This window comes from Amblyomma maculatum, chromosome 7, assembly GCF_055883805.1.
Source record: "Amblyomma maculatum isolate TAMU_Amacu chromosome 7, ASM5588380v1, whole genome shotgun sequence".
Classification (NCBI taxonomy): domain Eukaryota; kingdom Metazoa; phylum Arthropoda; class Arachnida; order Ixodida; family Ixodidae; genus Amblyomma; species Amblyomma maculatum.
Genome location: NC_139350.1, coordinates 72,951,558 through 73,023,646, shown reverse-complemented (window position 1 = coordinate 73,023,646; position 72,089 = coordinate 72,951,558). Strand labels below are relative to the sequence as shown.

The 72,089-nt window shown below is 45.2% G+C and overlaps 1 protein-coding gene and 1 pseudogene across 1 annotated transcript; both read right to left on the bottom strand.

Annotated features, from left to right (window-relative positions):
- Nucleotides 1–40,317: 40,317 nt before the first annotated feature.
- Nucleotides 40,318–41,612, bottom strand: LOC146183628 (uncharacterized). Its single transcript, XM_084608389.1, has 3 exons — nt 41,593–41,612; nt 40,596–41,140; nt 40,318–40,529 (listed from the first exon to the last, which is right to left on the bottom strand). Exons 1-3 carry the CDS (start codon nt 41,610–41,612, stop codon nt 40,318–40,320), a joined length of 777 nt encoding a protein of 258 aa, XP_084464515.1.
- A 21,221-nt stretch (nt 41,613–62,833) lies between these two features.
- Nucleotides 62,834–64,057, bottom strand: LOC146183627 (polyadenylate-binding protein-interacting protein 1-like; annotated as a pseudogene).
- Nucleotides 64,058–72,089: the final 8,032 nt, after the last annotated feature.

Below are 72,089 nucleotides of genomic sequence, written 5' to 3'. Positions count from 1 at the left end.
CAATTACACGTATACCAGCCTAGTTTTTCAGTTGTATTTTATTCTATGGCCTTGTGGAAACAATAAGCCAGGGGAATTCGTGCAAGCAGGGCCAGCTAGCCGGATTGTCGACATGCTGCATCAAGGAAGCACAAAGCCAAATACGAATGTGAACAAAAAGGAGGACCAGTAGTTAGGAAATAATTTTATTCAACGCATTATTAAGCATCAAGAATGCGCTGGTATATCTGTTAACCACAGCCAGCATATTATAGCTGAAGTGATTATAGGCTAATATTTCACAGTACTGGGTATGTTGCTTAACGTCTAATGAAATTGAATTGCGAAGCTTGTACAAGCCTGCTAACACGGCGTAGCTGGGAGCAAACAGCTTACTCGGCACAAACTTCCGCGACAATGGGGACTCAGCTATTGTCATCTTTACTGCTTCTTGAGCAAGCTCGAAAATATGACGGCCTGTGGGGCGATCATTCATGACTTGAAAACCACTGTACACGGCACAAAGATGACAACACAAGAAAACAAAAAACTAAAACGACACATGTTGTGTCCTTTTCTTTCTTGTGTAGTCTTAAATTTGCGCCATATACAGTGGTTCTCGAAAAAATATATATATGTATATTCACTGTTTTTTTTTTTCGTGCCATGAACTGTACGGGCAGCAAATAAACTGATGCTCTCGGCGTAGTAAAAGAAACGCTCCAGCGAGAAATTGGATGCTTAAAACATATATATATACGCCTCGCCTCACTCAGTTAAGATTAACATGGGTGTACTTTTTGTCAAGGAAGCAGTGGAGCCACCGTTCATCAACCCTAGATGCCTACTAAATGCTTGTTTTCACACTCCTAGAGCTCCTGTCAGGTCCTTCTCTGTCGATCAGAACACTGTCTACACGAGTACAGCTAATTCGCAATTGTGCAGTTGTCTGAAAGTTTTCAGATATTAAACTGCTGATAATGGACGGAGGATGCGCAACTGCTAGCTTTTAAGATGTGTTCAATAATGACTTGTGGCAATTTTTATGCACCTTCCATAAACAGCGTCGACAGTAAATTCGCGATCCAGAAGGCAGGCACGACAAAAAGATGCTGACAGCTGTGGCCTATTAGGAATACGAATACAGCTTTACACGTTACCCGCGCAAACCTATGTGTCTCTGCTTTATCATCGCGGCCGTGAATCACAAACCTCAGAAAATGGGGCTATCGAGCGCCGCACTCATTTTCATACAAGCGCCCTTAATTCACTTTTCGCCAAGGACGCCGGAGAGAAATCGGACACGCGTTTGCAGTTAGAAACCTCTTGGCTCATCGTATAGCACCAGTTGTAGCACAACTTGCTAATATATCCAACCTCTGCATAGCTGCCACATGCAAATCTAAAAAGTGTGGACGAAGACGGTGCGTTTTTCTAAAGTGAGAAGGCCGCGGTCGCACGAACGCAACCCCTCAACCAGCAGAGCGCTACATTGAAGTCTTCGGTGGCGCCACCTAGCACATGTAACAAACACTGCGTCAGGGAAGGAGCCCCCGTGAGCCCACTACCCCATTCTAGCTCACTTTACCCTGGTTTGGCATATTCTCATGAGCTCCCAAAGCAAGCCACCTGCCGGTCGCCACCGCGTGATCTTAGTAAGCTGCGCATGCGCGAGAAGAAAGAAGGTAGGCGAGGAGGAATCGTTTGTAATCTGGCGGATGTGACGTAATGAACTGTTTATTTTTGTGTTTTGCTTGCGCTTACTCTCGGACCCAGGAGCTTTTCTTTCGCCGACTCCAAAGCCGCAGGTGCTTTTTGTTTTTGTTTTTTTCAACTTTGGCGCGCAGTGGCGATGGCGGGAGGTTTGTTTGCATCGCATTGCTAGGGTCCCTAGAAATATTGCTAGTCCCTCGTCCGCCGGCTGCGACGGTGGCGGCCGCTGAATGATCGCTGCGGTGGCACTGCGGTGAAGCGGAGTGCCACTGCCGACGGAGCAGACGAAGCGTGCGCTTCGAAATGCATTCGCTGCATGCTCATTGTCAGGTGCCTTGTACATGCAATGCCGCTCTTAAGTCTGATTTCAGTTTAGTCGTAATATTGAATTCGCAGCCGAGTTGTTGGCATAACCACAGATACGATTTTTTTTTTCGTGAGCGAAGTTTTGTGTGCATGCCCCTGAGCCGATGTAGAAACGAAGCTGCTTTTTATACCCTATTATCCTGCTGAAGCTACCGCCGTGCCGTATTGTAATGAAGACTTCTGAGGATTTTGTGCAAACAATTGCGCTTGCATGGAGGACTATACTAGACGCACATTCTAGGCTCCAAGGACCATGTGTGCGAGCAACAGAGCGCTGTCGCCGGCGTTTTCATTCACGCTATAGTTTCATCTTAACTTCTTCGGTCGTTTAGCTAAGTTATGACACGTATGTAGAACTAGAAACTTTCGGATGCATGCACAATTAAAGCACGCAAGATGGGAACCCGAGCCCTTCAAATCGCACCGCACTTCAAACTGCTGATGGACATTCTTTGGTGTTTAGGAAGCCTAGTAGCCACTCATCAGAGTATGCCATCACTTTTGTTGACTTGCGTTTTGCAACCTCTAAAACATATTTTAACAGCCAGCTGTTGAGAGGAAGGGCACTAACACTTCTTTCAAACTCTGTCCTTGTTCATTTTCATTTCACCTAGAGCTTTTACCAGCTTTGGCACCTTGTCCTTCATACGACAAACTGCTCGAGACTTAAAAGCCTTTTTCTTAATTTTTTCTTCTTCTTGACAGGGTGTTCTGAGTTAACTTTCGCAAGTATTTGCAGGCTATATGCATGCTGCATCAGAAATAATGGTATAGTTCGTCGCAAATTAAGTAACGCCCATTGTAGGAGGGAAAGGTCTTGGTAATAGGCTTCAATCCGCTGCCAGGACACAAGCTGAGTTTCGCAATGTCCTTAAGAAGATTAATTACCTCTTCTGCCGACTTTACAGCTGTCTCCTTCACTTTGTTTCCTCGAATGCACACAACAGCATTTATGGCAGCTTCACCTGTATCACTGCGATGGAACAAAACTCGCCAATTTGCGTAGATTGCCTCCAGATATTCGTCCTCGTTTGAGTGGCACTATGCGATTGTTAATTGCTCAACATCAGAAAGATCGACATTTGTCCCCAGTGGCGGTGGCATGCAGCTTTCTGCATTCCTGGAGCAGGCTCGCGTCACATGATCCACCACCGCTGTATTCTTCAGCTGGCTCCACTGATGTTTCAGGATCAGTGTGCTTTTTTTCTTTCTCTGCAGGTCTCCCTGCTGACTGTTTTTGCTCGTACAAGTTGCGCTCCTTTCTCTTGAGAGGTAGGGGTTTCAAGTATTTTGGAGTGTCAGGAAACAGCGTTGAGATGGTATCCTTCGTGAGTTGTGTAACATCCCGGGGAATCTCAATTACCTTTACCTGTCTTAAAACAATAAAGCAGGGTTTGAAGTGTCGCTCACAAACGTCGACACTAGCTTGTTCGTGTTACAGTAATGTCAGGGCAACTCTGATCCGGATCCTCCGATATTTATATATACCGATATTTATATCAACGTCCAGGGTTTCCTGTCTGCAACTCACAAAATAATGAGGAAGATATTCGCCACTTGTGGGTTTGCCCGCCACTGAAGCCGACAATTTCGGCACCTGACGGCAGTGGGCCTTTCGCCGAGCAACCCTTCTTCGTACATTGCTTGCACGCAAGGGCCTTATCGTCGTTCTCTCGAACTTTATAAGAACACAGCCAACCTATTTTCTTTCATTTATTACGCCTTTTAATTTTCGTTTTACATATTCCTTTATGCCCTAGCTGAGGCAATAAACAATGTTATTACCTTTGTCGCCGCGCTTGATGTTGCGCTCCCACTTTTGCCTCTTCCTGCACTTTCGGTGTCCTGGAGAGAGAGCATTTCACCTTGCACGAGCGCTACCCGCTCTTGCACCCACGCAAGAAACACTTGCTATCACGCTTACCCCGTTTTCTGGACATGACGCGGTCACATATCCATAAAAAAGGCACACTTGCACACATGCTAGCTAACTTGCGCGCATTCCGGCTCGTGAGCGAAAAGGAGTGCAGGTGGTGCACGAGCCTTGCCACGGCACCAACGGATCAGCGCGGCGCAGACTCGCAGTACGGCACAACCGCCACAGCACCACGTACACAACGTGACCACGCTCCGAATGCGTGCAGCGCCCCCTGCGCTTTCATCCGGGAAGCGGCCAACCGGTTCCGTAGGGAACCCCGCTCGGACGGCAGACTAGCAAATACTTCTAGGGACTCTAGCATTGCTTCAGATCGACCGGACTAAAATGGATTCTGCAAAATAGATTGGGTGGCACGCATCCCTGCAGCTTTCTCCAAACTTTCGTGAGTACTCCGAAATACAGCGCAAAGCACGTGTTGCATTCCGTACTTGCCTCGCCTACTCATTGCACCGCTGCCCCCTCATTACAGATTGGAATTTTTTTTCTGCATCGACGCGCTATTGTTCAGCCATCTCAATTATTTTTTCGTATTCTTGCTGTGAGTGTATTTGTCAGTGACTTCAAGTGAAGTGTTGAGGAACTAGGGAGCCCTTTTTCGCGCACTTAAAAGCAGTTCCGGTGGCTCGCACGAAAGGGCTTTCCTTTTGTAGCTCATTTTTGAATACGCCTCCGTTTGGCCCCGGCTAGCCCTGTCCCAGCAAGAGCAACCATTTCTGTTTCCTTTCAGTGTGTACCGAAATAATCTTGATGCACGGCGATTGTGAGATCTTGGCTTCGCCGCAGCTTCTGCTCATGGCCTCTCCCGATGGTATGAATTGTGCCTCATGAAAAGGTGAGTAGCACTTACTTGAGTGCACCCGCTTGTAAAAATATGTGCTGGCAAAAAACGGTTGCTCCACAAGGGTGCTGATATATGGAATCAAACTGATTTTATTTATGAAGATAGTCCACAGCATGACTGATGTGGCCAGGGCATGAATTTCGATCAGAACCGCCATAGGCAAAGCAATTAAAAGCGGGGGAAAATCGAAATTAATGGTGGCCCAACAGCGCAAAACATACACAGACCAAGAAAGAAACGAAACGAGACACACGAACAGCGGTGAACTTACAGCTGATTTTTTATTGGGAAGAATCACATCATATATATGCACACGAAGAAACAGCGCACATGCGCAATGTCAACGACCTCACGTTTAAAGGAAAAAAAGCATTTAAAAGCACAAGTGCATCGGTAGAACTGCTGCCCACTGTGCAGCATATTCATTTCCCGAGGAGATAATGTGACAAAAGGCGTACTAACGCACCCTTTACTTTTTCTGATGTGAAAAGCTTTGGCTACTTCTCTAGTGCACTCGTAAGAATGAACGACCCAAAACACTATCATCATCCTTAGTTTGCCACGACGACGTACTCGAACTATCGTGGATTTGTGTCCATACTTCAACTGCGAAAGCTGTATTTGGCATTTGTTACAGGCCACCCGATCATGGTCCATCTTTTGGCAACTCACTGTACAATAGCCTAACATATATCAGGGACAACTTCCCCAACTCACCTATTTTTCTATTTGGCGACTTTAATTTTCCCCAGATTAACTGGCCTCTACTCAGCGTACCTGGCAATTCACAATCCAGTGAGCCCAAGCAATTTCTCGATCTAACTCTTGATTTCAATCTTCATCAGTCCATATCACTTCCGACGAGAGGGAATAATACTCTTGATCTTTTACTGACGAGCAGTCCTGACGACATTAAAAACGTAACGATTCTCCCTGGAATCAGTGACCACGCTACCCTACACATTTCCATATCACTGCTACTAAAAGTAAGATCAGCATCTCAAAAGATAATCTTCAACTATAAAAAGGGGAACTTTGAAGCTATGAATAACGAACTTGCACAGTTTCACGCGTACTTTCTCGAGTCCTACTTGTCGAGAACGGTCAATCACAACTGGGAATTATATAAAACAACATTAATAAACCTAAGAAACAAATACATCCCTAAAATAAATATAAAATCCGATCATACCAATGAGTGGTTTACCGTAAGTCTGAAACGTCTCCTAAACAGGAAAAAACGCCTTTATCGATCAGCAAAGTCATCTAACTGCCGTGCTACGTGAGACCGATATCACCAGTCTGCAAAAACATACATTGAAAGCGTAGCTGCCGCAAAGCATAAATTCTTTTCAGTCGATCTACTTGGAATCTTGCAATCGAACCCCAACAAATTCTGGCGTATTCTGTCCCCCAGGTCTCGGCCGAACCAAATAGCCCTCATGGGAACTGATGGTGAACCAGTGGAATCAGAACAGTGTGCCGCCGTCTTGAACCGTTATTTCGTTTCGGTTTTCACCCCCGCACACAACTGTTCGACCCAGCCTCCATCAGAATCGCCATCAGTCACAATGCCTGAGATACAGATTAATGCAAACGGTATCAGTAACCTCATTGATTCTCCAAAATTGTCTTCATCGGCAGGCTCTGACCATATCAATAGCAAACTACTGAAAAACACATCGGAAACCTCGTCACAGATATTACAATTAATCTTCACCCAGTCTTTCCAATCGGAGAAAATACCGGACGATTGGAAAATCGCTCAAATCATTCCAGTCTTCAAAACAGGTGACCGCAAATCAGCATCCAACTACCGTCCTATCTCTCTAACCAGTGTCCCATCCAAACTTCTCGAACACATTATATCCACGAACCTAATGGCACACCTCGAATCTAACGGCTTCTTTTATCCTCAACAGCATGGTTTTAGAAAACATCTCTCATGTGAAACACAGCTTGCTGAGTTCATACATGACTTACTAGAATCCATGGACAATAACCTTCAAATAGATGCTATATTCCTCGATTACTCCAAAGCATTTGATCGCGTTCCCCACAGTCATTTACTTCAGAAACTCTCATCCCTAGGAATTCCCGCCAACCTAATCCGCTGGATTAAAAATTTTCTTTCAGGACGCAAGCAGTTCACTTCCGCAAATGATAGCCACTCACCTCTCACCAATGTAACATCGGGAGTCCCACAAGGCGCCGGACTGTCACCGCTACTATTCCTAATTTACATTAACGATCTCCCTTGTAATATAAAATCAAAATTACGTCTTTTTGCGGATGACTGCGTCATATACAGAGAGATTAGGACGACCAACGACTCATGTTTGCTTCAATCTGATCTTAATACACTCGCCTCTTGGTCTAATAAATTCCTCCTTCCTTTAAACATTAGCAAGTGTAAATCCAGTACTTTCACGAGGAAACACACTGTGAATCAGCATCAATATAGTATTGGCTCGCTTTTAATTACCCCCGCATTATCCTACAAATATCTTGGCCTCCACCTAACACCATCACTATCATGGGTAACCCACATTCAAAACATTTGCGCAGAAGCCTCACGCACACTCGGTTATCTGCGACGTAACTTGAAGGCCGCATCCCCGGAAATAAAGCAACTAGCCTATATAACTTTCATTCGCCCCAAACTAGAATATGCGTCCTCCATTTGGCATCCATCACAAGCGTATCTCGCCACCGACCTTGAAGCCGTACAGAATCGCGCCATCCGATTTATAACACCTTGCTATTCAAAGAAAACCAGTATCACAGCACTGAGACAATCCATCGCCATTCCATCGCTCATGTCACGCCGTATCATATCTCGCCTATGTCTTCTACATCACTTCTATTATCATCCCCGTACGAGACATGCAAAGCTACAGCCCCCCCCACAGGACATCTAGCCGCCTAAACCATAATCATAGCATTGCACGTATCAACTGTCGCACCTTAGCATTAAATTCTTCATTTTTTTCCGGACGCAATAGTACTGTGGAACGCCCTGCCAAACAACATCGTATCATGCACTGATCGCAAATCATTCAGGATAAAATTAAACGACCATCTTTCGTAAAGAAATCGTTGATGACGTCGGCTGAATTGTGGGCGCGCGGGGGAGGCAGCGCTTACCTTGTCTTGACTTTTTTTTACGTGTGTTGTGTTGTTGTTGTTGTTGTTGTTGTTGAAAACTTTTATTGTCCAACAGAGAAGGACCACACCGCCTGGGCCGCTCTGTCTCACCCCCCTGTAAGGGGGAGGGGACTTAGCGGCCCAGCCGCACGGGATGGTCGCATTAGATGCTGGCCGGTTTGGTTTCGCCGGCGGCCTCTGCTGCCAGTTGGACGGCGGTGAGTTGGAGCTCAGGGTCTGAGCTTCGCAATAAGGTTTCCCAGGCTTCCCTACTGCTAATGTTTTGCGCCCTGCCTGGGGAGTAAGCGCACTCCCAAATTATATGGTCGAGGGTTCCTCTCGCCCCACACCTTTTACATTTATCGTCCTCGCAGTCCGATCGGATATGTTTATTTAGTACTGGGTTTGGGTATACTCCAGTCTGCAGGCGTCTCCACGCCATTGCCTGACCTCTATTTAACGCCTTGTTTGGTGGGGGGAAACGCCTCCGGCATTGCCTGTAGTGTTCTGTAATGTCTTGATACGAGATTAATCGCCCTTCTCTATTATGTTCTGCCTGAGCCGAGCCATCCTGTACAGCTCGGAGGTAGAGATCTCGAGCTGCACTGTGGGCCGCCTCGTTACCGCTGACAGATTCGTGCGCCGGGGTCCAGATGATGTTGATCGTCCTATCAATCACTCCTTGCGTTAAAATTTTGGTGGTGAGGGGGTTTACCCTCCCCCTACTGAAATTTTGGATTGCAGTTTTACTGTCGCTAATAATATATCTAGCTTTGGTGCCAACGCAAGCGATCGCTATCGCAGCTTCCTCCGCTATCTCGGTTTCTTTCCCTAGTATGGTAGCCGCCGTGATGAGGGTGCCTCCCCCATCTACCGCCGCTATGGTCATGTATTAGTTGTGCTGACGTTGCCATCGATGACGTACCAACCGGCTCAAGTTTCACCAGTTTCGTGAAAGCGTTTTTCTCTTGTATAACATATTCGGCGCCATTTACTTACGGTATTTTGTTCTTTTTGTTTTTTAAAAATTATTTCGTCTAACCCTTGCATTATTTCTCTTGTTTCTGTTTTCTTTTCTTGTTATTTTTATGTTTTCCTGTTCTTGTTCGCATTGTATATTGAGTTTGCTCCCCCCTTATGTAATGCCCTCGGGCCTTTAAGGGAAAAATAAATGAAATGAAATCACTGCCATCAAAAAATGACGTGCATTTGCACGTGGATCAATGCTTCGCTAGGTTAGTTTCTTTTTCAGCGAATTAGCGTGCTCCATGAGCCGCACTTTAATGTATTGCACAGTCTGGCCTATGTAGGTAAGGCCAAGGGACAGAGGGATTTGATATACTATGCCAGTCTTACAAGGAACATATCTATTTTCGTGATTTATGTTGCACATATTTCTTCTGCGCCCCTCGAGCATTCTTTGAACCGCGGCTCCCACTCTTTCTAGTTTGCTAGGAGAAGGAAACACAACTTTTACCCTATGCTTGCTTCCTACTCTTTTAATTCGGGACAACAGCGTGTGTACATATGGCATGTCTACTATCTTTCTTCTTCCTTCCTCTGAACCCCTTTCCCGCCCTCACATGCTTGAAGACAATTTTAGCGCGCGGAGGACTTTGCTGCACTCGAGACGAGAACTGAGTTCAGGAAACCAGCCTCCCTGCATTTGTCCGCCTGAGTTAAGAGACCGGACATCATTTTATGATGACAAGATTTCTTCACTGCCATGCCTAAGCATCCCGTAACAATACTACTTTTTACAAGCTTTGAATGAAAGGACCTGTAATTCAGAAGGGGCTTTTCACTCCTAGGTGAATACTGCCAACAGACATGGTGGGGTTTGAAAGACAACTTTAAATCGAGAAATTGTAAGGCTGTGTCTTGGGGGACTTCATGTGTGAGCCTTAGTCCCGACCCATTACGTGCAAAAACATCAAGAACATTTGACACAAATTCAGGATTCACAGAGCTAGCTAGCACCAGAAAATCTTCCACGGAACGGAAAATGTGCATGCAACAACTGGCTAAATCATTCTCAACTTTCATATCAACCCTGCTTAGATAAATGTCGCTGAGGATGGGAGCTACCTTGGCACCTATGCACACACCAGATTTTTGCGTATAAAGTCGACCATCTCACTCAACAAACGCGTTACTCAGGTAGTAAGATAACATTTCCAAAAAGGATCCGGTTAAGGTTCCACACTCATTTTGGAACCAGCATTCATCATAGTCCTCCGTAATATATTGCTGAACATACTGGATGAGTTGAGAGTGTGGAAGAGATTATACAAATCAACCACATCTACGCTAAAACCAGCACTGTATACCAAGCTCTTATTTTGGAGCAAATCAGCAACTGCCTCAGAATTAGGAATGAGAAATGGATCCTTTATGCGAAGTGACGACAAATGTTTGCAAAGATAGTAGACACAACCAACTGCCATGAATTGCGGAATTCATACTTTTATTCATTATACTTTCTGTGTTGTAACAAAATCCTTCACGTCTTACCTTTCCCAGGAGTGGGCATTTATTGTATTGTTCTGATTTCCAGGTCCTTCCCTGTCTTTGGTGCGTGTGCTGAAACAGGGATCCTTTGGAGGCAACCTGCAGCTTTCTTCTGTGCTTTTGATTCTGCCTTAGTTTCCATCGGATAGCTGTGACTGGTACGTGTGGGCAAAGGCATTTCATATTTGCAGACCAGCATATATATGGTCCAGTGCTAGTCAAGCCAACAATTTTTTTCGGTACAAAGTATGATGCTGCTGCAGTTCCACAAAAAAAAAATGTTTTTACAATTTTTAGACAGCTTACCTTCAAGTTCTTCGATTTTGTGATGGTGTATATATGTTATGTTACCACCGTTTTTTTTTCCTGTCATGCTGATGCATCAAGGATAATGCTAGGCTGTTATGGCTAGCATGATCTGCTAAGGTAAAGGTGCCAGTTTCATTCTACACCAACTGATACAGGTTGTGGGCTCGACCATCCTCAATTTCTTTTTAAAAAATGATAGCAAATTGTATTGCTATGAGGAATATTATCCCAGCTTGTTTTTGGCGAAAAAATATTTTCCGCCTGTGACCACCATCTTAAAGGAGTATAGACACCAAATTTTGGTGGCATTTTTGTAAGACATTCCTGTATACGGATCGCCACGTGGTTTTCGCCTACGACCGCTAAATAATTCTCAGTTCAATTTTCTTTTCTCGCCGGTTTCGGTTTCAGCAGCTGAGAGATGGCTGTGACATCACAATCAAGTCCAAGCCATGCACGGCATGAAAAAGCCGCAGTATAATCGCCAGCCCTTCACTTGTGATTCCGGTTCTTGAGGCAGTCTGGCTTCAGCGTTGTAGTGAATTTAAACATCACAGGATATCACAATTCTTTTTTCACCCGTCACGTGACCTAGACTTAACTTTGGCGTCACAGCCATCACACGGCTTTTGAAACCGAAACGGGTGAGGAAAGAAATTCAATGATAAATTGTTTAGCGGTCATAGGTGGATATCACCTGGTGCTTTCTGTACAGTAACACCTTGCGCATCATTCAGTTCAGTTCATTTCAGTCGTTCAGTCATGTCCGACTCTTCGTGATCCTATGGACCATGTCACGCCACGCTTTCCGGTCTCTCACTATCTTCCTAACATCACATAACTTCATCTGCAGTGCTTCGAGGATGCCATCTAACCATCGCGTTCGCTGCCTACCCCTTCTCCGACGACCCTCAACCTTTGCCAACATCAAATCTTTCTCCAGCGACTCCTCTCTTCTCATCAGATGACTAAAGTAGCTGAGCGTTAACTTTAGAATTTGACCCTCCAATGAGCAGTCAGGGCTTATGGTCGACAATATCGACTGGTTTGATCTTCTGGCAGTCCAAGGAACTCTCAAGAGTCTTCGCCAGCGCCACAATTCAAATGCGTCAATTCTTCGGCGGTCAGCCTTTTTCACAGTCCAACTCTCGCATCCATACATCACAACTGAAAGACCATAGCACGAGTTATACGGATCTTGGTTGGCAGACTAATGTCTCTGCTCTTTACTAGGCGGTCAAGGCTAACCATTGCTCTCTTTCCCAGAAGCAGGCGTCTCCTAATTTCATGGCTGCAGTCTCCTTCCGAGGTAATCTTGGAACCCAAGAAGAGAAAATCTGTCACAGCTTCCACTTCTTGTCCATTGATGCTCCAGGACTTGATAGGGCAAGACGCCATGATCTTTGTATTTTTAATGTTCAGTTTAAGCCCAAACCTCTCACTATCTTCTTGTACGCGCATCAGAAGTCTCTTGAGTTCCACTTCACTTTCTGCCATTAAAGTGGTATCATCCGCATTGATACCTTTTCCAGCAATCTTCACTCCAGCTGAAGACTCGACCAGACCGGCCTTCCTCATGGTGCACTCTGCATATAGGTTAAATAGGCAGGGCGACAGTATGCAGCCTTGCCTCACTCCTTTCTCAATAGGAAACCAATCAGTAAGACCATGCCCAGTTCTGACTGTGCCCTCTTGTCCTTCATACAGGTTCCTGAGGAGACAGATGAGGTGAATTGTAACTCCCATCTCTTAGAGAGCTTGCCACAATCTGCTGTGATCTACGCAGTCAAACGCTTTCGCATAATCAATAAAGCAGAAGTAGATGGGTTTCTGGAACTCTCTTGCTTTTTCCATGATCCAGCGAAGGTTGGCAATTTGGTCTCTAGTTCCTCTGCCCTTGCGAAACCCAGCTTGCACGTCCGGAAGCTCCCGACCCACATACTGCTGCAGCCTACCTTGGAGGATTTTCAACATCACCTTGCTAGCATGCGAAATAAGCGCGATCGTGCAGTAGTTGGAACAATTTTTGGCACTGCCTTTCTTTGGAATGGGGATGTAAACTGACCTCCTCCAATCCTGTGGTCACTGCAGGGTTGTCCAAATTTGCTGACATAATGTATACAGATTGTTAACAGCGTCGTCATGGTTGAGGTTTTGATGCAACTCAGCTGGAATGCCATCAATTCCGCTAGCTTTGTTCTTAGCAAGGCTGGATAAGGCCCATTCAACTTCTCTCTTCAGGATGCCCGGCTCGAGATCAGTAATCACAGCCGTCTTATGTTGGGTTTGCACATCCGGGTCCTTCTTGTACAGTTCTGTGTATTCCTGTTCTCTTCTCTTCTTTATCTCTGAGGCTTCCGTGAGGTCCCTGCCTCGTTTGTTCTTTATCACGCCCAGCTTAGCACAGAAGCTTCCTTTGATATCTTTGATTGTCTTATACAGAGCTCTTGTGTTCCTTAATTGGCTGTTGTCCTCAACTGCTTGGCACTGTATGTTCAGGATGGCATTCTTATCTCTCCTTGCGATTTTCTGAAAATCCGCATTGAGAGCCTTGTATCTTTCTTTTTTCCCCATAACTTTTGCCATCCTCCTTTCCCCAGCTATTTGCAAAGCCTCTTCAGATAACCAGTTTGCTTTCTTGCATTTCTTTTGTTTTAGAACTACCTTAGTAGCAACATGTATTATATCACGAACATCAGTCCACATCTGTTCGGGCTCTCTGTCTTCTAGATCTAATTCTTGAAATCGATTCCTCACTTCCACAGCATACTCTAATGGAATTTGATCCAGATCATACCTGAAAGGCCTTCTAGTTTTCTGCGTTTTCCTCAATCGAAGCTTAATTTTGGCAACAAGAAGCTGATGATCGGTGCCTCAATTGGCCCCAGGCCTTGTTTTTACTGCTTGTATAGCGCTTCTCCATCTCTGCCGGCAAAGAATATAATCGATCTGATTCCTGTACAGACCGTCCGGTGAAGTCCATGTGTACAGGCGCCTCTTGTGCTGTTGAAAATGAGTATTCGCTATGGTCAGGTTGTTTTCTTGACAAAACTCTACTAGCCTCTGCCCAGCTTCATTTGGCTCGCCAAGACCGAACTTGCCTATAATTCTGGATATTTTTTCACTCCCGACCTTAGCATTCCAGTCTCCTATGAGAAAAACGACGTCTGATGATGGGGTGCGGTCTAAAAGGTATTGTAGGTCCGCATAAAATCTCTCGACGTCAGCTTCTTCAGCAGTAGTGGTCGGTGCATAGACTTGGATAACTGTTATGTTGAAAGGGTGACCTTGGATCCGAAGTGAAATCATTCGGTCGTTTTTGGGGTTGTACCCTAGCACTCCTTTGCCCATTCTTCTGTTTACTCTGAGAGCGACCCCATTACTTCTCTTGGATTCGTGCCCACAATAAAAGACATAATGGTCGCCGGAGTTAAATTCTCCCATTCCGGTCCACTTGATCTCGCTGATACCCAAGATATCAATGTTCAATCTGTCCATTTCTCGCTTGACGACATCCAGTTTACCTTGCGTCATAGATCTTGCATTCCATGTTGCTATGTGATATATCTCCTTGCAACATCGGACTTTCCGGTCGCTTCCCGACACATCCACAACTGAGCGTCCTTTTGGCTTTAGCCCAGCCGCTTCATTCGTCCTGGAGCTACTAGGAATCGCCCTTTGTTCATCCCCAGTAACATGTGGGACGCCTTCCAACCTGGGGGGGCTCATCTTTTGGCGCCATATCATTAATGGTATTGTGACTGGCCATAGGGTTTTCTTGGCAGGAAATACTGGAGTGGGTTGCCATTACCTTCTCCAGTGAATCACATTTTTTCAGAACTCTCTGCCGTGACCTGTCTATCTTGGGTGGCCCTACACAGCAGAGCTCACGACTTCGAGTTTCGCAAGCCCCTCCGCCACGACAAGGCAGTGATCCATGAAGAGGTGCGCATCATTACAGCTAATAAAACACGAATCTAAAAATTAGGTGTATAGAGGTCTCCGCCATGTTTAAAACAAACAAAGCAATCAAGGTGGCGCGGCAGTCCGTGGCCCCAGAGCAGGCGGAAAGCATGGGAGCGGCACTGTGATGCCACCCCACTGCTGTGGCCATGTTTGCCAAGAGCGTGTTATTGTGATATGCAGGCACCTCTTTGGCAGATAAAATACCCACGCGCTGTGTGAGTACTTCGTGAACCTCGGTAGTCGGTACAAAAGCAAAACTTGGAAAAACCACGTACAAAGCATGCATGCATCGCTTTGTCCTGCACACCGTACCAGACCAAGAGCGGGTTCAAAGCGCACGAGCGAAGTTGTTGCTGCCTTGAAAATGAGCAGCGTTGATTGATATCTATTTGCTGTTTGCCCAGCACATTAGCCGCGGAATGCGTCGAGGATTGCAAAGCTTTGGGTGCGTACAACAACTTTCAGTCGAGTAAGTGGAATGTAATTTTTCTCGCTCGTAAACAGCGCACGCAAACCATGTAGGAAGTACTCCGCTCAAAACATCATTGCATTCTCGGATGATTCTTCATACCGAGCACCAAATGAGCGTTGTTGGTAAGCATGGCAACAGTAGCAAGGGCATTGTGCCTTGGCACCGTACAGGTTTGCTTATCCTTGCAATATTCCTTTAAATCACCACGCTGCACGCCTATCTGTTCTGTTCGTGGGATGTTATTAGTGCCAGCGTTTATAATTTCTTCATGGGTATTCAAGCTTTTAGCTTGCACTACAAGCTGCAGCGTCCACATGCTGGTTCCGTAGTTAGGGCTACCCAGTTCAGTCCCGGCCGGCGTGACCACGTTTCTATGTAGGATAAACTCTGAATGTGACAGTGTGCGATGCAGTACCTAGTTGATGTAAAGATCCTCAAAATCTGAAACGGGGGCTCGGGACGCTCAACCCCACAACTCGCATTCAAAATTAGCTGTAGTGAATACCACTCAAACCCCTCGATATGATAAAATTCAGCTCCAATTGAGCAAATCAGTGGCTGTCAGCGCACGCACATTTCATCACAAAATAGATTAAAATAATTTGAGGTGAACAAAGCTAATGTTAGCCATACAATATAACCACGGAGGAGTGCAACGCAGATCGCTTGCGCAGCAGCTCACTATGCACATAATACGTTCAATTAGAAAGTGAAAAACAAAAATTTGCTTGAGGAATTGTTTACATTATAAACAGGTCTACGCATTAATATACTGGCTGCCTCGTCAACGTTTTACGTGCACTCACAAAATACCATTACGCGTCATAAAGAAGGCCAAACTCGAGTTATTCATGACCTTTGAGCCCGTAACCGCTCTGGCGTAAAGGTGTCGGTATCCAGCCTTCGCGCCTCACTACGATGGCTCACTGTTTACGGCAACCTTCGTCTGTAAGAAACCTGTGCAAGCTTACTAAACTTTGCGTTCTTTACCTTCCAGTACGTGCCACGGTGATGCAACTAGTCAGCATGGTGGTTTGTTTTTTATTTTTTCGGCTGCAGCAAACCATCGCACAATCACAGTAGGCGAAAGCAACTGAAGCATTGTTTTTCCTACCACGTGAAAGTCTGTAATTACGACAGCGCCACTGCATCTTCATGACGTAGCCAGAGGGAAGGTGGTCTATCCTCTTTTAAGTTTGCAAGTGATAGCAAAACCTAGTCACACAGATAAATTTGTAAAAAAATTACCTTTTTGATGCATCACTATAAACAAAAATTTTCAGAATTATAAAATGCATTGTTCTTTTGATGTGCTGGAAATAAACAAACTCTGCCTTATTTTTGTTCAAATAAAAATCATAAAATATTGTCACGGACAATAGGGCTAGACGTGCCTAAAAGACAGGGAGAAGCTGTACCAGCAGCCAGCGTTCCGCACAGAGCGCGCGAGCAGACTTCAGCGTCTTTTTCTCCCAGGCACCACCTAAGAATCTTGGGAACACCAGGTGGCATTACCCGCCCCTCCTAAAAAAAAAAACGAAAGCAGAGGCTGATCGCGAGCGATCGGCCTTTTATTTGTTCAAATATAAATCGTAAAATATGGTACAAAAAGCTGAAATTTTGAAATGGTAATCAAATTTTATATTCTTATGGCACTAGGCACTGGACTAGAGTTCCAGAGTGCCTGGGTTCGAATCCGACTGCCGACAGCTGCGTTTGGATGGAGGCAAAGCGGAGAGGCATCTGTGTGCTGTGCGATGTCAATACATGTTAAAGATCCCGAGGTGGTCAAAATTACTCCGTAGCCCTCCACTATGGGGCCCGTCTCCTTCCGCTTTCGCTCCCATCTTCCTTCCCTTGCAGCACGATTCAGGTGTCCACGGAAAAACTTTTCCTTTCCTGTAACCAATTATTACTATTATAGTACTCAATCTATTTCTCCAACTTTTTTAGAAGACAAAAAGACTATAAAAGAGATCAAACAACTTAAGGTGCACCTGCAAAAACATTATAAAAGAGATTAAACAATGTAAGGTGCACCTGCAAAAATATTCTAAATCCGAGAAAATTACCTTATTGAGGTTTATTCCTCCGTCAGTTATGCAATGAAGTGGCCCTATTAAAAATATGAAAAATACTAGTTTGCACAGAGCCATTCATTGCCATTTAATTCTGAAAGTTTAATCAGGGTGCTTTTAGGTGAGAAAATAATTTCTCAAGTTGAGCCTTTGCAGGCAACCACGGTGTTGCTCTGTGCCTGCTCATCGCAGCAGCCCACTTTCTGCTGGCTGCGAACTAGTAGTCCACTGCTTGAGTGCAATGGTGCTTTAGGCCTGGGCACTGTCAGCTTTAAATGTGCAAATGTTTTGCAGTTATATAATATATATATATATATATATATATATATATATATATATATATATATATATATATTACATGACACAGTACTATTCAATGGCATTTATTTTTTAGAGCTTAATCTAATTTGTGCTTTAGATGAAAAAAAAACATTTCCATTCAGCGATCGCTATGAACCCTGGCATTGCTCTGTGCTTGCTCTTCACTGCAATGGATGCCGGAGCTGACGTTAAGGAGACATGTAACAACACCTTGTGGGGGTTCTCACGGGACTCAGGCTCTGTGCTCAGAACCGAACGCCCCGCCGCTAGCTCTGACCACATCCGTGGCAGGGAAGATCGAAACACTGAGGCAGAGCCACCGGGCTGGGTTGTTTATTGGGAGTGCCCAATTTTTACCCTTGGTCATAACAGCATCCGCGCGCTCTGGCGTCGCGGCGTCGTCTCCCCCTGATGAGATGCTGTGCATCGATATGAGAGGGTAGGGGAAAGGAGGGGCCGCCCGGCACGCTACGCCAGTTCTCTCGCCCCTGCCCTCTCCGCTACTGCTTCATCGGAAGGAGAGAGATGAGGTATCCCCGTGAGTCAGACAGATGGGGTGATCGCCGTGTCGTGCAAGCGCGAGGAATCTTAAATTCCCACACCCTCCTCCCTTAATTGTGACATCCACCTGGGTGCCGTTTTCCCCTTTGGAGTCGCACGGCTGGTCCTTCAGCAGGCCCATGTAATACAGGAATCAGGGCAGGGGTCGGGACTTGGGTTGTTGGGCTCTGCTCCTGGTGTCGCTGCCAAAGCGAGGAAGGCCACCCCCTATGCCGAGCGGGCCCCGCATGCAGGCCGTACATCCGACTCGTTCTGTTGAAATCCCCGTCGCCGCAGTCACGAGGAAACACAAAGGGGCGAATTATCATGTCTCGCCTACCAGTCATGGGCCGCCAGTACGCCCGTGGTGCGCTGCTCGCCCATGGCTGCGCCGACTTCCCGCAGGTCGTTAATTGGCATCAGACTCCATCCCGATAGGAGCTCCATACTGTTTTTGTTGAATGCCAGTCTCTGTGCTCGACCTCAAACCGAATATGGCACCTGCATTAGATAGCCCTCCTCTCAGCTGTGGGCAAAGAACAGTCTTCTCTGCAGCTTTTTGATCCGTGTCTCAAATTACTTTGCGGGGAATTCTGATCCTTGTGCCGTACTACAGCTTCATTTAAATTTTTCTTTGTGTCCGTGGGCTTCAGCAGGTTCCTTTATTGTCGAAGCTGGCAGTGCCCAAGCCTAAAGCAGCATTGTATTGAAGCAGTGGAGTGCTGTTTCTGTGTATATTTTCAGCCGGCAGGAAGTGTCCTGCAGTGAAGAGCATGTAAGGAATTTACGGCATTGCAGCGGAGCACCAGAACAAGAGGACCAGCGTGGCAGGCTTCTCGCACCGAACAGCCCGTGCCGTGCTTGCTCACTGAGCACGCGTCGTTCAACCTTATTTTCTTCTTTTGCTGGCTGTGAACGCCGATCTTAGCGCCTCCACTTTACAGCGGCGCTGTGCGCTACAGGACTTCCCGACCAAATGGAGCGGCGAAATGTACGCGCTAATGGGGTAGGGATGAGGGTGCCTCAGCGGCAGGCATGTCGACAGATAAGCCAGCAACATCCGAGGGGAGCTCCTGGGGAGGTGTCTCCATGTATTTGGGTTTAAGGCGATCCAGGGAGACTACCTCTTCATGACCATCCAGCGGGATAGTCGCCGACTTTGTGGTCTTGTTGAGGACGCGGTACGGGCCATCATAGGGGGGCTAAGAGGCGCCTTTACAGTGTCTCGCCTTAGAAAAACATGCGTCGAGGACGCAAGATCTGGGTGCACAAAGATGGATGGTCAGATGATCGAGGTGGGACTGGGTTTAGGTGTTGAATGCAGTCCCAAAGGCATTAAAGGTACTGCAGGGGCTGGGACGAGGAAGCCGAAGGAACGAAGAAGTCTCCGAGATGACTTCGGCCACCGAACAGCCAAGGTCGCGACGAAAAACGGTGCGTAGGCCAAGAAACACCATAGGAAGGTGACCAGCCCAGTGCTCGCGATCTAGGCGAGCAATGAGGGCAGTCTTGAGCTGACGATGGAGCCGCTCAACCATGCCGCTGGCAGAAGGATGGTATGCTGTGGTGCGGCAGTGTTTAGTGCCGAGCAGACTGATAAGGGAAGTGAAGAGGATGCATTCAAACTGGCGGCCACGATCCATGGTAACAGCCAAAGTGGGAAATCCATGCTGAAACGAAAGTTTTGGCAACTGTTTACCCAGTAATGTTCAGAATGGCCACTGCTTCGAGCCAACGAGTGAAGCGGTTAATCATCATCAGAATGTGCTGGCAGCCATTAGATGGAGGTGGTGGTCCAGCGAAGTCAAGGTGAACGTGGTCAAAGCAACAACCAGGTGGCAGGAAAGACTGGGACGGAGTCTTTGTATAGTGAGTCATTTTGACGGACTGGCAAGCAAGACACGAGTGAGGTAGAGCCGTTGGCAAGTCGCACCAGAGCAATCCGGTCACAAACGGATGAGGCACGAGCTGCAGACAGAGGGCACGGGTGTGGTCACGCAGGGCTTGAAGCACAGGGTCTTTGTTATGTTGTTAAAAATTTAGAAATTTCATCTTTTTGTACCTTTCTTCTGCGACTTATACATAAAAAAACGCTAAGTTGGTTTAATTTGCTGCATTCAAAAGTGCAATGTATTTCATATGTAGAAAAAATTTTGATATTTATGCATCAAAAAATTGTTGTTTGCAAATATTTCTGTGGGACTAGGTTATGCTACCTCCTGCAAATTCAAAATGGTGGCCACGAAAAATATTTTTTTCTCGAAAGCAAGGGATAAAGTTTGTCAGTAGCACAATGTGCCATAATTTATTTAAATTGAAATTGAAGTTACACAGCCTGAATCTGTTGACAAGAATGATCTGGGAAGGTATTCAAGTGCAGCTAGCTTTTAAGTGATAGCTTATAAAGCTCGTTTGGTTGAAACGCCATCGGCGTCATGATAGTAGTTGTCGTCACCACGTGTCTGGAAGAACTGGGGCAGGGTAAAAAAAAATTGTATTATGGTAATTTTGGTTCTGTTGAATGATTGGAGTGTGATAGGCAATCACGAGTTAATAAAATCACTGTATTTAATTGATAATTTTAAGAAATAAGATATGAGAAAGTTGAGAAAGGAAGGTTCCAAGGTGTCAAAATGCTCAGAATTAAGAGCAACTGCTTCATGATGCTAATTAAAAATATTTAGTGTGTAACTGATCATTATTCATCTGAAATAATTGAAAAAAGGGGTTTTAATGTGGCAAAATGCTCATAATGAAGAGCTTATTAATTGATCAGTTGACATAATTAAAATTAAAAATTGGAAAAGCAAGTTCAAAGGTGTCAAATACTCAGAATGAAAAACTTGCTTGATGAGGCAAACTAAGTTCAGATTGTAATTCATCAATTAATTGAGAAAATGAGAAATCCACTCAAAGGTGTCAGACTGCTCAGAATGGGATGTGTATGTGTGCTGACCCTAAGTATCGGTGTATAAAAAATCAAAAGCAAGATTTAAAAGTTGAGAAACATTGTCCGTGAGTGTGAAACGTGATCGCACCATAACCCTTAACTGCAAAGCTGAGGTGTCCAACAAATTTGTTTTTTTTTTCCAGCTATGCAGGCCCATATCCAATTTAAGTTTCATATGTCTCTCTTGTGTGGATCTTATTAGCTGAAATGACAAAAATGCATGCAGCAGGTCATCCATTTCTGGTGCTTCGGCCAGTCAGGTGTTACCAAAAGGGACATTTTCAACAGGGATGCAAGTGAGCATATGATGCTTGGTGGATCCTTGTCTCATTTAGTATCATGCTACACTGTCATTCGAATATATTTGAACTGATTCGAATATGTAGTTGTGAAATGTGGACTAGTAATGATGCTTGTTGGTTTGAAGCTACAGACAGGCTGTACAACTAAGCTTTGCAAATATATAAAAGCATCCTTTTCAGATCCACAAAATACGCCTGGAAGCTTTTGAGAAAGACTGGGTACCCAATTTGCATTGCAAAGGCATCAGTAGCAGCGTTTTTGCAGTGACGTATGTTGCATTGGCAGACCACATGAAGCCTGTACATGCAGACACTTGCAAATGACCCTAAAAGGGCAACTAGGGCAATGTGATGTTGGCCTGTATTGATAGACTGCAACACCATAATCACAAAGAGCGCACTGTTATTAACCCTTTCACTGCCAAGTTTTTTTTTTTTGTGACTGCTCCTCACTTCCTTCCAGGTTCTTTTTTCATCTGTGTTACTTTCATCCGATTCAAAATTCGGTTTGGTCAGGAATTCAGGAACTGTTGATTCAGAATTCATCAACATTTTCTGAATTCTTTCATCTATCATAGCATGGATGAACCTGGCACACTGGCTCGCCATGACTCGCTGCTGAAGCAACAAAGCTACGTGGTGATGATAATGATGCAGATCTAAAAATACCTAATCTATTTGTAGTTTAATATGAAGGCCCCGCCTTATAAAGAATGGGTCTGCGAGTCAGGGCCTCGCCCGACAACTAGTCACAAATTCACATGAATTCCATTCTGCTCCAAAATACCAATTGGTGAAATATGAGAGATGCCTTCACCCTGCAGTGGGTATAGTCTGGCTGATGATGATGATAAAAACGGCAGTTTATTTCCGGGTCAGCAGAGACGCACTTTGCAAAGATACAACACTGCACGCCGCTGCAATGCGAAGCATGTGGTTGAGGCTCGTGACAGGACTATGCTTTGCTACAAAAGTAAGGGGCCAGTGCTTTTGCATGGCAAGACAAAACATAGTAGAGTGTAAAGATGGCCTGTGTGACATGGCAAAAGGGGCTCCGAGTAGTACAAAATACATTGCTCCTCGCGTGGCCGCAACTCAAGCAAAAAACCTAGCTCAGGAGGCATCGCTTCCGTCTTCATCCTAGTAATGCTCTGCTCCACAGTCCATTACATCAGGATGCTTCGTGCCGCTCGCCAACAGCTAAAAACGTGATCGCTCCACAAGCAGGGCTCCCGCCAGACTCCCCCGATTCTTCCATTCTGTCCCTTTATCTGCACTTTCTGCCTCGTCAAGCACAAGTCGCTTGCCGCGATAACCTTTGCACATGCGCAGTTCAGCTGCCCCTCCACGCGCTCAGACAGGGAGAAAAGAGCACGTGCAGTTTAATTAAAAGACGAATTGAGGCGTTGGAGCCACACATATATTTACGCTAAATGTTTTATGAATTTGTGAAGCCTCTTCGTAGACAATACGACATGTCAGCACTATTTCTTTTTACACGAGCAGTATCAAGAGTGGCAGGGACTTACGAGTATACTCAGGAGAAGAGATGAAATGCTGGTGTGTCACCGTTGGCGACCGATTTCTCAAGTGAAATGTACATGTCAGTATTGATTTTGCGAGTGCAGATCCCAAAAATTATGCTGCACGGCCATTAATTTCAGAGTGCCGGCAAACTGGTCATTTTAATGAGGTCATTGCAAGTTTGGTTCAACTGGTGGGAAGATTTTTTTTAAATCCAGTTTTTTCTGTGGCAAAGGAGCCCTTTGTTGCCATACGGTTTTTCTTTAGCCATAGATCATCACTATCATCATTAGCTGGACTATACCTACTGCAGAACGAAGGCTTCTCTCATAATCCTTCAGTTAACCCGGTCTTGTGCTAGCTGCACCCACTTGACCCCTGAAAACTTACTAACCTCGTCCACCACTTTCTGCCGCCCCCTGCGACGCTTGCCTTCACTTGGAATTCAATTTGTTACTCTTAGCGACTATCGGTTGTCCTCTCTTTGCAATACATGTCCTGCTTGTGACCATTTCTTCTTGGTTTCGACTAGATTGCCATTATTTAGAGTTGATTTCTTGGACCCACTCTGCATGCTTCCTATCTCTAGACTACAATTACCATTTTTCATTCCTTAGCTCTATGCATCTGCTTCAACTTAAGTATAACCCCTTTAATCAGCCTTCACATTTGAGCCCCATAGATGAGTACTCGTAAGATGCAACTGTTATTTACTTTTCTCCTGAGTTATACCGGTAAGCTGCTAGTCGTGACCTGCAAGAACTTGCCAAATGCGCTCCATCCTAGACTTGTTCCACAGGTTTTTCTTCTGAATTTAATCCTAGTGCCACCGGAAATAATCTGAGAGCCAACTGATACAATCTGCGCACCGTGTAATTTAATTTGAGTGCCAAGCATTTAATAAAAGCTCCAGTGTATTCAATCCAAACGACAACTCGAATAATGATAGCGCCAAACAATTTAATCAGAGTGCCAATGCAATTAATACAAGCGCCAGCGGATTTCATTCATATGTGGAAAATGAATGTGATAGAGGGCTCTAAAGCCCGAAGCATGAATTCCAGAAAATCGAAATTGAGATCACTTCGCAGACCATGCGACGCTTAAGCGTCACATCTGCATGCACTATTGCATGCACTATTGCATGCACTATTGCATGCACTATTGCAAAAACCAAGAACCATGCGCGGCTGAAAAACTGCAGTTTATCACACGCCTCTTGCAGCTTTTAGTTTAGACGCATGACAAGTGAATAAATATGACTTTCATCTTCTAATCGGCTGGTTAAGCACTGCTTATTATGGGTTGTCATATGCACTGAATCTTCATGCTGATGGCATTTTGGCCTTCACACAACAGCCTGCTATTTTTATGAAATGGCAACCGGTGCAGAAATGTATTTGTGTTTCTAATAATGATTCAACACCACTAGCAGAAAAGAACGATTAGTGTAAAGCAAAGTTGGTTCAGGCGAGAAGACATGGAGCCAGAGAAACATATCTCATTTTATCGCTTTCTCAATTTTACACGGCCACTACCACGGACAGAGAGAGCGCGCGCCGTTGCATTCAGTCTGGCTGTGACATGGCAAAGTGGCTGAAACTATGTACAGCAGAGCTTGCAACCCAAACAGCAGTGCATAATTTGTCTGGGCGGCAGTCGTAGCAGCGTAGGTGGAAAACAAACTACAGGCTTGTAAAAGCACCGAAGCGGCCGTCTTTGAAATGCAATTTTATTTTCTGGGAGACATTAGGTTTAAAACACTTACATCAAGGCAATGTTTGTCATGATACTGATGAAGGCTATCCTATAAGTTGACGCTTCGCTGATTCGGCGCATTGTCTGAAAGATGATCTCAATTTCGATTTATTTCTGGAATTCATGTTTCGTGCGAGGGTATTGCACTCATTTTCCACATATGGATTAAATTGGTTGGCACACGGATTAAATTTACCGGCGCTTCTATTAATTAATTTGGCACTTGGATTAAATTAGTTGGCGCTGGCATCATTTGAGCTCGCGCTCGAAATAGATATGCTGGTATAAAACAGGTATTCGGCTCTGATATGTTCAGCGCCTGATGCTCTGAAGAGAACGACAACCATGTTCAATGCGTGTGACGGTCAGGAAAGAAAACGACAACGAATCTCTCTCTCTGACGCTCGGGCGTGCGCTTACAGAAGTGCAACGACTGATCGCAGAACGTTCCATTGACTGTTGACGGCGTAGCGCCCTGTTCAAGGACTCCTATTACAAGTGGTGGAGGTGACAGCAATCCCCTCAACCTGGAGCTTCGCAGCCGAGCGTTGCCTACTACTTCCGCGATGCCTGAGACCGCCAACCAACCGCCAACCAGTCTTCTACATCCGTGTCATCGGTGCTGCTGAAGATGGCTGGGTCGCGCTGACGCGCTGCACCGGGACAGATGACAGGCGATGGGGTTGGCGTTTGGTTGCTTTAATTGAATGCTTGGCACTCGAATTAAATTACACGGCGAGCAGATTATATCAGTCAGTGCTCAGATTATTTGCACTAGCACTAGGATTAAATTTAGGGGGAAAACCTGTAGTTATCACCCTTTCATGGTCCGGATCTGCTGTAGCTACCTGTCCTAAGCAGACACATTCGCCAACAGCATCCAGTGCTTTGTTACCTGCAGGGTGGAAGTGCTGCTCCATTCACTCTGTTTGCTTCATTCTGTTCCATCCTGCCCCAGAACGCTATGTTGTTCCAAAACTCCAAAACTTGATGTTTTGCCATGATATTTTGATGCCTTGGTATTTTGCCATAAAACATGATTTTTGCTTAACATTAATTGTATTGGGCCAATAATTGCGCCAGGTACAAGAAATGCGGTTCGATGCAATTTGATTAGGTGACTGTGAGAAGTGCAGCAGGGCAGTGGCATGTTGTGCTATAGACCTTTTCACGAGCCTCAGCGAAACTGGTTTGATTGGGCCGTGGGGCGGGTTTGGGAGAGATAATTCTCAACTTTTCCTGTGCTAGCAGCACAGCCCAGTATTCAATATGGCAGCGCCCACGACCACTTTTCGAAAAGGTCTATAGACCAGAACAAGGAGGGTAAATTGAACACTGCCATTTTGAGAGCGTTCTAGCACCATCTATAGGTGCCGCAGCGAAACTATGGCTCTGGACTGTCAAACGAGGCAGCCGTGGGTGTCTAGCTCTTGCGATTTTATGTTTCTTCGAAGTTTTCACAACTGGTTGCTGACAAAATTGTCAAAAGTTATTTTTCTGCCTCACAGCAAGACTATTCTTTACATCTTGCGATGGCAGAGGCAAGTGCAGTGTCCACAAGTGAAGCGAGTGGTTCTGGTAAGTGCATGGTACCGTTACATGCAGGCTTGCTATGGCTGTGACTTTTCTGATTTGATTTGCACCCCCAAGTAATGTCCCATGTACCAGCAAAACCTTTGCAGCCCGTAATATGTTTTACCTTTGCGTGGTGACTGCAGAAAATCTGCCGCAGCCCACACCTCACAAAACAGACCGCACGCCGCTACTGCGAGTGAATTGGAGATGATTCCTCGGTGTCTTTTTTTTTCTTTTTTTTTCCTTTCCAGCAGGGTTGAAGAAGGAATCAGCAGCACATTAACCAAGCAGGAGATATTAAGAACTCTTATTTTTGTGACTGGTCGGTGTTGCTTATCATGGCTGTTAAAAAAAAGGCACTTCCTTGCTAAAATGAAAACAAAGACATCAGGGAATTCGAGCAAAGGAGACATGTTTACTCGCACTTGCAGCATGCCACCTGTTTGTGCGGTGCGGACTGCAACAGATTTTTGCAGACACCACACGAGGGTAAGATATATTGCATACTGCAAGGGTTTTGGTAATATATGGCATATCATTGGGCATGCAAATCAAAGTGGAAAAGTCACAACTGTAGTATTTTTCGCATAGAAAGGTACCATGCACTTAATCAAACCACACGCTCCACTTGTGGACGCTGGGCTTGCCTCTGCCATTGCGAGATGTGCAGAACAGCCTTGCCATGAGGCATAAATGCACTTTTGACGATTTTGTGAGCAGCAAGTTGCGAAAACTTCAAAAAAAAAGTAAACGCGTAAGTGCTATGAATACCCATGGCCACCTCGTTTGGTAGTGCAGAGCCATCATTTTGCTGCAGCACCACTAGGTAGCCTTGCAGCATCCTCAATATGGCGGCGATCAATTTACCCTCCGTATTTTGGTCTAGAGGCGCCGTCATAGTCTAAACGATGGCAGCATACCGGTGGTGGAGGTACAATGCACCTTGGCTGGGCCTAGCTAACACATTTAAAACTTTAATAAACTAGAAAAGCGGGCATAAGAAATTTTTTGATCTCAAGTTATTCTAAAACGAGTCACAAACAACTGGGAGGAACTAATTGCGAGAAAAATGTTTTGTGCACATGGCAGCAACTTCTCCCAGCCTTTTGAATTGCCGGTGGTGAGAGAAGTGAAGGCAAGGAGCGAAGCAATCGCCACAGACTACCACGAGCTGTTGAGGAAACTTTTCTGGTTACAAAGAACTACATGAGTTGTTCCAACAGCTCTGTTGTGAAAACGAGTGTGTGCTTCACTATAAAATCATTGTTAACAACAAACCTGTCAAGTCTACATCAGACAAAAGCATACTTGAAGCATTATGGGAGTGATGCCACGACGGTGTCAATTGCAAGAAAGGCTTTCAAGAGTGTCTGAAGGGCATAGAAAGCCTGTTGCCGACGTGTAGCCCCAGTGTTATTTAAAAGAAAACATGAGCCACTGGGAGACAACCATGAAGTAAAGAAGCTTAAGGAAGAAAAGGCTACCCTTCAGTGCCATCTATCCTTCCTGAAGGTACTACTGAGCAGTGCCCAGGAATTTATCAGCACAGCTGCGGGATCAAAAAGGATGTGAAGAAGACAGCGAGTGGCGATGTGCAGCTCGTTTATTTTAATTCCAAGGTAGTGGTGGTGCTTGAGCATGGACATGTCTAAAGCTGTCAAGTCAGAATAGGCAAAAGCTTTTAGTCAGCTGTGTTACTTTAAACATCTTTACATGTTGAGATATGCGTGAAAAGGTAGTACAGCATTGAATGTTGAATAAAAAGTAATCAAATTGGATTTTTTTTGTATATCAGGAAAAGAATTGCAGTTATTAAAAGTGCTTGACCCTAGAAACATGTTCCAAAGCATAATTTGAGTGCTCCAAAACACTCGTTTTACTGCTCCAAAGTGGCACTACCACTGCTCCCTGAGCTGTTCCAAAATGCTCGAGGCTGTTTCCACCCCTGTACCTATTAAGGGGAAAGCCTTCAATGGCTTATACTGTTGCTGTTTGTTCGTCTGGTCACACATAGCTATCAATGCAATGACGTCATCACCCAAAACCGAAAGTAACGTCATCAGAAAAATGAACTTCAGTGGAGTAAGTTGTTGGGCTAGTTGGTATTCTAGATTTAAGGACATAGTTTTCAACGCAAAGGCTCCTTTGTCCGCGTGCCTTTGCGCTGAAAACTTTGCCCTTAAATCTAGAAAAATGAAAATCCGATCTCCACCGGGAATTGAACCTCCATCCCTCAGATCCCCTGCCTAGCACTTTAACCTACTGCGCCTTACCCGGAATCGTGACACACATCATAATTCTTCTTGTCTACAGTGAGGATGATAGTAGCGATAACAATAATGATGCAATTAGTGATAATGACAATGATGGAATTAGCAATGACAATGCAATTAGTTGGTAATGATAATGAGAGCAGATGTGATGCACCTTGTGCATCAACAACACTCAGGCTGTCACATTTTTGCAGTGTAGATTCCTTAGTGCTCTCCGAATTTTTGTAAACTGCTGTTCTTATCCGAAGATATCGACCATTACCTTAGGCTTCCACATATTAATTTTTAGGCCTACGTTTTTGCTTTGCTTTCCTAGGTCATTAAGCATTCTTTGTAATTTGTCCGCTGAGTTATTTAACAAGGCAATGTATTAAATCAGCCCTTATCCATAATTGTTCCCACTCCAGGTCTCTGAATACTTCCTCTAATCAAGTGGCAAATAGTACTGGGGAGATCATGTCTGCTTGCCTAGCGCCTTTCCTTGTGGGAATTTTATTACTTTTTTTATGGAGGACTATGGTTGCTATGCAGCCACTATAGATATCTTCCAATACTTTCACATATGGTTCATATACACCCTGATTAGGCAATGACTGCTGACGTTTCGACTGAGTCAAATGCTTATTCTAATCAACGAATGCTATTTATAGAGGCTGGTTATATCCCGAACATCCTTCTATCACCTTGTTGATAGCATGAATATGATCGATGGTAGAGTACCCTCTCCAAAAACCTGCCTGATCATTTGGTTGATTAAAGTCTAAGGTTGCCCTGATTCTGTATTTGATCTCGGATATATCAAATGTACATATATCATATTCCTATATCGAACTCTCAAAATATCCCCCAGAAAATCCCACATTAAAGTTTAGCAGCGTTGTTCATGTCCATCGAATTGCGCGTCGTGCCCTGCAAAGGATTGTTTTAACAACTCACCGGCGATCGTTTTTCATGTATGGAGCCGGTTTGTGCAGTCTTAGCAGCTGCTGCCTGCCAAGATTTTCGGCGCCTGCAAAGCGGCATTTGGAAGTGTGCCCGATGTACTCTCCTTTTGGGCACTAGGTGGGAGGTGACATTCAATGCGTGTGTACGCCTTGCGGGTCATCACTGCACCCTTGGTGAGCAGTGTGTTGCCGGCAGGCAGCGCACCGCTGCCATACATGTACCATATTCATGCTTCTGGGTTATTGAGAGCCTCATCTGTTGGTATGCCTTATATATGAAATTGCCTATGTATCTAACTATTTCGTTATCCCCTTCGAGTTCAATATATATAACTGTAGCAGCAATGACATTTGTAAATTCCGTATACGCAACAGGTAGTATGTTGATTGGTCTGTAATTTTTCAAGTCCTTCGCATCCTCTTTCTTAAGGATTAAAATAATGTCAGCATTCTTCCAAAACTCCGGTGACGATGTCCAGACATTGCATATGCAAGGTGGCCATTTTTTAAGCACAATATCTCCACCGTCCTTCAACAAATCTGCAGTTACCTGAACCTCCCCAGCTGCTTTCCCCTTTTCATAGCTTTTAAAGGTTTCTTATCCTCTTTCTTTGTCACTGACGGAACGTCTGATTGCTCTTCTCTATTGCTAATATCGTTATCAGCCTGGTTACTAGGCTACTGCACAGATCAGTGTAGAACTCCTCAGCTACCTTGGCATACATACATCGGATTTTCACCTACTTAATTTCTCCGTCACCTCTTTTAGGCTAGCATTGTTTTTTAGAACATGCTCGATTTTCTTCATAATATACTTCCTTGCGTCGAACAAATTACGGTCACTGATTACCTTTAACATCTCTGCCAGTTCTTTCCTGACCGCTGGGATGGAGGCTTTCACGCCTTGCCATTTCATAATCAGATATTTCGTCTACTTAGTTATCCTACTGTCTACTTCTGCCATGCACTCATTATCAATGGCTCTGAAATTATCGCTCATTGCTTCTAGACTAAGATAGCCTTCGTCGCTTAAAGCTGAATATCTGTTCTGTTCAGAGATCCTGAATTCGTACACCTTCCCTCGTATGGCAAACCTTATTCGTTCCCTTTCAAGTGTAGTGTGCTGCCGGGCTAGTTGATGATTCATGAAGTCAAGAATTTAGCGCAAAAATAAAGAATGGACGAAGGAGGACAATTAAAATGATTGACTAGCGCTAGTCAATCGCCTTATGTGTCATCCTTCGTCCATTGTTTTATTTTTGCACTACATTCTTGACTTCGTGTAGCAAGGGGCAGCAGAAAATGAAGTGTGTGAATGAGATGAAGTTTTCAAGGATTAGGTCGTCAGAGCTGGCTAAACATTAAGATAGGCATGTAGGGACCTTGATGTCGATAGTGGGACCTGGCCATTTTCAATGGGCTCAATGACCAGGATACATAGGATTGGCTTACCTCTTACAAGCGGTTAAGCGTCCACAACCAGGGAGACGACGCTGTGAAGCTGAACAACATGGTGTTTTACGTGACAGGCATTGCCAGTTTGTAGGGCAAAAACCACAAAGCAAACTTCACCACCTAGTCTGCTTTTAAACGCGCCTTTTCTTAGATCTTTGGCCGCCCTTGCATACAAAAGTTGTGTTCCAAACACTATTTGTGAGCCTAAACCCAGCTGCAAGGATACTTCACCAGTTATACTGAAAACATTTTGAACCTGTGTACACATCTAGAAGTCTCCAGCCAGAGATGGATCGGATAAAGCACATTCTCAAAAATATTGAGGCTGACGCAGTTCAGATGTTGTTGTCCGAAACCCTATCACTGTTGCCAATATATTCATGCTTTGCCAGGAGCAAAGCAGTGCATTCTGGTTCAGCCATCTTCTGTGCACTTTGAATCACTTTCCAGCTTAGTTCTGTCAGCAGCGTGCTGCTGGACCAGTTTAAAGACTGCAATTGGGGAGGTGACATAACAGCTACTCTTAATTAAGGACATTTGGGGATCTCCATCTAGACTGGCCATGACCCTTCAGGCTGATTTGCGAGCAAGTGTCTGAAGTGCTGCCAATCATTCATCTTCAGGTTCCTGCTGCAGTAACGCTCATGTATGGCAACATCAGATCTAGTCAGACATGTTTATCCCGTTCCGCCTTCCACTGTAGCCTGCTGCTTTCATTCCCACGTAGCCGTCCCCTCTTTGTGTGGACTCCTGGCGCACATATGACAACCTTCTTATTTTTTATGTGTGCCGAGTTTCTGGTCACATTGTGCGTGCGTCATTGTCGCCACCTGCACATGTGCCTGCCTTTACGAACTTCCTGAGCCCCGGCCACGTCTATCCTGCAGACAACTTTGACACCTCCACTCACCACCTGCTTACTCGCCTCCATCTTCATAATGCCATTCGGTTTCTTTGCTGCATCTTTGCCCCAGGAAAACTAGTTACTGCCTGAGGCAAGAACTGCGAATATGTCAACAAATGTAGGGCCACGTGTTCCTACAAATGCACTTGAAGCGGTGGAGGGCCGTTCCTTATTGATACTGGTGCTACTGTATCTGTGATGTGTAGGGAACTACACAAGCTAATAAAAGTGAGGACATCATTATCTGATCTTTTGCTTCTCACACCGTAATGCACAGTGTCTTTCGCCTTTTACCACCTGCACGGCCAGGGTCACCATTCACAGTTCATTATGTACCAAAGAATTTGTTCTCTCGTCGTGCTCCTGTGACACCATTTCAGGTTTTGACTTTCTCTCTGACCATGGCACCATCATCATCATCATCTGCGTTAATGCCTAATTAGAACTTCTCTCATGCAGTTTGATAATTTGTCTCCCACTTTGAGCAAACTGGCTGTGGCTGCCGACATTGAGCTCTCTGGAGACTTTTATCCTGCAGTGGGCGTAGTCAGGCTGGTTATAATGATGGTGAAGAACCTGTTCGGCTATGCTCTTGCCATTTCTTTTTTTATTTGCTGTTGCACATTATTGCATCCTCTTCTACCTAAAAAAAAGTGCGAGGCACCCCTACATAAAAACGTACACAATATTCATGGAAACCTACTTGTTGTGAGATGCTAGTCATTGTTGCATGGCTAGTGTTTTGTACTTGACAATGTGCAGAAAGTGCTGAGCATTCTTTTAATTAAGTCACACTAGCTTCATTTTTTATTTATCGACTTAATTATACATACTATCGATCCAAACTGGATGAAGATAGGAGTGGACGTAATGTCAAACTTGGAATAGCACAGCCATTTCGTGTCTAAAAAAGAAAAACAACTTTACCAAAAAAAATAAAAATGGACACTGCTCAGTTCTATGGTGCAGCTAGGAAGTGTTGTATGGTGCTTAATTTCTTTCTTTTCTGACATGATGGGAAGTTTTACTGAAGGGCCAAGATTTTGTTGGGGAAGCAGTTTCAGATAACAGAAATAAGCAGTTGGTCATATATGTGCTTGGTAGAAGAACATAGCTGCTATTCTGCGAGCATGAAACTGTGCGACTTGTGTGAGTTCCTAACATTTTTTAGTCGCCCCAGTTTTTGTGAAATAGGGGTTTGTTTCTAACTAGACACACAAGTTTTTAGACATTTCTTGACAGATGAACATAACGCATGCCTGCAAGACCTGAAAGGCACTGTGTTCTGTTGTGCCTCCACGTTTCAGCCCCATAGGTGAGTACAGGTAAGATGCAAGCGTTGTATACTTTCCTCTTGAACGATACCGGTAAGCTGCTAGTCATAATCTGCGAGTGCTTACCAAATGCGCTCCATTCCAATCTCATTCTTTTATTTCCTTTTCATGGTCCGGATCTGCGTTTACTACCTGTCCTAAGTAGACATAATCGCCTACTACTTCCAGTACTTCGCTACCTAATGTAAACAGCTGTTCCTTCCCGAGGCTGTTGAACATTACCTTAGTCTTCTGCATATTGATTTTCAAGCCTACCTTTCTACTTTTCCTGTCTAGGTCATCAATCATTATTTGCAGTTCACCCCCCCCCCCCCCGAGTTGCTTAGCAAGGCAATGTCATCAGCAAATCGCAGATTACTGAGGTATTCTCCATCTATCCTTATCCCTAACTGCTCCCATTCCAAGTCTCTGAATACTTCCTCTAAGCAAGCTGTGAATAGTACTGGGGAGATTGTGTCTCCTTGCCTAACACCTTTATTTATGGGAATTTTGTTACTTTCTTTATGCAGAACTATGGTTGCTGTGCAACCACTATATATATCTTCCAGCACTTTCACGTACGGCTCGTCTACCCCCTGATTTCGCAATGCCTGCATCACCGCCGAAGTTTCAACTGAGTCAAATGCTTTTTCGTAATCAATGAATGCTATGTATAAGGGCTGGTTATATTCCGAGCATTTTTCTATCACTTGATTGATAGTATGTATATGATCGATAGTAGAGTACTGTTTCCGAAAACCTGCTTGATTGCAGTCTAATAAGGTTGTCCTGATTCTATTAGCGATCACCTTAGTAAATACCTTATACGTAACAGACAGTAAGCTGATTGGACTGTAATTTTTAAAGTCCTTAGAGTCCCCTTTCTTATGAATGAGGATAATGTTTGCATTCTTTCATGGTGCCGGCACCGTCGATGACACCAGGCACTGCGTATATAGACCTTTGCATTCAAGCGTGTGAGGGCGCCGCCATATTTGGACTACTGGCTCCGTCCAGCGTCTGCTTGGAAGCGCGGCCATTTTGGACAGTCGGCGTTCATGTAGAGTCGGCCCTCAGCACCGTGGCTGCTGTCTGCATCTGTGTTTCTGTCTTCCGTCATCACAGCGTCATCCTGCAACATTCGGCTAATCTCACCAGTGTCTTGAGTCATCGCCAACACACCGAGACACACACTGCTTCTGACAGCGTCCGTATACGGCTGCCTAGCGACTGCCGAATAGCAGCGGAAAGCGTCGGTTCAGTGCTGTATTGCCGTTTGTATCTGCGTGCCTTTCGACATATCAGTATCGCTTTTGACCTTTAGGGCTAGTCACCTGGTGTTGAGAAGTGTCCTTTACTCATCGAGGCGAATAGTTTCCTACTGTGAGTGCCTGAGGCGGCGGATCAATCCGTGCGACTGCCGGATGGCGTCGGCGTTAGCCACTGTTAGGTTGCCGCCGGACTCCGAGGCACCTGTCAATTTCGGAGGTAAGTATACTGGTTCACCCTTTAATCATTGCTATCTGCGCGGAAATCATGACATTGAATGCCATCAGTGCCGTTCGGTGCAAATCTACAGTTTTTCGATGCAGATTGTTACGAGAAACGAGGAAGTGCATGCCAGAAAGTAATGGCTGGCTTTTGAACTTCTTCATTGCATCATTACTTCAGCGTAAATGACTATAGAATTCGCGATAAATCTCGCCAGGAACGACCGGGACCGTGATTCACGCGCTACGTGTGACGTCTGATCGCTTTTCGCCATCAAACCTGTAGCTGCTGATCAGTTAATGAGGTAGGTTATGTACCGTACCGCGCGATAACGTACTTCACGTAGGCTAGAAATATACGCTTATAATGCGCTTAGTGTTGTTGGTGCCCCGCCGGGGTGGTGCAGTGGTAAGACGCCCGACTACTGTGCCGGAGTACCCGGGTTCGAACCCGACCTCGGCGGCTGCGTTTCGATGGAGGCGAAACGAAGATGCGTCCGTGTGCTGTGCGAAGTCAGTGCACGTTAAAGATCCCCAGGTGGTCGAAATTACTCCGTAGCCATCCACTACGGATCCTCTTTCTCCCTTTGCACTTTCACTCTCATCTTCCTTCCCTTACGGCGCGGTTGAGGTGTCCACAGAAAACAAGTGAGACAGTTATCGCGCCTTTCCCTCCCTATAAATAAATCAGTTTTTTTAAGTGTTGTTGGCTGTTCGTTCCTAACTGACGCGGAAATGCATTCAGAACAGTGTTTACACATACATCGTAGCTACAAGTGTGCTTCTAACTACCGCTGTCAGGGAGGTTCACTCTAGACAAAGTGCCAAAGAGAAAGACGCCGGGTACAGTAATCTGATTCATATTCCTTCCTTTACTTACAAGGCATAGATTACTGTTACTTTAAAAGGCAGGGAGATCAGATTCTCAGTGTTACTCTCATCGCGCATGCAATCCGCCCTTCTACATTCGATTATCACTCGTCTTTGTGATAAATTGCGTCCATGTTTGCTTCATCTGTGTGCACCTTTCTATGTATTTCTCTCTTGCAGCACAAAAGTGATGAAGTTGCAAACATTTTTTTTTCAGACAATCTCACATACAGCCACACTGGTGCAGTCACTGCATGGACAGAAGACATTCGCGAATGGCCGTGTGTTTCTTCTGCGGATATCATCTTTTACTTAGTGAATTCTAAAGCGTGTGATCTTCAGCAGATGAGAACCTTCAGGTCCCTGGAGTCATACAACTACCTGCATGCAAAGTGGGTGGGTGGGTAAAATCCTCACGCACAAAATATCTAGTGACCTGTGCTATGTGAAAGGCACGGTATGCCCATCTCAATCTTTGAGTGCAACGCCAAGAACTGCTTGGGCATGCATCAAGCAACAAGGAGAAGTTATAACCGCTGGATGCACTTGTATGGCCGGGAAAGGGAAAGCCTGTAGTCATGTTGGCGCAGTGATGTGAAAAATAGAAATGGCGGTTTCAAAAGGCTTGACCACATCATCTTGCACCGACAGGGCAGCTCTATGGAACAGCGGCACGAAACGCAACGTAGAGCCAGCCATGCTTGACGACATATCCTTTAAGATTCAAAAGCAAGTTGTGGATGATCCCTCCACAAAGCGTCGGAGGCCATCATTCATGCCAATGACCAGAGAAGAGATCCGGAAATTCCATGCAGAGTCACCATTTCCTTACTTGTTTGAAACCCCAGGTAATTAGAATTGACAATATCTTATATATTGTGCTTAACTCCTCAAATTACTGCAAATATCTGACTTAATTGTCCCTGGGCAGCCTTGCAGTTAAAAGGCGATAGCACTGCTCAGTGATACTTAAAAGCCCAAACTCGAGAATTATTCCCTGTGTTCATCTTTTGAGCTCCTTTCGATATCTGTGACCATCACTGAAGGCGAAAACTAAGTACATGATAAGTTCAAAGTAGAATGCTACCATAGACTTGAAAAAAAAGAATTGCGCAGTGCCACGGCACGGCATGCTCTGTTGGTTCAGGTCTCTACAGTTGCATGTGTAGTATAAAAACAGTAGTGCTTCTTAAAGAACTGTTGCTTAAAGTGCTTCTCTTAGTTTCACGTTCACATAGTACACTAGCACAAACATTCAGTTCACTGCAAGCTCTGAGCTACTTACTAAAGAGCTTGCCGAATAAACAATTAGTTTTGAGGCTAAGACACTCGAACTGGCTCACTGACTTATGTCGTGAGGAACGGGATGGAGAAGGACTTAGACTTCAGCCACAAAGATTTTTATGTGCACTAACATTGCACAGCATGCAGGTACCTTTCGGCAAATTAGGCTCACTATAAATTGGTTTTAGAGCTTATTTTAAGTTTTTACCATGGGATAAACATGTTTCACGTGATTTATGATCTATTCTATTTTGTGCAGGCACTCTTCTTTACGAGACGTTTCACCCGCAAGTACAGCGGCGAGTGCCTCCCCTGCCCAGAAATGATGGAGACAAGCATGGTGACCACAGCAGTGACAACTGTTCAGTGTGCAATACGTTTTATGAGCAGTATGTGGTATTGTCATCCCGAGGAGCTGAAATGCTTCAGTTAGAGACAGCTACCCAAGCAACGCCACTGTGGGTTTTTTCCCGTAAACTTCGTTTGACCGCTTCAAATGTAAGTAAAGTCCCAAAAAGGGAAAGCACAGTATGTGAGAAGGCGGCAGTGAGGATGCTTTCACCCAGCTTTTCTGGCAATGCCGCCACCAGATATGGCAAACAAATGGAGCCTGTTGCCCGCAAGCAGTTCTCGAAAAAGACTGGGCTGACTGTTAGGCAAACTGGAACTGTCGTAAACACTGAGCTTCCATGGCTCAGCGCCAGTCCTGATGGGCTTATTGAAGGCATGGATGCAATACTTGAAATCAAATGTCCCCATACAAATGACTGTGTACCATTAATCGGCAGTGGGAAGTATGATGTTAGGCTCAACAAAGATGCCGAACTAGAGCTTCAGGACTGTGGACCAAATGGCTATTACAGCCAGGTCCAGTTTCAGATGTTCTGTACAAAGACCCAGGTGTGCTTCTTTTATGTGTGGAGTGTGGAAAATGGTGCGATTGTTCAAGTTCCTTATGATGCAAAGTATGTGTCACGGGCTCTACCGCGGCTGAAAAAATTCTATTTTTCAGAGCTACTTCCGCGCTTGACAGACTTACACATCAGTGGCAGGATGGATGTGCTGCATCGGTACAAGCAAATCTGCTCAGTGTAGTTAAATGTGAGCAGTCGCTTATTATAAAGGAGGGCACACTAAGTTTGCAATTCACTTGTTGAGCACTTACTTAGGCACCATGAAAGTTCACTCCAATTTATTTCCTTCAGTACCACACTTTCACATAAGAAGGTTCATAAATAAGGCAGAGTAATAGTCTTTACGATTGAGAATGCCAGCATACTGATGGAAGCGACTAAAATTTCTAATCACTTGAGTTTGCAAAAAATGAGAAAGTTAACATTATTTTGGTGAACAATGTACAACCAAGAGCTAAATTTTTAATGTCCATTACAACATTGCATTTCACCTTTTACTGAAACAATGTGTCTCAGTATCTCGCCAAAGGACAAATCAGTTATTTTTCATACATTAGTGATCTTTTCCTTGACAATGAAGTTATACAGTAGAATTGTGTGCATATTTTTTCAATTTGGTGAGCTTTGCTTTAGTTGGTCACAATAGTAATTTGTAAGACGGTTGTACACATGAGCTTTGTGCACAACTTTCTGACATCTGCAATAGCCATCAGGAACACACTGGTAGCCTGCGAATGGAGTTCACAGTGAGCCCCTAAACCTAGAGTTAAATAAATTATGATGAAGCAGTGTGGTGAAATATATCAATAGTTAATATGCTACTTTTAAAAAGTACTGAAGTAAAACTTTTAAGAGTAAAACACTTTAATGCAAAGTCCAACAGTTGCACCATTTTTGCTGTGAAGTTGAAACCATTGCTCCTTCAACCCTCTCTGCATTTAACAATGTGTCGAGCAAATTACTCTATTGATGTCTTGAACAATGCGTTTTCTTGCCATTAAGGAAAGAGAAAAATTGTAATAAACGAAAATGGACAATATACAAAAGCTGATGTAGCAGTAACCTATGTACTGCAAGTGTTGCTCTGAACACATATTTGCTGTTCAAGTTTGTTGATATATATATTTTTTATACTCATTTTATGCTCTTCAAGTAGATTACAGGTTGAGTGTATGAGTATCATGTACTTGTGAAGTGCCCAAGATGAAACTAGGAAAAGGTATAAACCGAGTCTTTGGGATAATCTAATATTACAGTGTGAAGGCTCGTACAGGTAAGAAAGCCACTGAATGTTACCCTGAAACGCTAAGCTGCCACATTTGTTCTCCAAGTATGCAGTCCTTACCCCACTTCAGTACTTGAATACTACTAAGAAGAGAGTATCTTGCCAGTGACTAGCTCTGCAATGTTGGAGCAGCTAAAAGCTTGCTTTCAGAGGTATGGCTTTGTATATTGGTACAAAAAAGGTGAAAAACAAGTAAGGACCGAGCCTGCAATGTTAGTGATGCTTTAGAGAAACCGCTCCTTCAACTCCTCCACTATTTTGGTTGTTACAACTCTGCTGCTGTCAGTACAATCATTCATTTGGGTGGATGATGAGAACTAAATGAGATCAAATGAATATAACTATCATGGACTCATAGTTAATTGCAGAAGAAGACAATACGTAGACAACGCTGTCCTAATCTTGTTTCAAACCTGTATACATCTCAGCCCGTACTTAAAGCAGAGTGAGGTTAATAATATCTGAGCATGCAAAAGTGCAGCTGTATGGCTTTGTGAGTTAAGTAATAGTGACTGGCACTAACAAGCCTTAATGCTAGCATCATTGCAGCCACTGAAATATCCGTATTGCTAGATTCGTAAAACTACCGTTCTGCCGAAGTGGCTCGGTGGTTATGGTGCTCGGCTGCTGAACACAAGGATGTGGAAATCCTCATTGGCTTTTGATGGTGGCAAAAAGCAAGGTGCCCAACATTAAGACATCTAGTGGCTGATATTTCCAGAGCCCTTCACTATGGCGCCTCTCATAATTCAAATCACTTCACAACGTTAAACTCTATAAACCAAACTAAACCATCAAATTGCACATCCACTTTTGTCATTCCAGTTTTGTAGTCTCCTTACAGCAGGCATCAACAACTTACTGCTGTGCTTTTACAATGGTGGTTTTCAAATGCCAATCGGAGTGATTTCTTCATACTTTACGTCTTTTATGCCTCCAAGAAACAAACAACTGGCTTTAATAAGACTATCATCATTGATAAACAATTGCAGGTTTAGTTAAATTAAAGAGCAACTCTACCTACGCGGACTATAGGATATGCCCCAGTTGCCTCCATATTAGATTACTGAAAGCACCTTCTTTAGGTCATGCGAAATTGGCAGTACAGTGCCCAATTTGATGAGGGAACTGAAACCAAGTCAGAGAAGATAAGCCAGATGTGCATTGACTGCATGCTGTGCACTATTACAGCACCCAATATCAGGCCATCACATTAATTTTAGTTTTTTATGATATTCTTGACATTTCCTTGATTTCCTAGTACATGCAATTTGCCCCTGTCAACTTCACATTGCTAGACACCCTGTTTAATGAGAGCAGGCTTAAGGTTGCACAACCCTGCACAGACAAAAACCATATCGCTTATTGTCTTCTTTGATGTGATTGGAAGAGCTTGCTTGAAAATCCTGTACGTCTTGATTCTGTTGATTGCACGCTCCACATGAATGCGAACAGATGCAATTCGTCTTGTGGCAGTAACCTCTTTTTCAGTCAGTTGTTTTTTTCCTACAAAATAAAATGACAATGTATTTAGTGAAAACTCTTCCATGTTGTGCGAACGATAACACAAACCTTTTGTGAAAGCTGGTGTGTTTAGTCGGACTCCTTGCACAAGTAGCTCATCATCAAGGGAGAAACCAATGTCCGCCATGATTTCGTCTCCTCTCATGAAGTAATCTCCAATGCCGCTCTCCCTTGTTATCACCTTATCTGAAGCACGTCCACCGTATGCTTTTGAAACAAACATTATATGCCCGTTAGGGGCAATGGCCACGAGAAACTTAACTGTGTTATGTGCTTTGTAGCTACTGTAGGTCTGTGCTCTGGCCATTACCTTTTTCGGGCGCTGCAACATTACCTCTGTGCAGTCAAGGATGCAAGTAGTGGAACCATATCCACAGTCTGTAAAGGATGCTGGCATGCTGGCTTTGATATCTTCTTTTGGAAGCCAAGTCACAACCCACTTCATCACTTTAGAAAGCACTTGAAGCATGTAACGGACATTGTTGCCCACAGCAGAAACTGACATCTGGAAGATTCTTGCTAAGTGTCCATACAAAAGACCGAGACGAAGCCTCATAAGGCACATCAGCCACTGGTCAGCACGTGACAGTATGCTTGCTTTTTTAGCTAGTGCTGACACAGCTTTTACAAGGTTCCTGAAAGCTGTCAGTGGAATTCCTGCATAAAACAAGATATCGTCAGCAGAAAGTCTCTCCACAATCGACTGTCTGTGTAACCCAATCATGGGCAATCTTGCATAGCAGTGGTCTTCATAAGTGACATTCTCCCACTGTGTGGACTTGTTGAACTTTGGAACCTAAGAAAAAGAAAGGCAGGATGTCAGAATCAAGGCACCAAGCAGCTAAGCGTAATGTTTTGAGTTCCAGTTCAACCACGCTCCGAACAGCTGAGCCCAACTGATTCGTATCTTATGGCACCGCGAATCGGAGCAAGCTTGAAACATATGTCCTTGTGCATTATTCTGCATAGTCTTTATTGTTTGTGTGGTCGGTTCCATGACACTGAGTAAAATAATTGCTGAAATAGCTATACACATATGGTGCACTTTGGTATGCTACTCTTCATCCACCATCTTAAGGGTATTCATCCAAAGAAATTTCAATGCAATGCTAACGGAAAATCAAAATGGTTCGTTGGTCTCAAATGTTACAGCAAACTGTTTTGGTAGCAGCAGGTATGGTTCTCAAGAACCAGTGTCTGTGATGAAGAGATTGTGCAGTTTTTCGGTGGATGCTAGCTGTGTGAAAAAAATGCTTGAAAAATTACACGTGTAACACAGCATTGTTTTAAAAAGAAGTTCATGTGTAACAGTCAGTCAATTTCACTTTTGCCAGACGTGGCCAATAACATTTGTGAAGGCACTGTATTTTCCTTGTGATACTAGGTAAATGCGGAATGCAATGTTTCACTCACACTGGTTGTGCACTGTACTTCGGATCCTTTTGTGTCACTGAACTTCGTAGCAGCCATGGTCTGCATACCCTGAAATAACATTTTTGGTCAGAAATGCTTAGCTACATTTATAAGACTTCAGTTAATGTGAGCAAAATGATTCAGTTTGTTTTCTTCACCTTGTCTTGGTGCGTTGTTGGCAATCCTACTTCAACATCGCTGGTAGTACTAGCTGTTTGTACAGCCTGAGATAAGTAAAAGAACCAGTTTTCGTGTGAAACCACTTTTTATACTGTCAAACTGAGCTACGAGCCCTTTTTGAAGCCTCTGCCAAGCTCAGTGGAAAAAATAAGTCGGAGTGGACTCAACGGCGCATATTTGAACTGAGGAATTTCATGTGGGAAGCAAGTATAGAACATTGTAGCTATTGCACAGGTGATCACCCCGACTGCTAAACTGCACCACACTCTTGGACTTTGCACTGCACGTCAGCTCTATCAGCTTCAACCTGTGCACAAGAAGTTTTCGCACGTCCTACTCAATTTAACTTCTTTAAAACCCTACCATCTTTTTCTATCTGCTGATACAGCAAACTTGTTATTCTAGAAAGACAGAAAGAGGTCCACACAGCCATTCCTGAACTCACTTTGTCTATCCTCAAACAAGCCTTCACCTGCAGCATACAGACAACAGGACTGCTGTACTCTGTCTGGGCAGCCTGAAATTAAAAGCATGATATGATGTTTCCAGAAAAAAAATCTCATAGTGCATTGCAGGAGTAAGCAGTCTTTTCTTCATACTCTTGACAACCATGTCAGCATTAGGTGCATTAGATGCATGCCAAGCCATGCCTCCTTAGGAGATTAGATGGTTGGACGACACAATGTACGATTGCATACTACCACACTGCAATGATGTCATGCACAATGGTAACTGGAACTGCAACTATTTTCATTCATTGACAGTTCTGATTGTCAACAACATCGCAGTATTTGAAGCCATAGGTGTGAATACAGGAAGTGTGTGGAAGGGGGGGGGGGTACCATTTTATTTGTCCTCTCGATTAACTAAATAAAAGCATAAGAAAAGCAGAGGGAGTCTGGACTAGCAAATGCTTTGCCAGGCTTAAAGCCAAGAAAAAATAATAAAAGGTAGCTAAAGCTTAAAAAAAAACTTTAAAGTGATGACATAAAAATAATCCTCTAATCTTCTAAGAGGGATGCCAAGTGAGCCCCATACGTTTACTCTGCTGGACCTGAGCTCTTATTTTTGAATGTTCAGGGATATGGCCAAGCAGGTTTTTGACAACAACGGTCACGACAAAAAACTTGTGAGAAGCATTTCATTTTCAATTACGCATCTATGGCAAAGCTTGCTTTGTATTTTAAGCGCACAATATTTTGTATACATTGCAATTCCATCACAAAATAAATGTTTTATAAACATTCGTTATCTTTGCACTGCATTTTGGCTGTAAAGGCATTGATGCAAGGGGGCAGGGGGAGGGTTGCAGTGAAACTTGGCTCCCCCAATGCAGAACCCTGTGCACGCCTATGTTTTAAGCAATATAGCTCGTCATCACACGATGCTATTATGCCGAATGTGAAATTATAAATGATAATTAATAATGTTCCACTCGGCACTTGCAACCAACTGGAAAGATGCCTCCTCACCATGCAAAAGTAAATCATATAATTTGTCAGCATTCGAAATTTGTTGTCTTTACCCTTCAAAGTTACGTGTGTCACTTTCCTTTTTTTCATTTGCCCTTCAAAGTTACGTGTGTCACATTACCCCCAGTTTAGGTGCAACTTTTTTCATTAGCCTATACGTTTTCACGTCATACATTAGTACCGGTAAAATAACAGCTGTTACATCATTTCTTCTTGTGCCATTCTTGGCCTGACATTACTTTTCGTATGGCCTTCCAACTTTCCTAATAGTTGCATTTGTACCATGATTTGGATCTGCAGTAAGTGAGATACTTTATACACCTCCCTAAATAATGACCACACATTTTGGAATTTGTTATTTTCTTTGTGGAGGCTCATGTTTACTACCTGTGCAGCTGCTATGGATGCTTTCCAGTACTCTTACGCATGCCTCTTTTGAAACCATTCCTCTAATGCTTTTCATATTTATAGTGTTCCAAAAACTGCTTTCTTTACAATTAATTCCAAATGTTTCCTACAACAGAATCAAATAAGACATAAGGTTATGATTGCACTTACTGCATCAGCATGTGCCTCTTTGTAGCTGGTTTCAAAGGCAGCAGGTTCTGCTCTCTGTGCTGTCTGAAAGAAAACGCTAATGCAATTAATTTTGTAGATGAAACAAACTGGCACTGAATCCTGCGCAAATGCAACACATTGCAAGTGAACCCAGTTCCAAGCGACAACTGGCTTACTGTATCTGTCTGCTCGAGCTCAAGAATTGTCACTGCAGCTTCCATAACGTCACCATCCTGTGACACCTGCAAAAGAGAGTGTATGTTCGACAGCACTCCACAAATATCCTTTTTGAGAGCACCATGCCCTTTGGGATGAAAAAAATAAGCATACTGTGTCTGTGTGCTGAAGCTCGTGCATTGCCATGTCAGCTTCCATACTGCAACTGTCATCTGATGTCTGCAGTAGAAAAAAGTACATAAATTCGATATCTGTACGCTAATAAGCACACTCCAAAGGGGTAAAAAGTATGCAGCACTGAAAAATAAGGAATGGTTTCAGCTTTGAATTAAATCTTGCAGTGTAGTTTTGATTCACAGTATAAAAGTGAATTGCATGTAAACATTGGTTATCTTTTTTTTTTCATATGTGATACGATAGTAGCTGGCCGATATAAAGGTTGCAGTGCAAATACAATAACATTACCAGCGATTTTATCTGCAGCTTCTAAAAAAATATATTCCTTTGAGAAGAAGTCAATGCTGTTATTTCAAATACGTGCTAATGCTGTGTAATGTTCAAATTTTGCCCTGCCTTGCCTCGGAAAGTTCCCGGTGCCGGCGGCGCGCGGTGCTGTTTTTATGGCGCACATTTCGCGTTCTTCGGCACAGAAGCCAAACATGGACAATAAGTCATCGCGATGGCTCCAGTAGCATTGAAAAACCGCATCTAATTTTATAACAACGGTAATAAGCCGTGAGCACATGCCTTGGGAAAAGCAGCAGAGCAAAGCGGTTGCGAACCAGTACTGGGACCAGAACTGGTTTCGTGTACCTGCAAAAAATGCATAGAGAAATCAAAATACGTCTAAATCAATATTTGGCTACCGTACATACATTCATTGCAGGACTGGGAGGTGAGGCTTGCAGTGAAAGGTTTGCTTTTGCTTTCTGGAAATGAATAAGAGCGCTTATTACCGGTGGCATCGCCAACACAACGCGTAAACCTACCTTCGTCTTCGGCGCTTCGATCTCGTGTTTCATGATGCGCCGTCGTCCCTTCACGATCTAGGAAAAATTGGTGGTGTCAATAACGAAAAATACTGAGCTTTTCACGTATGATGCCTAATATTTAGGCAGCGCATCTCAAGACTGGAAGTTGACAATGGGGACACTCGCACTTATAGTGAACTAGTTCGCTATACTCGCACTGCATCTCACCTTTCTCGCGTATCCAAGATGAAGCATCGGTTCCGGATTCTGAGATGTCCGCTTCCCGTCGACAAAATGAATGGAGCAGACGCGCGACGACACCGTAGGGACGAAGTCCTTGCGATTCACGGCACTAATCCAACGCTGCCTCAGGCCAGGGTCGTCTGGAAATCGATGCAACAGGTACACGTTGCAGCCGCAGTCCTCTTGTAGAATATTGTGTGTGTTGCAGTGCTGCTTTCTTGCCGCATTGCGCTTCTTCTGGTTGTTTGAACAACCGTACACAGCACAGTGCTGCCCAGACGTTGTCATGGCCTTTTAGGATATCCTTAAGATCGTGAAGCGTCATACATCCAATGCAGAGAAACGCACGCGCGGCAATCAACAAACGCGCGCGCGACAGTCCAGCGAGCGAGGGCAACCATGGGACGCCAGCTACTCTCGGTACCGGGTGTCTGATATCCGTTTCTGACGCTTTGGTTTCGAGGTTTCCGGTGCAAAGATCTATAGGGTGGCCAGTTTTTCTAGCACGAAATCCTCCTCGTCCTTTAACAAATCTGTAGTTATCTGATCCTCTCCAGCTGATTTCCCCATTTTCATAGTTTCTAACGCTTTCTTGACATCGTCCTTCGTCACTGGTGGGACGTCTTACTGTTTTTCTCTACCGCCGATCTCATTACGGTCCTGAGTACTCTGGCTACTGTAGATATTAGCATAGAACTCCCCGGCTGCTTTAACTATCTTGTCCATATTCGTGATGTTGCCCGCCTTGTCCCTTATTGCATACATCTGGTTTTTGGCCTATGCCCAATTTCTTCTTTACCGCTTTAAGGCTTCCCCCATTCTTTACAGCATGCTCAATTTTCTCCATGTTATACTTCCTCATATCGGCCACCTTGCGCTTGTTAATTAGCTTTGATATCTCGGCCAATTCGATCTGGTATGTTGGATTGGAAGCTTTCATACTGTGGCGTTTCTTAATCAAATCTTTCGTCTCCTTAGACAGCTTTCCGGTATCCTCTCTAACTATGCTACCGCCTTAAGCGCAAGGTGGCCGGTATCCTCTCTACAGCACCCTCAATGATGATATCTCTGAAATTATTGTTCATTGCTTCTAGGGTAATGTCGCCATCCTCGGTTAGAGCTGAATATCTATTCTGTAGCGAGATCCTGAGCTCTTCTGCCCTCCCCCTCACCGCTACTTCGTTGATGGGTTTCTTTCTTACTAATCTGTTGCGTTCCTTCTTCAGATTTAGGCTAATTCGGGACCTCACCATCCTGTGGTCACTGCATCGCACTTCCCGATTATCTCTACATCTTGCATAATGGCGGGGGTTGAACACATTATGAGGTCGATTTCATTTTTAGTCTCCCCGTTAGGACTTTTCCATGTCCAATTCCGGTTCTTCCGTTTGCTGAAAAAGGTTTTCATGATTCGTAGCTTATTGCGCTCTGCAAATTCAACTAGTAATTCTCCCCTGCTATTCCTAGAGCCAATGCCATAGTCACCTACTGCCTGGTCTACTGCCTGCCTTTTCCCTAAGTTGGCATTGAAGTCGTCCATTAGTACAGTATACTGCGTCTTTACTTTTCGCATTGCCGATTCTACATCTTCGTAGAAGCTTTCAACTGCCTGGTCATCATAACTACATGTAGGTGCATAGGCCTGTACAACCTTCAGTTTATACTGCTTATTAGGCCTAATTGCGATGCCTGCCACCCTCTCATTAATACTATAGAATTCATATATATCACCTGCTATATACTTATTGACAAGGAAACACCTACTCCTAGTTGTCGTCTCTCTGGTTAACGTCGATAATACAGTACATGCCCATCCTTCAGTACAGTATATGCCCTATTCGGCCTCCTAACCTAAGCCCTATGACATTCCATTTCATACCCTCCAGTTCCTCTAACAGCCACTGCTAAACTAGCTTCACTAGCTAGGGTTCTAGCGTTAAACGTTGCCAGGGTCAGTTTCCAATGGCGGCTTGTCCAACGGAGCCAGGAATTCTTAGCACCCCCTGCTGCGTCACAGGTCTGACCGCCGCCATGGTCAGTTGTTCCGCAGCCGCTGGTGACTGAGGGCCGGGATTTTGTGGAGCTTATCACGAGAGGTTGCGGCCAATTACTGCACCAGGGTCGCCAACTCCTGTTCTGGTGAGGGAGTGCGTTGCCAGGGGTGTTCACCGGCATCAGATCGCACCCCAAACCTGTTTATGCAATTACATCGACACGCGGTTTTTTTTTTAATCCGGTGGAGAATTGCGCGGCACCGGGATTTGAACCCCGGTCCTCTTGCATGCAAGCCGGATGTTCTACCGCTACGTCACCGCTGCACTGCTGTTCATGGAGCATTGCAAAAAACTGCTATGCATGTCTCATCGGCTCACCACAATTTACTCCGGAGTTCCTCGTAAAAGCTATCTTCGGGGCAATAAAACGGCATGTGTGAGGTCATGGAATTACCCCTCTGTAAGCTTGTCAGGAACAGCCAACAAAAGAATAAAAAACACAAATTATGAATAACCAAATTTATTGCTATACACAACAGCACTTCCAGTCTTAAAATTTGAAAGTGCTCAGAAAGACAAGGACGAGAGAGGTGGACAGGACAAATGCTTTTGTCTCGTCCACTTCTCTTGTCCTTGTCTTTCCAAGCACTTTCAAATTTTAGGATGCTATACTAGTTAACCCTGCAAACAACTTTGTTAAGCACATACAATGTAGCTCTGCTATGGACCTTTTTCCAGTCACGCCTCCTCTTGCAGACGTCAGGCAAAGTATGTTTGGCAAGGGGGGTTACTGGGGCTCCCTAACGTATTTTCTGCAAAAATTCTATCACAATAGTAGAGTGGGTTTATTTTCCAAGCGGCACTTGATCACCTAGATGGCAAACCTGGCAGCGTCTTTTCGTTTGTTGCAATAGCAGACAGGGACAATGCATGTGGTCCTGAGGGCCGAGTACATGCTAGCAATGCATGTAATTATTGCGCAACAGTTTGTCGCGTCAGTGACCCAGAAGACGTCTTCATGGTTTTTGCACACGCAGTGAACTGCTGCCCCACTATGTAGAAATAGAGAAGGTGGCTTCGCATATGTGCAGTAGCATTACTGGAAACAAGTCCATTGGTCCTTTTTCCATTTTATCCTGTCTCCTGCAGCCACCATTTCTGCAGCAATGTACTAGGGTCACTCAGGATTGGAGTGCCTACTGAAGAGGTCAGAAGTGAATGGCTCACATACTAGGGGCAATGCCTGACACCCCTGAGTGCTGGGAACAGTTCATGAAGAGCATTTTCATAGGAAGCTTTGTTGTAGGAAAAACAAATTTAAGGATGGTTAGTTCGACGGACTGCAGAAGAAATTCACTCACCAATGTTATACTAGTCTCATTGTGCACTGTGGTGGCTTGGTCATTTGGTGCTTGGCTATGGAGCCTGGAAACCTGGATTCGATCCTTGTCATGTTACAATGGAAACAAAATGCAAGGTGCCCACGAGCTGTGCGGTTTCAGAGTACATACATTCAAGAACCTCACTCAGTCAAAATTATCTGCAGCCCTCCACTACAGCGTCCCTCATAGCCCGAGTCACTTTGAAAAGTTTCAACCAATCCAATTTTAATTCCATCATCTTTTTTTTCACTCTCCAAGCATTCCAATCCTGATTATATTCTTTTTCTATTTCTATTCGTCGTGGCTTTTGGTTCAATTTTGCTGCATCTTTCTTGTCCAAATATCTCCCTCCTCTCCCATAAATGGAGGGCGCGAAATACCTCTTAACACCACCTGCCACAGTTAATAGGCGAAGGCTTCGTATGGACACTGACGCTGAATGCCTGACATTCTTCACGGTCAGCAAATGCTGCCGCATCAGTACTCGTATAGTTCATTGCATTAGGCGAATGGGAGCAGAGATGCCAAGTAGTGAGGAGCAGTGCAGTAGCGTGCCAAGAGAGGGTGTGCATGTTCTGCCCCTTGAACGATCACCACTGCTGGCCAGACCGCAGTATATTGTGACTGGCATGATTGTAAATGAAATGCTAACCTCCATTTACTCAGCATCTCGCAGCTAAGACATTGAAGTTGAGCCCATGTCCTCTGTGGCAACAGAGGCACCATGTGTCAAATAGGGTTAAGACGGCCATTTTAATGCATGAAAATTATGTAGGTATGTCGGCAGTTTCGTGTCACCAGAATTGTCATCACAATTACATTTGAACGAAACAAGTTACAAGAAAAAGAACGGTTGCATTAGATAGAGGACCAAAAAATCTTGGTGGGGAAATAATTTGATGCATGTGGGTTAACTAGGCAATTAATTGGAGGGGTAATGGCAACATCCAAACGGGTCACGTGGTACTGACTTCCAGGGGCAGGAAATTTGTAATGTTTGAAACGTGAACGAGCGGGAAAGGGCGTGATTTGAGTGCACAAATGGTAGAAATGGTTAGAAAGTATGTAAAGAGAGGTAATCAGCCAACTGCAAACTGAAAAATTCCGAGAGCGCTGCAGAATCTGCAGTGGAGAAATGCGAAAGCCTGAGCATTGCTGCTGCACATGGTACATCGCACGCCCCTTGTCAAATACAACCAGTGTTCCATTGAACGCATCACAATTCACCACCCTTCTATAACCGGTTTACAGGAAAGAAAAGGTGCAGTATCTGTTACTCGCGGAATCCTGTTGACACGTCTTGCGAACAACACAGCAGTGAGCATGCTTACGCATTTCTCCAGTGCAGATTCTGCAGTGTTCTCGAAAATGTTCTGCTAAACAGAGTGAAACAGCAATTATGCAGTGTTTTTGATGTCAGGCGACGTCCTTCAAACTTGTGTTTGAAGTGCAGCCTGGACTGCTCTTGACTGTTCTTGGTGCTAAGAAACTGCACTAGTTCTATTGCTGGATGAAAGTGTTCCAACCCTAGTTCTCCTATTGGAAGCACCATGTCTTGTGAGAGAACTTTTCGGAGTGCTCCTGCTCATCCACTGGAATGCATCATTAATCTGCCCTCTCCCTCTTCTCCTATACAAATGGAGAGGGGGGGATGCCCAGTGAGGCACCTGATTGCTCAAATGTAGTGACAGGATATTAAACACTTAAACACTTTATTTTAATTCAGCACCATTAAAGGCTTCGTCCCCCAGAAAGGCCATTGTACGCATTGTGAGCAAAAAATCAAGTGGTAGCTGGCAGACGACATGGTCATGCATGACTAGTCATTGAGTTGTGTGATGGCATGAGACGTGGCATGGCCGAATTGGCAGGCGCTGCCCACGCAGGCTTCGCCTGTGACATGGAAGGGCGAAATCGGAATCCAGCCCTTCAGGACCTCTAGATCTAGAGTTAAGACATTCAAGCCCTAGGCCACAAAGATACCTTTGTGTGGCTTGGTGAAAATGGTGCTTTAGATTTTTGTCGCGGTGGTTTTATAATGTCGTATCTTGAGACTATGTATGGGACAATGCAGCCGCAATTTAAAAGCTTCTGAACGAGTGGCAAAGTGTGTCTACATGAAGGTCCACAAGGAAAACCGGCAACTGGCGCCATTAACGCTGTCATGCCATAACCTTAAAGGCAGAATTTAAGCATCCCCCCCCTCCTCTTAAGATTTTTGTGAGCTCAGTATTTTGCAGATTTGTTTAATGTTCAAGAATTTCACTAGCATTAAAGTGTGTGAAAGAGACATGGCAGCACCCTTTCTGACATTAAAGGGATAACATGGCTGATGCTACATGGCATTTATGTCTACATGGCAGTAGACATAAATACACACTTAAGAGCACTAGTCTGGAAAAAAATTCGAATGGCTGCTGAACTGTGCAGCTGCCAACAGCAGTTATGCTCATTTTGGCGAACCCTGAAGCACAAAAAGAAAACAACAGTGATGTGAGAGACACGGGACACAGCGCTAACTTGCAAATGAATTTTATTTGGGGCCCCCCAGAAGCGTATAGAGATGAAAGCACTACAAAAAGAAAAATAAGATGAGACTCATCGCACGCTCGTGCCATGACCATTGAGGAACACAATTTCCTTTTCTGACAGATTCACTGATGAGGTACCAATTAATGCACACAGCTGCATTCTTGAGAATCAAACGCGCCTCATCTTATTATTTTTTTAGTGCTTTCCTCTCTATATATGCTTATTCGCTCCAAATAAAATTCATTTCCAAGTTAGCGCTTTGCCCTGTGTCTCTTTCACGTCACTGTCTGTTTTGCACTTCAGGCCTCACCAAAATGAGTAAACCCCACTAACTAGTCCAAGAAACAGCCCTGAGGAGTTATGTATTCATTACTTTTTTTTTATAAATTTGTCTCATTCATGCAGAGAATACAGAACTATAATAAAAAAATTTGTTGAATGCTGTGACAGTTATAGTACTCTCTGCTGAGTTCCAGGAATTTCACAGAGTACAGAAGCTCAACATAAAATATCAAAAAACAAACTGAAACAATTGGTTAGAAAAGCTACCCTTGCAGCATCCTTCTTTGGCTGTGCCTCAAGCGCAGCTGCACAAGAGGAGGACAACAAAGAATGCACTGGGCCGGAGGCACGTGCTGCCACAGCTCAGTAGTTTGGTTATGCCTTAAAATGTGTGGGAAGCTTATTTTTCCTTGCGGCCTAGAGCACCGCATCTACAACTGATTACCTAGGACTAGAGCATGACTGAAGCCGGCACCTGCTCTACAGAACCGCCCTTACTCTCTCGGAACATTTCATCGTTGCAACTTTGCCTTTCACCCTTCTGATCCCAGAATCCGCAAATGTGGTTTCTCCAGATTGAGGCACAATTCGGCTCTCTTCGCTAGAGGTGTGCGAGGGCTCGGTTTGGCCCAAAAGCTCGTACTTCGGCCGCTCAGAAGCCCTGTGCCTCAAGCTTGGGTGGGGCCAGGCCGGACACACCAATCCCGAGTATTCACAACTTTTTTAAAGGCACAAATATGGTTTGTGGTGTGCTAGGCGTCACATTACAGCAGTGTTTTGCAGCATCCTTCCCACACAAGAGTGTCTGAATTCTCTATACAGATGTTTATGCACCTTTACATCACACACCCCTGGCATGAACAGATCTTTACTAGCTGTCAATGACCAAGCAGAAGGGCTGCTTGTGGGCTATCAAATTTTAACTTTTGTCTCTTCCTCTTCGGCAGATGTTTAGGTATCAGTTTCCAGATTCTCGGTATGCTGTCAGCTCTTCCACGTCTGCATTGTGCCAGGCCTCGACAAGCCTCAATAGAAATGGGCCGTAACACCTAGTCAAAGCATCTGCGATCCACGGCCTTGTCGGTGCCATGAAAGGCACACAGTGAGCAAAATAACCTTACCGAGTACTTGGCCACAGAATCAACCCCTTGCTCAGAGTTAAGAGGCAGCATGCTTTTGGTGAAGTGAGGAAACCATGTACCCAAATCTTGCCTTTTTTGCTAAGAACAAACACATTATTCATTGCAGCCACAAGTTACAGCAGTGAAAAGAACTTCAGCGTTACTGGATTCACAATCCAGGAGTGCAACAAATGTCTTAAGCATTCATCAATGCATAAATTGTTCTTGCATAACATAAAAAAAATAATTCTATGTTGTGCTGTGCCTCTATATATTCTACAAATTTCAATCTTAAATGCGACAACTGAGCATTTCAAGGTCTTTCAAGGTCAACTCATTATTTGGAAATTATTCCTTTCTGTATCATTCTGGGCCAGACCAGGACCTTAAAGGGCCATTGAAACGATATTTGCTCTAATATTCTAGTGAAAGAAATCCATAGAGAAAGGGTCTTTGTAAGTATTTAAATCATATTTAAACACTGCGTGGAGACAACTGACAACTAATTTTTAAAAAGTGCTCCTGGTTAAAGCTCTCAACTGATTAGGGCGACATGTTCCCCCGCGCAAACCTCCCAAATGACGTCATCGGGGCTTGCTGGTTGTGCCCGCTTACTGGATGCTCTCAGGTGACCCGGGCGGAATGGAACGTGGTGGGGTGCCGTCTCAGCTTGTTTTCCTTTTTTTTTCTTCCGTGCCGGCGTGCGTTAGGTTAAGCGTGCAGAGGACGAGCGTCCTTTTCAATTGCCAATATTTTTGGTATTACTGACACTAGCGTAAAAATTTGCGTGCTGCAAAGAGGACTGATATGATACCTATATCTAGAGTGCGTTTTCTATTTTTCGTAAATAGCTCTTCGTGGGCCCTTTTAGTCTGAACACGTTGCCATGCCAGACTCTGGTCTGTAACACAGATTCCAAGCTAGCTCGGGCTCAGAATTTCCGCCCGTGCACATCTCTACTGACCGCATCACCTCACAAGGTGATTTAGTACAATCATGTCGCATCCGCGCTCTCTCCTGACATGATCAGTGACCTGTAGGATATTCTCATGAACTCATGAGAGACGCCCTCATCAGTACCTCAAGACCAAAGTACCCGAGAGAACTATGGCGTAAGAACGCTCTCACGTACAGCAGCTCCTTACTGGTGGACCTTGGCGACTGTCGCCTTTCACAACTGCTTCACTGGATTTGGCAGTTCCTCGGTGAGGACTCGCCACCCATGTTCTGCTGCTTCGAGAGCTCTTCTTCAGCTCTTGCTGATGCCCAAGCATCTGCATATTGCCTTCCCAGTGGCCAGTGACACAACCATGGAGCTGACCAACCAAGCTCATGAGGTGGCCTTCCAGCTAGGCACAGCTGTCTCACCACTGGCAGACTCGTTAATTTCCTGCCTCGAGGCATGTACTGATGAACTTACTACCTCAGTTGACACACTCAGGAGCCTGTCCCAAGAGACCATTCACCATATTCCAGTCACCACTTTCCATCGCGCACAAAGAGTAATAAGTTAACATTGCTGGTATGACTGGCAATTCCTACATCCTGCCATGAAGTGTACGTCTCGTGGTTGGGAAAAACCCCTCAAGACCATTAATAGCAACTCGCGGCTCCCCAATGCGGCCACCTTTTGTGGTAACTGACAAGACCTGTCGTACTCCGTTCCTTGTCAACAATGGTGCAGAGGTCAACGTGATCCTTCAAGAAAAGCCATCGTGCCTAGCTGGCGGGGCAATCGCAATGGGCTGCCATCTCTTCGACCATAGTGACATACAGATTTCGCTCCCTCACCCTCAAGTTGGTACTCTGCCGCACTTTTTGATGAGTGTTCGTCATCGCCGACGTTGACCCAATCATCAGCGCAGTTTTCACTTGGGCTTCATTCAGCATGCAGCCCGACAGACAGCTTCACTCGGCTATCTATACCTGGCATCGAGTCTAACCTTGTCTCCACTAGCATCGGCATGCTGATGCCTTCACCTCCTTTGAAAACATCTCGGTGTGATTTCAATAACTGGCGAAGCGTTGCAATCTCACCCAACTGCCAAAGCATATGGTGTGACCGCCACCAGCAGCACAATCACACCTCTTGTTTGGTGGTCACCTGCTAAACAGGAGTTCAATCATGATGCAGCTCGACATTATACACCCATCATTCAGCGCATGGGCTTTGTCATTCCATCTCATATCTAAAAAAGATCCAAGTGAGTGGCGTCCATAAAGTGTTGAATGCCAAGACTGTCCACGGCAGTTATCCACTGCTTCACATCACATCTGAATGGCTGCACCATTTTTAACAAAGTGGACCTGGTTAGGCACATCACCAGATACCCACTGTGTTTGCCAGCATACCTAAAACAGCCATCACAACTGCATTTGGGCTGTTAGAGTATGTTTGGCCGCCCTTTGGACTTCAGAACCCAGCTCAAACCTTTCAACAGTTCATTGCCAAGGTCACAAGAGGCCTCCCAGCTGTGTTCGCATACATCGATCATTGATGTATGCGAACACAGCCAGCAATATGTCTATAGATAACGAGCACTACCTGCGTGCAGTTTACAGCGCCTCCAACAGCACGGCCTGGTTGTGAATTCCGACAAGTGTGTATTCGCCGTTTCCATGCTCACTTTTTGGGCCATCACAACTTGCAGCTTATTAGCCAATTGCTAATATTTACTTATTTGTGAACTTTTGCAAAGAGTGAAATTCTCGCGGGAACCAAAAAAAATTCCTTTGCAGAAGGTGTCTTTATTGCGGGGTTCCACTGCATGTGCTCTACATTTTGACAGGGTTGAAAATGAAACTTGCAGTGCTCCGCAACCATTACGGTCTGCTGATGTGGACTAAAGCATAAGTCAATGCAGTAGGTGCCAGAGAGGTTTATATGTGAAATACCCCATTTTTACTTTCAAATGAGGAAGTGCTTACTGAGGAGTTCGAGGAAGAGAGAGATGCGTGCAGACTGATCTGGGCTTTGGTCCGTTTGCAAGCAGCCTTCATTATTCAAACGTTCACCCATATTAAACCCATTTCATCCGCTACATTTGGTGGAGGTGCTAGGTCAAAACATCCTGGATTCGCCACTACCTCGTCGCAGCCGCCGTGTGGCAGGTTTGCCACCTTTATCTTCTCAAGAGTACCTTCCAATGGCTACCATCCAAGCGACGCAGATTCAGGAACAGTGAGCTGAAGAGACGATGACCTAGAGATAGGCAAAGCGGCTCACTTTAGTGAGCGGCTCAGAACGGCTCAGCTCACTGAAGCGAGCCGGCTCATTCGAACGGTTCATTGGCTCAATTAAACCTGGGTCACTTGGGAGCGAACAGTGGTCTATTGGAGAGAGAGAAAGACAACTCTGCCTCTCTCTCGTTCACTGATTTGCACCCGTTCTACTTCCCGAAACTAAACGAAAGCGTGGAAATATTTGTGTCCATCCTTTCTCCCCTCATGGTGACTACAAAATCCCAGTAAACAGCAACATCCATATTTTTTTTATACGCGATTTTTTCTCTTTAAGTCCACTATATTTACTGGAGGTGCATCCATTCCCCAAGAGAGGATTCCGTTCTTTTGGTTCCTATCGTTTCAAAATTATCTGAATAACATTGGCCATCATTCAACAAACTGAGAATTATTCTTAATAAATACTTCGGGCCATCACTCTCTAGCCCAAAATCTCGTGTGGACTGACTCACAGTCTTCACAGTCCAACTCTCGCATCCATACATCACAACTGGAAAGACCATAGCACAGGTTATACAGATCTTGGTTGGCAGACTAATGTCTCTGCTCTTTACTAGGCAGTCAAGGCTAGCCATGGCTCTTTCCCAGAAGCAGGCGTCTCCTAATTTCATGGCTAGAGTCTCCTTCCGGGGTAATCTTGGAGCCCAAGACGAGAAAATCTGTCACAGCTTCCACTTCTTGTCCCTTGATGCTCCAGGACTTGATAGGGCAAGACGCCATGATCTTTGTCTTTTTAATGTTCAGTTTAAGCCCAAACTTCTCACTCTCTTCTTGTACGCGCATCAGAAGTCTCTCGAGTTCCACTTCACTTTCTGCCATTAAAGTGGTATCATCCGCATATCTAAGGTTGTCGACACGTTTTCCAGCAATCTTCACTCCAGCTGAAGACTCGTACAGACCAGCCTTCCTCATGATGCACTCAGCATATAGGTTAAATAGGCAGGGCGACAGTATGCAGCCTTGTCTCACTCCTTTCTTAATCGGAAACCAATCAGTAAGACCATGCCCAGTTCTGACTGTGGCCTCTTGCCCTTCATACAGGTTTCTGAGGAGACAGATGAGGTGAATTGGAACTCCCATCTCTTGGAGAGCTTGCCACAATCTGTTGTGATCTACGCAGTCAAAGGCTTTTGCACAATCAATAAAACAGAAGTAGATGGGTTTCTGGAACTCTTGCTTTTTCCATGATCCAGCGAAGGTTGGCAATCTGGTCTCTAGTTCCTGTGCTCTTGCGAAACCCAGCTTGCCCGTCCGGAAGCTCCCGATCCGCATACTGCTGCAGCCTACCTTGGAGGATTTTCAACATCACTTTGCTAGCATGCGAAATAAGCGCGATCGTGTGGTAGTTGGAACAATCTTTGGCACTGCCTTTCTTTGGAATGGGGATGTAAACTGACCCCCTCCAATCCTGTGGCAACTGCAGGGTTGTCCAAATTTGCTGACATAATGTATACAAAACATTAACAGCGTCATGGTTGAGGTTTTGAAGCAACTCAGCTGGAATGCCATCAATTCCGCTAGCTTTGTTCTTAGCAAGGCTGGCTAAGGCCCATTCAACTTCACTCTTCAGGATGCCCGGCTCGAGATCAGTAATCACAACCGTCTTATGTTGGGTTTGCACATCCGGGTCCTTCTTGTACAGTTCTGTGTATTCTTGCCACCTCTCCTTTATCTCTGAGGCTTCAGTGAGGTCCTTGCCTCGTTTGTCCTTTATCACGCCCAGCTTAGCACAGAAGCTTCCTTTGATATCTTTGATTGTCTTATACAGAGCTCTTGTGTTCCTCAGTTGACTGTTGTCCTCAACTGCTTGGCACTGTATGTTGAGGAAGGCATTCTTATCTCTCCTTGCTATTTTCTGAAAATCCGCATTCAGAACCTTGTATTTTTCTCTTTCCCCCATAGCTTTTGCCATCCTCTTTTCCTCAGCTATTTGCAAAGCCTCTTCAGATAGCCAGTTTGCTTTCTTGCATTTCTTTTACTTGGGAACTACCTAGTAGCAACTTGTATTATATCACGAACATCAGTCCACATCACTTCAGGCTCTTTGTCTTCTAGATCTAATTCTTGAAATCGATTCCTCACTTCCACAGCATATTCTGATGGAATTTGACCCAGATCATACCTGAAAGGCCTTCTAGTTTTCTGCGTTTTCCTCAATCGAAGCTTAATTTTGGCAACAAGAAGGTGATAATCGGTGCCACAATTGTCCCCAGGCCTTGTTTTTACTGCTTGTGTAGCGCTTCTCCATCTCTGCCGGCAAAGAATATAATCGATCTGATTCCTGTACAGACCGTTCGGTGAAGTCCATGTGTACAGGTGCCTCTTGTGCTGTTGAAAATGAGTATTCGCTTTGGTCAGGTTGTTTTCTTGACAAACTTCTACTAGCCTCTGCCCAGCTTCATTTGGCTCACCAAGACCGAACTTGCCTGTAATTCCGGATATTTCTTCACTCCCCACCTTAGCATTCCAGTCTCCTATGAGAAAAAGGATGTCTGGTGATGGAGTGCGGTCTAGAAGGCATTGCAGGTCAGCATAAATTCTCTCAATGTCAGCTTCTTCAGCAGTAGTGGTTGGTGCATAGACTTGGATAACTGTTATGTTGAAAGGGTTACCTTGGATCCAAAGTGAAATCATTCGGTCGTTCTTGGGGTTGTACACTACCGCTGCTTTGCCCATTCTTCTATTTACTATGAGAGCGACCCCATTCCTTCTCCTGTATTCGTGCCCTCAATAAAAGACATAATGGTCGCCGGAATTAAATTCTCCCATTCCGGTCCACTTGAGCTCGCTGATACCCAAGATATCAATGTTCAATCTGTCCATTTCTTGTTTGACGACATCCAGTTTATCCTGCGTCATATATCTTACATTCCATGTTGCTATGTGATATATCTCCTTACAACATCGGACTTTCCGGTCGCCTCTCGGCACTTCCACAACTGAGCGTCCTTTTGGCTTTAGCCCAGCCGCTTCATTCGTCCTGGAGCTACTAGGAATCGCCCTTTGTTCATCCCCAGTAACATGTTGGACGCCTTCCAACCTGGGGAGCTCATCTTCCGGCGCCATATCATTAATGCTATTGTGACTGGTCATAGGTTTGGTTTGGTTTGTGGGGTTTAACGTCCCAAAGCAACTTAGGCTATGAGAGACGCCGTAGTTGAGGACTCCGGAAATTTCGACCACCTGGGGATCTTTAACGTGCACTGACATCGCACAGCACAGGGGCGCCTTGCCTTTCGCCGCCATCAAAAAGCGGCCGCCGAGGCCATGATTCGATCCCGCATCCTTGGGAACAGTAGTCGAGCGCCGTAAACACTGCGCCACCCTGGCGGGGCTGACTGGTCATAGGGTTTTCTTGGCAGGAAATACTGGAGTGTGTTGCCATTACCTTCTCCAGTGAATCACATTCTATCTTGGGTGGCCCTACACAGCAGAGCTCACGACTTCGAGTTTCGCAAGCGCGTACGCCACGACAAGGCAGTGAAATCTAACATATTGGACCAACCAAAAACACGGGAATGCAAGAAAAAAATATAAGGAACGATATCTGTTGCGCATTCGGGAGGTACCAGGTTTGATTCCAGGTGCCGCCAAGTACCCAACAGTTTTCCAATTGGTACAGGATTTCCCCTGACCTCATGTTGGGGTGAAATGCTTTTAAAATGGGTCTCAGACCAAACAGTGTTGTCCCATGCACTTCTTTGTATTGAGTTCCCATGTCCTTGGATTCCCATGTCCATGTCCAGCAAGTTAGGTTTGCACCATCTGGTCTACATGGCCACTATGTAAAAAATATATATCAGCAAGCACTACAGATATGTCGCAATAATACTAGCTGTGCCCCCCCCCCCCCCCCCAAACAGAGTAGTCACCTGGATCCATCCCTGCTACCGTGGTAAATATGCTCTCAATGACCTCATTAGATTTTCTCCCTGTCAATTGGCCGGACAGACAGTTTCCATATTAATGGGACATAAATACATGCTTTAGTGAAGGCCTCCAAAAAATTCAACAACCTTGTCTTTAAATGTGTGCCAACATCGCACAGTTCACGGCATTGCTTTTCGCCTCCATTGTAAAGGGATTGCCGCAACCAGGATTTCATCTTGTGTCCTTGGGTTTAACAATTGAGCACCCTAATCCTGAGCCACTGCAGTGGCTATTACCTATGTGGAGACGAGATCAAGATGATGGACAAAGGTTGCAAATCGCCTCCAAGGGATTCCTGTTTCAGCACACGCACCAGACAGGGAAGGGCCTGGAAATCAGAACAATTCTATAAATGCCGGCTCCTGGGAAAGGCAAGACATGAATGATCCCGCTGCAACAGAGAAGGAAAGTGTAATGCTAGTAGCTGTCACTTGGCACTCACATGGAAACATTTAATGTTCTATCAGTAAAATAAATTGGCCTCAACCAAAAAGAGCAAATAAAATTTGCCCCTAGTGTCAGCAGTGCAGTTGCTGCTTGCAAGATAACATATAGGAAAGCGTGAATATGATTAGGCACTGTAAACTGAAGAAGCACGGAGATGAAGAAATGATAAAACAAACTTGGCATTTCCATGCGCTTCCTTTCGTCCTTGGCCTGTTCGCACAGCCAAACCACACTGTAGTGTTGTGCCAGCTAGCCCATCAAAACATGCTACTCGAAAGCTCTTCGAGCAATTATAGAATTCTATTTCCTATCATGACAGGCCTACGTGGGCACTAGTATCTGCATATGGAACAGACTGGCTCAGCCTAGTCCCACCTTGTGCACCTAAATGCCCTCTCACTGTATTTGACAGCTACTGGAAAATATGCACCAGCATTTATTTTGTTAACGCGCTACAGCTGAAAGAAGCGATTTCACCAGCTCTAGTCAGGAATACAAAAAGGATCTATATAATGGCCACAGAAATAGCACTGTTACTGAGTAGATTTGCTGGTGAACATTGAAAAACTTATTTACCGTGCCCATGAACAGCAATTACCTTGTATGGTACACAAGACAATATACAGTCATAACTAAAAACAGAATTTGAATTCACCTAGAGTTGACGCAAAAATGTCAATATTAACATCATCACGGTTAGCTAAAATATTATACAATTGCAGTCGTATGACCGGGTTAGTCCTATCTAGTGGTTAGAACAATCTGGAAGATATGTACTGGCACCCCCACCCCCCTCCACCCTTTTCTACTACTTTGGCTGTGACGGTGCTGACCGAAATGCATGCCCAGTGCCAGCTTCATAAATAAGGTCACTTCGACTTCATATAGTAGTGCTCTTGTGGAACAACCTGTTTTTGCCAGCACGCATTTTGTACCCACCTTTCATGAGGCCCAAGGCATTCATGGTGCAGGAGAGCCCATGAGCAGAAGCTGCGAAGTAGCCAAGATCCCAAAATCGCTGTGCAGCAAGATTATTTCGGCACATACTGAAACAAAAAATAGAAATGGTTGCTTTTGCTAAGACGGGCTATTCGGGAGAAAAACCGAGGCCCACTTGAAAATCGGCCGCCGGCGACCGATCGAAGCACGGGTATTGAAGGGACTGCTTCCTGGCGCACGGAAAAGAGCTGCGTAAATCCTCTACGCTTCACTTGAAGCCACCGACTCGCAGCAAGATGCCGCCAAAAGAATTGAGATCACTTAGCAATAGCGCATCGATGCAGAAAAACTTTCCAGACAAGCTGTAGCGTGTGCAGAGCGGCGCCATAAGCACCGTAAGCTCTAAATTGGCGAAGGAAGGACGGGATGCCGCCGTAAGTGTTTTGCGCTGCATTTTCGCAGAACTTACGAAAGCCTGGAGAAACCTGCAAGGATGGGTGCCGCCCAGTCTATTTTGTAGAATACATTCCAGTCCGATCAATCTGAAACAACGCGGCGCGAACAAGCCTCCCGCTTGCTTGTGCCACTGCGCGCCAAAATTGAAAAGGGGAAAAAAAAGCACCAGCGGCTGCGGGGGCGGCGACAAAAAAAAATTAAAAAAACCTCTGGGTCCGAGAGCACACGCAAGCAAAAAACAAAAATAACAATGTATTACGTCACATCCGCCAGAATACAAATAAGTCCTCCTCGCCTACCTTCTTTCCTCTCGCGCATGCGCAGCTTACTAAGATCGCGCGGTGGCGACCGTGAGGTAGAAAGCCTACCCACCCCGCGCTGCTTAATTTCCAACCGTGCTCGGAGCTCGGACCTCCGGTCTCATACACAGGACTGCATTGGCAAAAGTTAGACTAGGAACCATCACCCCTTTCCAAATATCTCGCACCACTTTATACCTATTGTAATTCCACAGTTGCCTGTTTAATTTTTTTTTGCGAAATGGGGGCTTGTTTTTATTAGTCCTCGTCCAAAAATCCGCACTTTGTGCATCAATAATGTACAAGGTTGCTTCTGAATTATATTCAAATGGCCTGAATCGTGTCATGACACCATGTGACGTGACCCATGGTGACAGAGAGAAAAAGTTAAGTGAAAGAAATAAAGCAATCTTGAGGTAACTGAAAGAGGCCCAACCCGGCCTACTTAAAAAATATGAAAGCGCAAAGTTTCACCACACTGTTCCCCACTCCAAATTCACTCAAACATAAGGAGAACAACAAGAAATAAATGAACACTTAAGAAAACACCGGGCACTGTCCTCCCCAACACTTTCCCCATCTTCGCAATTCTCGGCCAGCCCACCCTGGTCCCCGCCCCATTGCCCCTGGCAGACATGGAGAGTGCTTCATTGTCCCGACTCCTTGAGGAATTCTGCGTAGGTTGCTGCGATTTCATCATCCATGTCGTCATTGCAGCAGTTGTTGGAGTATCTGCTTCCATCAGACACGTTGAGGTTCCCCATCTGTTCTGTGAGGAGAAGTTCATGGAAAAACCTCTCCTCTTCATTGGACACTGGAACACCGTCGGAGCCGCACGTAATGGGAAGGCTGTCTTCGCCTAGGCCAGCCGACGGGGAGCTCAAAGATGACGAAGAGCGGCCCTAGTTCATCTCGCGGAGCTCGAGGACTTTCCGGACCATCAACGCCGCGGTCGGGTCGACGGCCTTCTTTAGAGAGATCTCACGGAGCTTTTGAAACAAGCTGTCGAGGGCGCTACTGTCGGCTGAAGCCTCTGACGCCGACCCAACTTTCTCATAGTCCTCCAGGTAGACACCAATGAGCTTCAGCACCTGGATGGTACTCTTGATATTTTCCTTGGTGAGGGACTGCAGCAGAGCGTGCATCATGTTGGGAATGAAGGCTGCCAGGTGCTTCACCTTGTACGAGCTGTCTTCCCGCAAGAACGCCATCTGTGAGAAGAGCTCGGCAATAAAGAGGAGTAGCCCACATAGGTAGGCATCAATTAAGTTACCGGACCCCAAGTCATTCTGCTTGACGTACTCTTTGTGACACCGGTCCAGGAGCAGGCTTGTGAAATCCTCCACGCCACGAATGTGAAGGTTACTCGCCAAGTGGTTGCACAAGCGTGCCCCGCTATACCTAAAGTTGGCTTCCTTCAAGCCCTGCTCGAAGATGGTGTCGACAACCTGAGACAGGCCGCTTGCATCCGTAATGCCACTCAGTATGCTTGTCAAATCCTCGATTTTAGAGTCAAACTCCGCAGGAGACAGCGTTACGTCCTCAGTGAAGCTCATGAGCTCCAGCATTGCATACTGGTTGGCATCCTGCGACTGAGGTGAAAGTGGGCACGGCTTGGCAACTTCCTTTGGCAGAGGGACTCGGAGGTGCCTCGGAACAAACACGGGAGCTTCAGGAGACAGGGTACTCTTGAGCACGAAGGATGGCATGCTTTTCCCTGACAGCTTGTCGTGTTGAGAAGTCGCACCGTCAGGGCAGTGCTTGTCCGACGCTTGTTCGGCGTTTCGAGTTTGCCTCAGCGGTGTGACCGCTGGTCCAGAAGCGACGCCGCTGGCTTTCGTTCGCGAGGAAGCGTTCCCACTTGAATCCATTCTGAGCACAGTCTCTGAGCTAGGCGGACAGGCACACTTCCCTTCTAACACTGAATTCCAAAATGGAGCACTGCCGAATCAGTGTTGCCAACTTAAAAATAAAAATCCCGCAACAGGAACTCTCAAAACCCGCTAAAACCCGCTTAATGTATTTATGTGCCAAAAAGTTCATTTTTGTACATTTTATTCAGTTTGTAAACAAGTATAACTAATGTAAAAAGAAAGAACGCACTTTTTTTTCCTACTAAAACCATTGAATATATTAAAGTTATAAAAACTATTCTTTTTTTTTTTAAGTCTGTGAAATGGAAAGTACTGGCTAGACACTGCCGAGGACGTCCTGCCTGACTGCAGGCACAATCACAGAAAGATGTCTGTTTCATCTGCAAACGACTGACTACTCGTACCGCTGGTACCAGGTACAGGTGGACTTCCAGTGCTGTTGTCAGCGTACGCCTCCATCGTGCCGATCTTTTGAACTACATTTGGTGGCAGTTCGTAGTTTGAGCAGCATTTACCCTGCATGATCGAGGATTAGGTTCAAACGCACAGTTTTCAAAAGTGCCGCAGCAGTCAAGTCATGGTGTGTTTCAATGTTCCCCGCTGTAGCATAGCGGCATCTCAGCGACGTCATGCGCTCACATGGTGACGTTTTCTCGCAGAAGTGACTAAAATTTTAAGGCACGTTTGCGGTTCAGAAAGAAAATATATAGAACTACCAAAACCCACCAAAAAAATCGCCAGAAAGGCTTAAAAACCGCTAAAAATTCCGTCTCCCGCAGTACAAGGTTTTCGCCCGCTAAATAGTGTAAAAACTTGCTAAATTTAGCCGAAAAACCGCTAAATTGGCAATACTGCTGCCGCTGGCAAGTCATAGAGTTGGCAAGCCATAGCTATAGAGGGAAAGCTGTGCTGCCGTCTATGGGAGTTTACATGGAGTTTCCAGACGGCCAGTTCAGCCACCATGGGCGCTCAAGGCATCATGGGCCGGTGAACTACCGAACCACAACTTTTGGTCAAAACCACCGTGGCCAAAACTAATGCAAAGATAAACGTTGTTCTACTGTAAATAATGTCCTTAGATTGAATATTGTGACGATAAATTACAAAAAGATAGTGAAACAGCATGTCAGTGTGAGATTTATCCAATATAAGTGATGGCTCTTTCTCCTATTGGCTTAGTTTTGAGCAGCACAAATACCAATGTTTCGCACTTAATAGGCAAACTTTAAAATAAAAAAAAACGTTATGGAAATATTTATGGTTGTGCAATCACTTAAGGAAGCTTTTAGCGGCATTTCGAGAACCAGAAACCATTTATTGGACACGTCTGCTTTGCGCCTTCGCTACTATGGCTTTCGCGGTCTATGTACGCACCTTCAGATGATGATGATGACGAAAAAGAAACACCGCAGTAACGCCACTCCACGTACCCGAGAAAAACCGACTGTCCCGCAACAAGTAGCACACTGGCCCATGATTCTTAGCGCGCCCATAGTGGCTAAGGCTCCTCTATTTTAAAAAATAGAGGAACCTTAATAGTGGCTGAAGTGCAGCGCCCTCAGCTTTCCCTCTAGTTAGTGTTAGGAACTCTATGAGGAGAGGCCCCTGCAATTTCCATAGCACTGACCAGACGGACCAGACTACTGTGAACTAGAATACTGGATAGTGTGCTCACAGGCGCCGCTAGAGGTGTCCCCGCCGGTGTTGACGACGAGTGGCGGCGCGCGGTGGTGCTGCGCGCGTCTTCACGGTTTACTTCACGGTAGCACAGCCGGTCTCGAGGGAGAGCGCACTTCTTTTCTCTTACGGCCCCTTCAATGGAGTCTGTTTCCACCGCCCGCCGCGCCTCGATGGGGTCGCCACCGCCCCACTGCTGCTTGATAATTTGAAAGTAGCGACTTTCTGTGAACTATGCTATAGTGCTCTAGAAGATTGGGCAGTGTGTCGACCGCGCCGCGAAATGCATGGGAGCGGGGGGCCGCTTTTGCGATGACGGAGGCGCCGCAGCGCAGAGGGCGCCACCAGCAACTGGTGTGTCAGCCGTCCGAGCGCCCGCGTATGCGCGCTGTGCGGCGGGGCGGATACCGCGCGGACTGTACGTTCTTGTTTGCTTGTGCGTCGTCTCGAGCTGTTCGCGAAAAGATTTTACAAATATGCCGGTTAACGGTGCTCAGTACTGTTAGCAATCACCTAATTTATTTTCCATTTTGGCCGTCGGCAACACCTCGGGGAAGTAACATGACAGGAGTTGGCTCCGAAGAAAACAGCTTGGAGAGGGCCGGCGTACGACTCGCACAGCACGCTTCACTTCAGCTTGCTTTAGCATTCCTAAAGCACCTAATTCGCGTCCAGAAATGTAGTCGTTTTGAAAAGAGGGCAGTTTGGAAGCAGGATGTATGAAGAAGTTAAACATACAACACGTGCTTTCGAGCGCTGACTAAAACTCGTCACAGTAACCCCATTATCAAAATAGTCCAAAATGGTATATTCCGTTGTTTCCCACGCCAACTATGCCGACTACAGTACGTCACTGAAGCCACAAGAGAAGTCGGCATTCTGTTGGAATCAATTAAATGTGGGCTACCCTGCATGGAGGTAGAGACGACCTAATTGTTCAAGAAAATGTTTCCATTCTAGGATACGCAAGCCACCGGTAATATGCAAGTCATTGCCTCCAGAAGATCGCTCTAGTCCTGTTTTATGTACATACAAAATAAAAAAAAAATGAATAGCTTTGAAAAAGAAATAACGACGGAAAAAAGAGGACGCAGAGGCTATAGGGTATACGCTTATTCGCTTCCCCTAGATCATCCTTCTGCGAAAGAGAGGTTGTGAGGCCGGCACGGTTCCTCACCACGAACAAAAATAGCGCTATAGGTTCGAAGCTAGGTCGCAATTTACTCAAAAATTTGGCTCGATACACGGTCCTTTTCGACTGCTTTGCACTTCAGAATTTGCAAACTTCCTGTAAAATGTGAAGATTCAAAACGTTTACCTACTTGGAGCACCAGAAAAGCTCGCACTTGAAGCAATGAAAGTTATAGTGTTTTTGCGGCTTCGCTCTTTGCGAAGTAAGCGAATCACGACAAGAGTTCCCAAAGGGAAAATAATTAAATTCCTTTGGAAGTATTTCACGTGTAATACCAACCTTGTTGACAATTATATTCTGGTTAGTACTGCAAAGAGCACCCGCGGTAAGTAGCCCGATTATATATAGTCCGGTAAGCAGTAGTTGCAAGTATATCCAGTCGATTACTCATATTTCATACCGCACAGTCAAAGAATAAACACGTATTATGTCCGCATTTGATTTCGGCATTATTTTAATTGCTTGCGTATTAGGTGTTCGTCATCTTTTTCGCATTTTTCCGCTTTCTCTCGCTGCGCGCCAAGAACTACATCATACCTGCCAATTCGACGCGTAATTATCAGTGCTTTTATTTTTGTTTGTTTGCTCTGTACCATTTGATGCCAGTAAAGCGTCCGCACTCAAGTGCTCACCATGAACGTATTGCGTATGTGACAGGTTTAATTTTTGACATTTTATTTGAAGTAATGCCGTAGCTGAACTTGACTTTTTTTTTTCTTCATCTAAACAGCTAGCTGGTTCACCCTTTGGTTAGTGGCACGCAAACAAATGTCCGTGATATACGTATATGTTAATCACGAACAAAAAATAAATGCTTGAGACGCGTATACCTTGTTTATTTTTTTTTGCCGGTAAATACCACAGTGCTTTAAATTAGTACGGTAGTGAATAAATGTGTTTTGCTCGCACACTGTATTTGTAATTTATATAAGCGGTGATTAGGGCACATAAAGAACACCGATTAAAGGTGTATATTACAGATTGCTGACGATTTAAGATAAACGTTGTTATGTATTAATAAGCGCAAACTGCAAAATGTAAGCAGGTGTTCGTAAAGAAGGTTTGTAAAAAATAAGTGTTCCTAAGGAGGCCTTACGAAGCACAAGCTTTGATTCGCATGTACACTGTTTTTCTCCACGTGTTAATAGCGCTCCTGGGCAGTAGCCTTTATTCCCTTACGGGAAAAACGAATGCAAAACACCACGCTTCGTTGCAAACATTGAGTACAAATTGCTCATCTGGACGATTTGTAACTGTCCGCAGGAAGAAATGTTGAGAGTTTCAGATAGCGATTCAAACATAGCGCGCTGCTCCGAAGGACTACCCAAGGGTGCACAATGTCTCCAGATAGACGTAAAAGAACGGCAGGGATCAGTTTAAGCACCTGGAATAAGTCGTCTCTTTATTAATTATCACACTAATTGCGTAGCGTCTGAAAATCGCTTCAAAGAGAACCGCACCCCTCCTCTGTACCCCCGCTATCCCGCGGCCGCTACGCGCCGAGCGGCGAACGTGGCACCCCTGTTGCACGTCGCGCCCTCTCGCGGGAGTCGGTTCTTGTCATCGCAAAAGCGGCCCGCTCTCCGGCGCCGGTCGTCACACTGCCCAATATTCTAGAGCGCTATAACTACACTATAACTATGCCGCCGCTCCGCGCACCCTCGCCGATTCTCCTCTCTCACCTCTCCCATCGGAAGGTGAGTAGCTTCGCGGGCGATCTTCAGGAAAAGCGCGCGATAAGTTCGCTTTTTTTTGTGTTTTCATTTTTCGTCGGCGACATTTTTTGGGCAGCCTCCGCTGCTACGACCGAGCTCCCTGATTTTGCGCGTTTGCACTTCACGTTATTCGCGCTGCTTTAGTGCAGCAATATGCCCAGTTGCTGCGCATTCCAGTGTACGAGTCGGCGTGAAAAAGGCTTTGTTCTTTTCGCGATTCCGAGCGGCAAAAAGACACCGTTAGAAGAAAAAAGTGGCCGCACAACATCGGCCGCAAGGATTTTACGCCGGCGAAGACTGCCCATCTCTGCGAGGTACTGCCCAAGCATCCTTGGCCGACCATTTACGTGTGGCCGACGTTCGGAAAAGGGTCGGCAGCCTACTTAGTCCGCTAGTAAACCACGGAAAGCGGTCGGCCCAGATGTGGCCGCCAGCCATTTCGGCAAGTAGTTCGCAGCGGGCTTTGGCCCGACTTTTCGGGCGGACTAAATGCCGGGCACGACGCCAGGTTAATGGCAAGAGTGCGGCAATGCGTCGGCCCGACTGTTGAGGCGGTACATTGAAAAAAAGTTGTGAAGAGCACGACTGCCACTTTTGTTTTTAAATTTGCCTGTTACTTGGCTTTGGTTTTTCGCGATGTTATGTAATTTGCGCTTAGTATGGAACAAAATGATACATGCTGTTTAGTGTAAATGTTTTGTTACATTAATTAATGCTATTGTTTGTTTAACTTGTTGCTCACATTTTTAGTGAACCCTATAGCTGTTAGTAAAATTATTTACCGAGTTCTGATAAACAGCAAGCCACAAGGTGACCGCGATTTCATGTGTAGATCATGTCATTATACTGTTTGCTTGTTACGAAGCGCAGCAGTAGGTGATGTAACATCAGTTATATTCTGGCGCACAAGCTCTCGTACACCCCATTTAGCCAGTATCACTCACTGAAATTCGTCCGCTATAGGCACCGTGCAGGAGTAACTCGCGGTGCGACGCGCGCGCCCCTCGCGGCGGGAAGAACAGTTTGGTAGGGAGACGTGCGCCCGGCCGTGCAGCGGAGACTCGGCAGGTCTGCTGTGCGTGGGACGCATTCTCCTTTCGTTCTTTCGATTCGCAGCATTCTATGGTCACAAATGAATTGCTAGGTTGCAGATCTTGGATTGCTGCTGTTACACACATTTTCACTGGCCTGATAAAATATTTTTCGCGTCACCGAATAAGCTTTACGAAGCGAAGCGACGCTAAGGCGAATCGCTGCCTTCCAACGAGCAGTGAGCTGGCAATCATGCCCGGGTATTGCCGCGTCCAGATTTACCGCGAAGCATTTTTCCCGAAAGAGGACAGACTATACCTTCACCTGCATTAGCATCCTTTCTCAACCGGCAAAAAAAAATATTTCAAGAAATTGGGCAGCTCATAGGCATCAGCGCTACTGGGACCGCCGCGCGCGCTTGTGGGCGGCGCTCGTGGATGCAGTTGTTAATTGCATAATTGTTATTTATGCTGTCCTGTGGTCTATATTTCCCTGTCTACGATAGCTTGCATAAGCACCAGTACAATGCAGAGAGTAATCAACAGGAATGGAGTGTTTAAATGGCCCATTTACTATGTCTTGCGCATTAGTTTCGCGAATTTGCCTTGGCAACTTTTTTTTTGCTTGCTTGCTTGCTTTCATTATTTTGTCCTCCTCTCAGCTCGTTCCCTTTCTTCTTTCCACACCCTTTCCTTCCACGCTTATGCCGCTACTTTCCTTCTCCTCTTGGGCGGCTTCTTTTGTCCATCCCCCAGCCTGATATTTTTTTTCCTGGCCATCCTTTGCTGTCCACTTCGCCCTCCTCTGTAGATGTGATTCAGGAGGTGCCATTCCATACGCTTTATTCATTTAGTTGTGTTAATGACATTTCGATGTCTACTGAGTTGTTGAACCTCGAATGATAAGCTGTTTCTCATGCGATACTGCTCAGTCGGGACTATAATAAAAAATCAGTAAAAAAAATGTTTTTTTTTTACTTATTCGTGGACACTCTGAACAGATCTTGCATTCATTACATGCCATCCTGCTCCAAGCAAGTTGTCGAGCGGCTGACTGCCACCTGTTACCTTCTCCTGTCAAAACTTAATTTTGTGGCAGAGGACTTGAAAGTACCGTTAAAGAGGCAGTAAGGATCGTTAAAAAAAACGAAAGAAAACTAGCATTCAAGTCGGGATGAGGCAGGACGTCCTTTCAACGAAAAAGAAAATTAAGCATGGTACAACTCTGACATGTGACAGAGAGGAAGACATGAATGTGTATTAGAAACTGTAGATCGTTTGTGCGGTGCTGTAAGGCAGTTTCCATTCTCATAGCTGTGTCGCTGTATCAGCGACCGCGTGCCATCTGCCATCCTTTCCTTTATCGTCGAGAAAAGTGGCAACCGCCTCACCAGAAAACAGCTTAAGCTCTTCAAAATCCGTCTGCGTAATATCAGTGCCTGCGGCATCTTCAGGCCCCGGTAATCGCGTTCTCGAGTTTTCAGGCTTGTCCCTTTTTTTAGGCTTTTTTCTCTTCTTCGACTACAGCTTCATTCATTCCTATTCTTCTCCCATACTCGTTCCACCCTTCTCGGCCGCTCGATTTCCCTCAGCTTTCTTTTTTTTCCTCTCACCCACCCCAGCTTGAGGCGTTCAAGCTGGCCGTTGTGAAGCTGTACCACACTTGGGAGGAGGGGCGTTCGCCACAAATGTTTTTGTATTTTTCAACATTTTTACCGTTTTTACGCCCCCACCCTCCCACCCCTTGTTTTTTGCTCGGCCTTTTCCAACTGCGCGCGCTTCTCCTGTCGTCTTCCGTCTCGCGTGTTTCCAGCCTAGAAATAAACGCCCAGCGGGCGGCCAGGGCTCGTCTCTGTCTCTGCGTCTTGTGCCGTGTGGCTCTCGCGTCGTTTGTGCTTCGCTTCGTCGCTCGAGCTGGCTAAAACTGCTACCATTTCGTTGCGGAGGCCTCCTTTTCAAGCGCGCGCCCTGCCTAGGCGGCCGCGCGTCTCCCTATCCACGGCCGGTCTCGAGGGAGAGCGCGTTTCTCTCCCTCGAGACCGGCCGTGCCCTATCAAACTGTTCCGGCGCTCACTCGTGGCGCTGCCTGTTCGCCGCGAGTGCTGCCCCCTGGGTTTCTACACGGTGCCTATATGGCAGGGCACTTGAGTAGACGCAACTTCGCATTGTAAGGGAGGAAAAGGCTATTGTGTAAAATAAAAGAAGCAGACAGAAGAGAAAAAGCACACGGGGGCAGAAATTATGCCTAGGGCACTGGCAAGCCTTGGCCGCGGCGAACGCTCCGGCAGGCAAGCAAAGAGACAAATTCTAAAAACACGACTTCGCAGCTGGAGAAGAGAAATACGTACACGGAGGGAGACCCGGACGAAACAAACCGACCGCGCGCTCGGATGTTTCGAAGAAAGGGCGGAAAA

Excerpts from the sequence above, each read along its gene's own strand:
- LOC146183628 (XM_084608389.1), bottom strand. The coding sequence starts at position 41,612 with ATGAAGAGTAGCATACCAAA. Across the intron at positions 41,141-41,592 it reads ATGAAGAGTAGCATACCAAA|CATACTGTCACGTGCTGACC; the intron begins GTGCACCATATG and ends TAAAAAAGCAAG. Across the intron at positions 40,530-40,595 it reads CACACCAGCTTTCACAAAAG|GAAAAAAACAACTGACTGAA; the intron begins GTTTGTGTTATC and ends TTTATTTTGTAG.